At 61.1% G+C, this 60,948-nt stretch overlaps 1 protein-coding gene across 1 annotated transcript; it reads left to right on the top strand.

Annotated features, from left to right (window-relative positions):
- Window positions 1–1,285: 1,285 nt before the first annotated feature.
- On the top strand, window positions 1,286–50,180 carry LOC141126676 (folate receptor alpha-like). The gene is made up of 5 exons (XM_073612641.1): window positions 1,286–1,454; window positions 42,479–42,620; window positions 43,925–44,113; window positions 44,874–45,009; window positions 47,977–50,180. Exons 2-5 carry the CDS (start codon window positions 42,495–42,497, stop codon window positions 48,252–48,254), a joined length of 729 nt encoding a protein of 242 aa, XP_073468742.1. The 5' UTR covers window positions 1,286–1,454; window positions 42,479–42,494; the 3' UTR covers window positions 48,255–50,180.
- The last annotated feature ends 10,768 nt before the right edge of the window (window positions 50,181–60,948 follow it).

The raw sequence follows: 60,948 nt of genomic DNA, 5'->3' as shown, positions 1-60,948 counted from the left end.
GGATCTATTTTATTGTATTTCTTCTTCAGAATACTTTGTATTACTACTTTTTTTGTTCTGTACTCTCTCTTAAAGGGGTGGCGGTAGGGGGTGGTACCCAGGGAAGGTGCTCAGAGGTGGTTAGGGGGTGGTACCCAGGGAAGGTGCTCAGGGGTGGTTAGGGGGTGGTACCCAGGGAAGGTGCTCAGAGGTGGTTAGGGGGTGGTACCCAGGGAAGGTGCTCAGAGGTGGGTAGGGGGTGGTACCCAGGGAAGGTGCTCAGAGGTGGTTAGGGGGTGGTACCCAGGGAAGGTGCTCAGAGGTGGTTAGGGGGTGGTACCCAGGGAAGGTGCTCAGAGGTGGGTAGGGGGTGGTACCCAGGGAAGGTGCTCAGAGGTGGGTAGGGGGTGGTACCCAGGGAAGGTGCTCAGAGGTGGTTAGGGGGTGGTACCCAGGGAAGGTGCTCAGAGGTGGTTAGGGGGTGGTACCCAGGGAAGGTGCTCAGGGGTGGTTAGGGGGTGGTACCCAGGGAAGGTGCTCAGGGGTGGTTAGGGGGTGGTACCCAGGGAAGGTGCTCAGGGGTGGTTAGGGGGTGGTACCCAGGGAAGGTGCTCAGAGGTGGTTAGGGGGTGGTACCCAGGGAAGGTGCTCAGAGGTGGTTAGGGGGTGGTACCCAGGGAAGGTGCTCAGAGGTGGTTAGGGGGTGGTACCCAGGGAAGGTGCTCAGAGGTGGGTAGGGGGTGGGGACAAGCAGTTACTCAGAGGAGGGGTGGTGGGGGGAGTACCGGCACCTATTCTCTCCGCCGCTCCATAGAAGAGACTGCAGGGTTCGAATTGGACAGCCTGAAAAACGGACAGGCGAACATGATTGGTCATCCCATTTTAAAGGGGCCTTATTGAGTGTGTCCCCCCCCCCCCCCCTCCATCTTTCTGCATTGCCTGTTGATCCTGCCAGTAGATGTGTTACTTTTTTTACTTCCTATAACAGGGTGACAACTGAGTGAAATCACACGGCAGCGTTGTCATCCCGCGGGCAGGGTTAGTTTTTAGATGGCCGTGTCATTTTAGGTGAACTTTACATGAAAGGTAAAATCCCAACTCCTCAATGAAAGGCTGACTGCTGTCAGTGTTACATTTCCCGGACAGCTTGGCCCGTAATGGAAACAATGGGGGATCTACTGGCAGGATCAACAGGTAATGTTACAGTTTAATGCAGCCGATACCCTGCATTGTAATAGGTCATTTTTCGTTATTCCCGGAGTTCCTCTTTAACTCCTGAGAGGTGGCCGCCCAGGTGTTGGGTACACTTTAACCCCGAGCGATTACTGGCTCGGAGCGCCCTTTGTTCCCGGTTGGGAGTCTGGTTAATACTCTGCGGCCTTTTCACTACTCTGCAGATTCCAGAGGAGATAAGACTCCGGGAAAAGTCATTGCCAAATTCCTTCGCCTCACTTTCTTCAGGATCTGACCAGCCGGTGAGTATACTGCGACCACTTACCTGTCTACCTTCCCACGGGACCCTCCTATACCCTTCCCCCAACACCCCCCCCACCCCCCATAACCGCAGACCCCACTATGACCAGCTGAATACTGATCCACATCCCTGCAACTATTCATGGACTACAAGTCTCAGCATTCCCCGGACACTGAGAGTTTCCACGACATGGGATCTGTGTTCAGGATTAGCTAAAGTAGAGAACTGTTCACCCGGGGCCCTTTGACATTTATTGTGGTTCCCCCTCCCCCGGGGCCCCTGCGGATAGCAGTCTGTATTTTCCTAACCTACACCAGATTCTAGTTGTTCACATTTATTTTCTTGTGTTCCTTTTGGTCCCTCTGATCTTTTATAATGGATCTCACTGAGAGAAATACCAGATGAGACCCAAAGTATTTTATAATAAGAATAGATGTACATAGTAAAGGAGATGATCAGAGACTGCAGACATACCCTGTTTCCCTGAAAATAAGACCTACAAGGACTTTAACTAGGGCTTATTTGGGGGGTAGAGCTTATATTGCAGCCATCACTGACAATCACACTAAGTCTTATTTTCGGGGAAACAGGGTATGTCTGCAGTCTCTGATCATCTCCTGTATTATATCTGCAGTCTCTGATCATCTCCTGTACTATGTCTGCAGTCTCTGATCATCTCCTGTACAATGTCTGCAGTCTCTGATCATCTCCTGTACTATGTCTGCAGTCTCTGATCATCTCCTGTACTATGTCTGCAGTCTCTGATCATCTCCTGTATTATGTCTGCAGTCTCTGATCATCTCCTCTATTATGTCTGCAGTCTCTGATCATCTCCTGTACTATGTCTGCAGTCTCTGATCATCTCCTGTACTATGTCTGCAGTCTCTGATCATCTCCTGTACTATGTCTGCAGTCTCTGATCATCTCCTGTACTATGTCTGCAGTCTCTGATCATCTCCTGTACTATGTCTGCAGTCTCTGATCATCTCCTGTATTATGTCTGCAGTCTCTGATCATCTCCTGTACTATGTCTGCAGTCTCTGATCATCTCCTGTACTATGTCTGCAGTCTCTGATCATCTCTTGTATCATGTCTGCAGTCTCTGATCATCTCCTGTACTATGTCTGCAGTCTCTGATCATCTCCTGTATCATGTCTGCAGTCTCTGACCATCTCCTGTATTATGTCTGCAGTCTCTGACCATCTCCTGTATCATGTCTGCAGTCTCTGATCATCTCCTGTATCATGTCTGCAGTCTCTGATCATCTCCTGTATCATGTCTGCAGTCTCTGATCATCTCCTGTATCATGTCTGCAGTCTCTGATCATCTCCTGTACTATGTCTGCAGTCTCTGATCATCTCCTGTACTATGTCTGCAGTCTCTGATCATCTCCTGTACTATGTCTGCAGTCTCTGATCATCTCCTGTACTATGTCTGCAGTCTCTGACCATCTCCTGTACTATGTCTGCAGTCTCTGATCATCTCCTGTATTATGTCTGCAGTCTCTGATCATCTCCTGTATTATGTCTGCAGTCTCTGATCATCTCCTGTATCATGTCTGCAGTCTCTGATCATCTCCTGTATCATGTCTGCAGTCTCTGATCATCTCCTGTAGTATTCCATTCACTGAATATTCTGTGTGGCCCTTTAGTGATGTTGGGGGTCCTCACTTGAGGCTGGCTTTATCAAGAAAGTTGACCAGCACTGCACTCGGGTCTAAAGTCTTTATTCCTAATGTGGATTTTGTTATGTCCCCTCCCCTATTTTCCTCAGAAGATTGAATATTCAACACAATCCAGAGCCCAAAGGTCCGAGCCCCGGGGCTCCTTTATTCAACAATTGCTTCTTTTAAATTATCTGTATAGCTAAAAAAATGTTTTCTCAGTTTTGGGTGGATGAAAAATGTCAGGCTTTTACTGCTCCCAGGGGCTCTGTAGGAGAGATTTCCCCTCACTTCCTATCCCGGCGACAACATTTAACCAGACAGGAAGTAAGGTGAATTCTTCAACAGCAATACAGACAGAAATTAAAAAAAAAATTTCCTTAGAAGAATAGGTGAAGCTAAATCCCCGTGTCGGATTTTTATTTTTTGTCTCTGTTGCAGATTTCCACTCACTTCCTGTCTGGGGAAAACGTTGTCACCAGGACAGGAAATGAGAAGATCTCTTTAACAGATGCCCAAATAGCAGTAAACCCCCCCCCCCCCCCCCCCCCCCACAGGAGTTCTGATCCTCCCCAACTCCATCCGTAACCAGTAAAAAAAAAAAGTTTTCGGCTTGACATCCACTTTAAATAGGATTCCGATCCGGAGCCCAAATGGCCAGGTCCAGGACCATCCAACCTGAAGGAAATCGGCAATTCTTTATTTTTAATGGTGGTGAAGGATTATTGATGGGGTTGTCACCATGCCTTTATAGCCCCTTTTTTTCTTTTAAAAATTATTGAGAAGAAGTTACATTTGTTACCAGCAAGGGCGGTAAAATAACGGCCAGGTGGCAGTTGACTTTCCACCCAGATCTAAGGGAATATTCATTTTAACTACTACTTTTCATTTCTTTCGTTGTTACATAATAATTCTATAATGTTACTGATTACTTTGCCGTGTGATACCACCGATCCCAAGAATGTTCTCTTCTCATCCTCTTGTGTCATAAAGCATACAGGAGCAATAAAACCCTGACAGGGGTTCCAACCCTCCCACACTACCAATCACTTTGGTCTCTGGCGGCCATACTATAAACAATCTTGCGGTTGGATTACAGGGAAATTTTTTTCTGTTTTTTTTTTTTCCTTTCTAAATACTCGGAAGGAATTTCCATGCAGACGATATGAAGTGCTGGGTTATCTTTTTGTGAAGGAAGCTCCAAAAGTAATTTATGAGGACTATTGGGGCTCGTTCACACAGGCAGTGTCCTTCTGAAGAGCGATCCATGTTGGATTGCTCTTCAGAGGGCATTTGACAGGTGGTAAGGAGGTGTTCTGCATGCTGCACTACCACATCACACTTACAAGGGTGGACTGGATTGCGCAGGGGGGCATTTGCAGGGGTGGACTGGATGAGGGGCGAGGTGGGGCTAACATCTGCAGGAGCCAACTGGGCAGGAATGCATTTGTAAGGGCAGACTGGGCTGAGGAGAGCAAGGAGGCATTTGCCATTTGCAGGGTTGGACTGGACAAGGAGGCATTTGCTGGGTTGATCTGACCTTGGGGTCAAGGGGGCAATCGCAATCTATGGCTGGGATGAGTCCTCCTGACCTCTGGGATATATGGCCGGCATCCGTTCTTCTGACCCCTGGGATCTATGGCTGGGATGTGTCCTGCTGACCCCTGGGATGCGTCCTCCCGACCCCCGGGATCTATGGCCAGGATGTGTCCTCCTGACCCCCGGGATCTATGGCCGCTGGGCTTAGACATGTGCAGAACGAAAAAATTTGTTTTGATTTGTTATTTACATAAATTCGTTTAGTTGAATTTGTTTCATTTGTTTAATTCGTTTTTCCGAATTGGGTTCGTTTTTTATTCTATTAGAATTTTTTTTTTTTTTTTCGAATCCGGATCATTTGGAATAGTTTTTGAATTCGAATAGTTTTCGAATTTCCAAAGAGAATGAAATAGAATAGAAAATAAGGGAATAGAAAAGACAATAATGGTGTAAAACAGAATAAATAGGATAGAAAATAAAAACAGAATAGATTATAACCATCTTCTGAAATTCGAATAGAATTAAAAAAAACAATAGAAATAATATAACCATTTTACAAAATTCGAAAAATTCTATTAGAAAATAGAACAAACAACCCAAAAAAAAAAAAAAGAGTATAATTTAAAAAAAAAAAAAAAACAATAAAATAGAATCAATTCGAATAGAATAGAAAATAACACAATAGTATAGAAAAAAACAATAGACTAGAATGAATATAACCATCTTTATTCTATTTGAATTTTTAGAAGATAGTTATATTTTTTTATTCTACGTTATTCTATTCTATTTTTCTATTATATTCTAGTCTATTCTGTTCTCTTATTTTCGGTTATATTCTTTTCTAGTCTATTTTTTTTTTCTATTCTATTCCTTTTATTTTCTATTTTATTCTCCTTGGAAATTGGAAAACTTTTCATAATCGACAACGTTTCAAATTTCGTCCAAATTTTTTCTTTGTTATTTTGGATTTGTTTAAATTCCGTACTATTGTAATTCGGAAAACCTAAAATTTGTCCGAATTTTAACACGAAACGAACCACACATGTCTAGCCGGGATGCATCCTCCTCCTTGCCTCCTGGGATCTGTGGCCGGGATGCGTCCTCTTCCTGACCTCCTGGGATCTGTGGCCGGGATGCGTCCTCCTCCTGACCTCCTGGGAACCGTGGCCGGGATGCGTCCTCCTGACCTCCTGGGACATGTGGCCGGGATGCGTCCTCCTCCTGACCTCCTGGGAACCGTGGCCGGGATGCGTCCTCCTCCTGACCTCCTGGGAACCGTGGCCGGGATGCGTCCTCCTCCTGACCTCCTGGGAACCGTGGCCGGGATGCGTCCTCCTCCTGACCTCCTGGGAACCGTGGCCGGGATGCGTCCTCCTCCTGGGAACCGTGGCCGGAATGCGTCCTCCTCCTGACCTCCTGGGGTCTGTGGCCGGGATGCGTCCTCCTGACCTCCTGGGGTCTGTGGCCGGGATGCGTCCTCCTGACCTCCTGGGGTCTGTGGCCGGGATGCGTCCTCCTGACCTCCTGGGGTCTGTGGCCGGGATGCGTCCTCCTGACCTCCTGGGGTCTGTGGCCGGGATGCGTCCTCCTGGGGTCTGTGGCCGGGATGCGTCCCCTTCCTCCTGGGGTCTGTGGCCGGGATGCGTCCCCTTCCTCCTGGGGTCTGTGGCCGGGATGCGTCCCCTTCCTCCTGGGGTCTGTGGCCGGGATGCGTCCTCCTTCTTCTTCTCCTCCTGGGGTCTGTGGCCGGGATGCGTCCTCCTTCTTCTTCTCCTCCTGGGGTCTGTGGCCGGGATGCGTCCTCCTTCTTCTTCTCCTCCTGGGGTCTGTGGCCGGGATGCGTCCTCCTTCTTCTCCTCCTGGGGTCTGTGGCCGGGATGCGTCCTCCTTCTTCTCCTCCTGGGGTCTGTGGCCGGGATGCGTCCTCCTTCTTCTCCTCCTGGGGTCTGTGGCCGGGATGCGTCCTCCTTCTTCTCCTCCTGGGGTCTGCGGCCGGGACGCGTCCTCCTTCTTCTCCTCCTGGGGTCTGCGGCCGGGACGCGTCCTCCTTCTTCTCCTCCTGGGGTCTGCGGCCGGGACGCGTCCTCCTCCTCCTCCTGACCTCCTGGGGTCTGTGGCCGGGATGCGTCCTTCTTCTCCTCCTGGGGTCTGCGGCCGGGACGCGTCCTCCTCCTCCTGACCTCCTGGGGTCTATGGCCGGGACGCGTCCTCCTCCTCCTGACCTCCTGGGGACTGTGGCCGGGACGCGTACTCCTCCTCCTCCTGACCTCCTGGGGTCTGTGGCCGGGATGCGTCGTCCTCCTCCTTATCATCCTCCTCCTCCTCCTGGGGTCTGTGGCCGGGATGCGTCCTCCTCCTCCTCCTGGGGTCTGTGGCCGGGATGCGTCCTCCTCCTGACCTCCTGGGGTCTGTGGCCGGGATGCGTCCTCCTCCTGACCTCCTGGGGTCTGTGGCCGGGATGCGTCCTCCTGGAGTCTGTGGCCGGGATGCGTCCTCCTTCTCCTCCTGGGGTCTGTGGCCGGGATGCGTCCTCCTTCTCCTCCCTGGGGTCTGTGGCCGGGATGCATCCTCCTTCTCCTCCCTGGGGTCTGTGGCCGGGATGCGTCCTCCTCCTCCAGGGGTCTGTGGCCGGGATGCGTCCTCCTCCTCCAGGGGTCTGTGGCCGGGATGCGTCCTCCTCCTCCAGGGGTCTGTGGCCGGGATGCGTCCTCCTTCTTCTCCTCCTGGGGTCTGTGGCCGGGATGCGTCCTCCTTCTTCTCCTCCTGGGGTCTGTGGCCGGGATGCGTCCTCCTTCTTCTCCTCCTGGGGTCTGTGGCCGGGATGCGTCCTCCTTCTTCTCCTCCTGGGGTCTGTGGCCGGGATGCGTCCTCCTTCTTCTCCTCCTGGGGTCTGTGGCCGGGATGCGTCCTCCTTCTTCTCCTCCTGGGGTCTGTGGCCGGGATGCGTCCTCCTTCTTCTCCTCCTGGGGTCTGCGGCCGGGATGCGTCCTCCTTCTTCTCCTCCTGGGGTCTGCGGCCGGGATGCGTCCTCCTTCTTCTCCTCCTGGGGTCTGCGGCCGGGACGCGTCCTCCTCCTCCTGACCTCCTGGGGTCTATGGCCGGGACGCGTCCTCCTCCTCCTGACCTCCTGGGGTCTGTGGCCGGGACGCGTCGTCCTCCTCCTTATCGTCCTCCTCCTCCTCCTGGGGTCTGTGGCCAGGATGCGTCCTCCTTCTTCTCCTCCTGGGGTCTGCGGCCGGGACGCGTCCTCCTCCTCCTGACCTCCTGGGGTCTGTGGCCGGGATGCGTCCTCCTTCTTCTCCTCCTGGGGTCTGCGGCCGGGACGCGTCCTCCTCCTCTTGACCTCCTGGGGTCTATGGCCGGGACGCGTCCTCCTCCTCCTGACCTCCTGGGGTCTATGGCCGGGACGCGTCCTCCTCCTCCTGACCTCCTGGGGTCTGTGGCCGGGACGCGTACTCCTCCTCCTCCTGACCTCCTGGGGTCTGTGGCCGGGATGCGTCGTCCTCCTCCTTATCGTCCTCCTCCTCCTCCTGGGGTCTGTGGCCGGGATGCGTCCTCCTCCTCCTCCTGGGGTCTGTGGCCGGGATGCGTCCTCCTCCTGACCTCCTGGCGTCTGTGGCCGGGATGCGTCCTCCTCCTGACCTCCTGGGGTCTGTGGCCGGGATGCGTCCTCCTGGAGTCTGTGGCCGGGATGCGTCCTCCTTCTCCTCCTGGGGTCTGTGGCCGGGATGCGTCCTCCTTCTCCTCCCTGGGGTCTGTGGCCGGGATGCGTCCACCTTCTCCTCCCTGGGGTCTGTGGCCGGGATGCGTCCTCCTTCTCCTCCTGGGGTCTGTGGCCGGGATGCGTCCTCCTTCTCCTCCTGGGGTCTGTGGCCGGGATGCGTCCTCCTTCTCCTCCTGGGGTCTGTGGCCGGGATGCGTCATCCTTCTCCTCCTGGGGTCTGTGGCCGGGATGCGTCCTCCTTCTCCTCCTGGGGTCTGTGGCCGGGATGCGTCCTCCTTCTCCTCCTGGGGTCTGTGGCCGGGATGCGTCCTCCTTCTCCTCCTGGGGTCTGTGGCCGGGATGCGTCCTCCTTCTCCTCCTGGGGTCTGTGGCCGGGATGCGTCCTCCTTCTCCTCCTGGGGTCTGTGGCCGGGATGCGTCCTCCTTCTCCTCCTGGGGTCTGTGGCCGGGATGCGTCCTCCTTCTCCTCTTGGGGTCTGTGGCCGGGACGCCTCCTCCTCCTCCTCCTCCTCCTCCTCCTCCTCCTCCTCCTCCTCCTGGGGTCTGTGGCCGGGACGCGTCCTCCTCCTCCTGACCTCCTGGGGTCTGTGACCGGGACGCGTACTCCTCCTCCTCCTGACCTCCTGGGGTCTGTGGCCGGGATGCGTCCTCCTCCTCCTTATCCTCCTCCTCGTCCTCCTCCTCCTCCTGGGGTCTGTGGCCGGGATGCGTCCTCCTCCTCCTCCTGGGGTCTGTGGCCGGGATGCGTCCTCCTCCTCCTCCTCCTGGGGTCTGTGGCCGGGATACGTCCTCCTCCCTGACCTCCTGGGGTCTGTGGCCGGGATGCGTCCTCCTTCTCCTCCTGGGGTCTGTGGCCGGGATGCGTCCTCCTTCTCCTCCTGGGGTCTGTGGCCGGGATGCGTCCTCCTTCTCCTCCTGGGGTCTGTGGCCGGGATGCGTCCTCCTTCTCCTCCTGGGGTCTGTGGCCGGGATGCGTCCTCCTTCTCCTCCTGGGGTCTGTGGCCGGGATGCCTCCTCCTCCTCCTCCTCCTCCTCCTCCTCCTCCTCCTCCTCCTCCTCCTGGGGTCTGTGGCAGGGACGCGTCCTCCTCCTCCTCCTCCTCCTCCTCCTCCTCCTCCTCCTCCTCCTCCTGGGGTCTGTGGCCGGGACGCGTCCTCCTCCTCCTCCTCCTCCTCCTCCTTGGGTCTGTGGCCGGGACGCGTCCTCCTCCTCCTCCTCCTCCTGGGGTCTGTGGCCGGGACGCGTCCTCCTCCTCCTCCTCCTCCTCCTCCTCCTCCTCCTCCTCCTCCTCCTCCTCCTGGGGTCTGTGGCCGGGACGCGTCCTCCTCCTCCTCCTCCTCCTCCTCCTCCTCCTCCTCCTCCTCCTCCTCCTGGGGTCTGTGGCCGGGACGCGTCCTCCTCCTCCTCCTCCTCCTCCTCCTCCTCCTCCTCCTCCTCCTCCTCCTCCTGGGGTCTGTGGCCGGGACGCGTCCTCCTCCTCCTCCTCCTCCTCCTGACCTCCTGGGGTCTGTGGCCGGGACGCCTCCTCCTCCTCCTCCTCCTCCTCCTCCTCCTGGGGTCTGTGGCCGGGACGCGTCCTCCTCCTCCTCCTCCTGGGGTCTGTGGCCGGGACGCGTCCTCCTCCTCCTCCTCCTCCTCCTCCTCCTGGGGTCTGTGGCCGGGACGCCTCCTCCTCCTCCTCCTCCTCCTCCTCCTCCTCCTCCTGGGGTCTGTGGCCGGGACACGTCCTCCTCCTCCTCCTGGGGTCTGTGGCCGGGACGCGTCCTCCTCCTCCTTACCTCCTGGGGTCTGTGGCCGAGACGCGTCCTCCTCCTCCTGACCTCCTGGGGTCTGTGGCCGGGACGCGTCCTCCTCCTCCTGACCTCCTAGGGTCTGTGGCCGGGACGCGTCCTCCTCCTCCTCCTCCTCCTCCTGACCTCCTGGGGTCTGTGGCCGGGACGCGTACTCCTCCTCCTCCTGACCTCCTGGGGTCTGTGGCCGGGATGCGTCCTCCTCCTGGGGTCTGTGGCCAGGATGCGTCCTCCTCCTCCTCCTCCTCCTCCTCCTCCTCCTCCTCCTCCTCGTCCTGCTCCTCCTCCTCCTGGGGTCTGTGGCCAGGATACGTCCTCCTCCTGACCTCCTGGGGTCTGTGGCCGGGATGCGTCCTCCTGACCTCCTGGGGTCTGTGGCCGGGATGCGTCCTCCTGACCTCCTGGGGTCTGTGGCCGGGATGTGTCCTCCTGACCTCCTGGGGTCTGTGGCCGGGATGTGTCCTTCTTCTCCTCCTGGGGTCTGTGGCCGGGATGTGTCCTTCTTCTCCTCCTGGTGTCTGTGGCCGGGATGCGTCCTCCTTCTCCTCCCTGGGGTCTGTGGCCGGGATGCGTCCTCCTTCTGCTCCCTGGGGTCTGTGGCCGGGATGCGTCCTCCTTCTGCTCCCTGGGGTCTGTGGCCGGGATGCGTCCTCCTTCTCCTCCCTGGGGTCTGTGGCCGGGATGCGTCCTCCTTCTGCTCCCTGGGGTCTGTGGCCGGGATGCGTCCTCCTTCTCCTCCCTGGGGTCTGTGGCCGGGATGCGTCCTCCTTCTCCTCCCTGGGGTCTGTGGCCGGGATGCGTCCTCCTTCTCCTCCCTGGGGTCTGTGGCCGGGATGCGTCCTCCTTCTCCTCCTGGGGTCTGTGGCCGGGATGCGTCCTCCTTCTCCTCCTGGGGTCTGTGGCCGGGATGCGTCCTCCTTCTCCTCCTGGGGTCTGTGGCCGGGATGCGTCCTCCTTCTCCTCCTGGGGTCTGTGGCCGGGATGCGTCCTCCTTCTCCTCCTGAGGTCTGTGGCCGGGACCCGTCCTGCTCCTCCTGACCTCCTGGGATCTGTGGCCGGGACGCGTCCTCCTCCTCCTGACCTCCTGGGGTCTGTGGCCGGGACGCGTCCTCCTCCTCCTGACCTCCTGGGGTCTGTGGCCGGGACACGTTCTCCTCCTCCTGACCTCCTGGGGTCTGTGGCCGGGACGCGTCCTCCTCCTCCTGACCTCCTGGGGTCTGTGGCCGGGATGCCTCCTCCTCCTCCTCCAGAGGTCTGTGGCCGGGATGCGTCCTCCTCCTCCTCCTCCTCCTCCTCCTCCTCCTCCTGGGGTCTGTGGCCGGGATGCGTCCTCCTCCTTCTCCTGGGGTCTGTGGCTGGGATGCGTCCTCCTCCTGACCTCCTGGGGTCTGTGGCCGGGATACGTCCTCCTCCTGACCTCCTGGGGTCTGTGGCCGGGATGCGTCCTCCTACTCCTCCTGGGGTCTGTGGCCGGGATGCGTCCTCCTTCTCCTCTTGGGGTCTGTGGCCGGGATGCGTCCTCCTTCTCCTCCTGAGGTCTGTGGCCTGGATGCGTCCTCCTCCTCCTCCTGGGGTCTGTGGCCAGGATGCCTCCTCCTCCTCCTCCTCCTCCTCGGGTCTGTGGCTGTGATGCGTCCTCCGCCTCCTGACCTCCTGGGGTCTGTGGCCGGGATGCGTCCTCCGCCTCCTGACCACCTGGGGTCTGTGGCCGGGATGCGTCCTCCTCCTCCTGACCTCCTGGGGTCTGTGGCCGGGACGCGTCCTCCTCCTCCTGACCTCCTGGGGTCTGTGACCGGGACGCGTCCTCCTCGTCCTCCTCCTCCTGGGGTCTGTGGCCGGGACGCGTCCTCCTCCTCCTCCTCCTCCTGACCTCCTGGCGTCTGTGGCCGGGACGCGTCCTCCTCCTCCTCCTGACCTCCTGGCGTCTGTGGCCGGGACGCGTCCTCCTCCTCCTCCTGACCTCCTGGGGTCTGTGGCCGGGACGCGTCCTCCTCCTCCTGACCTCCTGGGGTCTGTGGCTGGGATGCGTCCTCCTCCTCCTCCTCCTCCACCTCCTCCTCCTCCAGGGGTCTGTGGCCGAGATGCGTCCTCCTCCTCCTCCAGGGGTCTGTGGCCGAGATGCGTCCTCCTCCTCCTCCTCCTGGGGTCTGTGGCCGGGATGCGTCCTCCTCCTCCTCCTGGGGTCTGTGTCCGGGATGCGTCCTCCTCCTCCTCCTGGGGTCTGTGGCCGGGATGCGTCCTCCTCCTCCTCCTCCTCCTGGGGTCTGTGGCCGGGATACATCCTCCTCCTGACCTCCTGGGGTCTGTGGCCGGGATGCGTCCTCCTCCTCCTGGGGTCTATGGCCGGGATGCGTCCTCCTGACCTCCTGGGGCCTGTGGCTGGGATGCGTCCTCCTGACCTCCTGGGGTATGTGGCCGGGATGCGTCCTCCTCCTCCTCCAGGAGTCTGTGGCCGGGATGCGTCCTCCTCCTCCTCCTCCTGGGGTCTGTGGCCGGGATGCGTCCTCCTCCTCCTGGGGTCTGTGGACGGGATGCATCCTCCTCCTCCTCCTCCTGGAGTCTGTGGCCGGGATGCGTCCTCCTGACCTCCTGGGGTCTGTGGCCGGGATGCGTCCTCCTGACCTCCTGGGGTCTGTGGCCGGGATGCGTCCTCCTGACCTCCTGGGGTCTGTGGCCGGGATGCGTCCTCCTGACCTCCTGGGGTCTGTGGCCGGGATGCGTCCTCCTGACCTCCTGGGGTCTGTGGCCGGGATGCGTCCTCCTGACCTCCTGGGGTCTGTGGCCGGGATGCGTCCTCCTGACCTCCTGGGGTCTGTGGCCGGGATGCGTCCTCCTGACCTCCTGGGGTCTGTGGCCGGGATGCGTCCTCCTGACCTCCTGGGGTCTGTGGCCGGGATGCGTCCTCCTCCTCCTCCTGACCTCCTGGGGTCTGTGGCCGGGATGCGTCCTCCTCCTCCTCCTGACCTCCTGGGGTCTGTGGCCGGGATGCGTCCTCCTCCTCCTCCTGACCACCTGGGGTCTGTGGCCGGGATGCGTCCTCCTCCTGACTTCCTGGGATCTGTGGCCGGGATGCGTCCTCCTCCTGACCCCCTTGAACCTGTGGCCGGGATGCGTCCTCCTGACCTCCTGGGACAGGTGGCCGGGATGCGTCCTCCTAACCTCCTGGGACCTTTGGCCAGGATGCGTCCTCCTCCTGACCTCCTGGGAACCGTGGCCGGGATGCGTCCTCCTCCTGACCTCCTGGGAACCGTGGCCGGGATGCGTCCTCCTCCTGACCTCCTGGGAACCGTGGCCGGGATGCGTCCTCCTCCTGACCTCCTGGGAACCGTGGCCGGGATGCGTCCTCCTCCTGACCTCCTGGGAACCGTGGCCAGGATGCGTCCTCCTCCGGACCTCCTGGGGTCTGTGGCCGGGATGCGTCCTCCTCCGGACCTCCTGGGGTCTGTGGCCAGGATGCGTCCTCCTCCGGACCTCCTGGGGTCTGTGGCCGGGATGCATCCTCCTTCTCCTCCCTGGGGTCTGTGGCCGGGATGCGTCCTCCTCCTCCAGGGGTCTGTGGCCGGGATGCGTCCTCCTCCTCCAGGGGTCTGTGGCCGGGATGCGTCCTCCTCCTCCAGGGGTCTGTGGCCGGGATGCGTCCTCCTTCTTCTCCTCCTGGGGTCTGTGGCCGGGATGCGTCCTCCTTCTTCTCCTCCTGGGGTCTGTGGCCGGGATGCGTCCTCCTTCTTCTCCTCCTGGGGTCTGTGGCCGGGATGCGTCCTCCTTCTTCTCCTCCTGGGGTCTGTGGCCGGGATGCGTCCTCCTTCTTCTCCTCCTGGGGTCTGTGGCCGGGATGCGTCCTCCTTCTTCTCCTCCTGGGGTCTGTGGCCGGGATGCGTCCTCCTTCTTCTCCTCCTGGGGTCTGCGGCCGGGATGCGTCCTCCTTCTTCTCCTCCTGGGGTCTGCGGCCGGGATGCGTCCTCCTTCTTCTCCTCCTGGGGTCTGCGGCCGGGACGCGTCCTCCTCCTCCTGACCTCCTGGGGTCTATGGCCGGGACGCGTCCTCCTCCTCCTGACCTCCTGGGGTCTGTGGCCGGGACGCGTCGTCCTCCTCCTTATCGTCCTCCTCCTCCTCCTGGGGTCTGTGGCCGGGATGCGTCCTCCTTCTTCTCCTCCTGGGGTCTGCGGCCGGGACGCGTCCTCCTCCTCCTGACCTCCTGGGGTCTGTGGCCGGGATGCGTCCTCCTTCTTCTCCTCCTGGGGTCTGCGGCCGGGACGCGTCCTCCTCCTCTTGACCTCCTGGGGTCTATGGCCGGGACGCGTCCTCCTCCTCCTGACCTCCTGGGGTCTATGGCCGGGACGCGTCCTCCTCCTCCTGACCTCCTGGGGTCTGTGGCCGGGACGCGTACTCCTCCTCCTCCTGACCTCCTGGGGTCTGTGGCCGGGATGCGTCGTCCTCCTCCTTATCGTCCTCCTCCTCCTCCTGGGGTCTGTGGCCGGGATGCGTCCTCCTCCTCCTCCTGGGGTCTGTGGCCGGGATGCGTCCTCCTCCTGACCTCCTGGCGTCTGTGGCCGGGATGCGTCCTCCTCCTGACCTCCTGGGGTCTGTGGCCGGGATGCGTCCTCCTGGAGTCTGTGGCCGGGATGCGTCCTCCTTCTCCTCCTGGGGTCTGTGGCCGGGATGCGTCCTCCTTCTCCTCCCTGGGGTCTGTGGCCGGGATGCGTCCACCTTCTCCTCCCTGGGGTCTGTGGCCGGGATGCGTCCTCCTTCTCCTCCTGGGGTCTGTGGCCGGGATGCGTCCTCCTTCTCCTCCTGGGGTCTGTGGCCGGGATGCGTCCTCCTTCTCCTCCTGGGGTCTGTGGCCGGGATGCGTCATCCTTCTCCTCCTGGGGTCTGTGGCCGGGATGCGTCCTCCTTCTCCTCCTGGGGTCTGTGGCCGGGATGCGTCCTCCTTCTCCTCCTGGGGTCTGTGGCCGGGATGCGTCCTCCTTCTCCTCCTGGGGTCTGTGGCCGGGATGCGTCCTCCTTCTCCTCCTGGGGTCTGTGGCCGGGATGCGTCCTCCTTCTCCTCCTGGGGTCTGTGGCCGGGATGCGTCCTCCTTCTCCTCCTGGGGTCTGTGGCCGGGATGCGTCCTCCTTCTCCTCTTGGGGTCTGTGGCCGGGACGCCTCCTCCTCCTCCTCCTCCTCCTCCTCCTCCTCCTCCTCCTCCTCCTCCTCCTGGGGTCTGTGGCCGGGACGCGTCCTCCTCCTCCTGACCTCCTGGGGTCTGTGACCGGGACGCGTACTCCTCCTCCTCCTGACCTCCTGGGGTCTGTGGCCGGGATGCGTCCTCCTCCTCCTTATCCTCCTCCTCGTCCTCCTCCTCCTCCTGGGGTCTGTGGCCGGGATGCGTCCTCCTCCTCCTCCTGGGGTCTGTGGCCGGGATGCGTCCTCCTCCTCCTCCTCCTCCTGGGGTCTGTGGCCGGGATACGTCCTCCTCCCTGACCTCCTGGGGTCTGTGGCCGGGATGCGTCCTCCTTCTCCTCCTGGGGTCTGTGGCCGGGATGCGTCCTCCTTCTCCTCCTGGGGTCTGTGGCCGGGATGCGTCCTCCTTCTCCTCCTGGGGTCTGTGGCCGGGATGCGTCCTCCTTCTCCTCCTGGGGTCTGTGGCCGGGATGCGTCCTCCTTCTCCTCCTGGGTCTGTGGCCGGGATGCCTCCTCCTCCTCCTCCTCCTCCTCCTCCTCCTCCTCCTCCTCCTCCTCCTGGGGTCTGTGGCAGGGACGCGTCCTCCTCCTCCTCCTCCTCCTCCTCCTCCTCCTCCTCCTCCTCCTCCTCCTCCTGGGGTCTGTGGCCGGGACGCGTCCTCCTCCTCCTCCTCCTCCTCCTCCTCCTCCTCCTCCTTGGGTCTGTGGCCGGACGCGTCCTCCTCCTCCTCCTCCTCCTCCTGGGGTCTGTGGCCGGGACGCGTCCTCCTCCTCCTCCTCCTCCTCCTCCTCCTCCTCCTCCTCCTCCTGGGGTCTGTGGCCGGGACGCGTCCTCCTCCTCCTCCTCCTCCTCCTCCTCCTCCTGGGGTCTGTGGCCGGGACGCGTCCTCCTCCTCCTCCTCCTCCTCCTCCTCCTCCTCCTGGGGTCTGTGGCCGGGACGCGTCCTCCTCCTCCTCCTCCTCCTCCTGACCTCCTGGGGTCTGTGGCCGGGACGCCTCCTCCTCCTCCTCCTCCTCCTCCTCCTCCTGGGGTCTGTGGCCGGGACGCGTCCTCCTCCTCCTCCTCCTGGGGTCTGTGGCCGGGACGCGTCCTCCTCCTCCTCCTCCTCCTCCTCCTCCTCCTCCTCCTGGGGTCTGTGGCCGGGACGCCTCCTCCTCCTCCTCCTCCTCCTCCTCCTCCTGGGGTCTGTGGCCGGGACAACGTCCTCCTCCTCCTCCTGGGGTCTGTGGCCGGGACGCGTCCTCCTCCTCCTTACCTCCTGGGGTCTGTGGCCGAGACGCGTCCTCCTCCTCCTGACCTCCTGGGGTCTGTGGCCGGGACGCGTCCTCCTCCTCCTGACCTCCTAGGGTCTGTGGCCGGGACGCGTCCTCCTCCTCCTCCTCCTCCTCCTGACCTCCTGGGGTCTGTGGCCGGGACGCGTACTCCTCCTCCTCCTGACCTCCTGGGGTCTGTGGCCGGGATGCGTCCTCCTCCTGGGGTCTGTGGCCAGGATGCGTCCTCCTCCTCCTCCTCCTCCTCCTCCTCCTCCTCCTCCTCGTCCTGCTCCTCCTCCTCCTGGGGTCTGTGGCCAGGATACGTCCTCCTCCTGACCTCCTGGGGTCTGTGGCCGGATGCGTCCTCCTGACCTCCTGGGGTCTGTGGCCGGGATGCGTCCTCCTGACCTCCTGGGGTCTGTGGCCGGGATGTGTCCTCCTGACCTCCTGGGGTCTGTGGCCGGATGTGTCCTTCTTCTCCTCCTGGGGTCTGTGGCCGGGATGTGTCCTTCTTCTCCTCCTGGTGTCTGTGGCCGGGATGCGTCCTCCTTCTCCTCCCTGGGGTCTGTGGCCGGGATGCGTCCTCCTTCTCCTCCCTGGGGTCTGTGGCCGGGATGCGTCCTCCTTCTGCTCCCTGGGGTCTGTGGCCGGGATGCGTCCTCCTTCTCCTCCCTGGGGTCTGTGGCCGGGATGCGTCCTCCTTCTGCTCCCTGGGGTCTGTGGCCGGGATGCGTCCTCCTTCTCCTCCCTGGGGTCTGTGGCCGGGATGCGTCCTCCTTCTCCTCCCTGGGGTCTGTGGCCGGGATGCGTCCTCCTTCTCCTCCCTGGGGTCTGTGGCCGGGATGCGTCCTCCTTCTCCTCCTGGGGTCTGTGGCCGGGATGCGTCCTCCTTCTCCTCCTGGGGTCTGTGGCCGGGATGCGTCCTCCTTCTCCTCCTGGGGTCTGTGGCCGGGATGCGTCCTCCTTCTCCTCCTGGGGTCTGTGGCCGGGATGCGTCCTCCTTCTCCTCCTGAGGTCTGTGGCCGGGACCCGTCCTGCTCCTCCTGACCTCCTGGGATCTGTGGCCGGGACGCGTCCTCCTCCTCCTGACCTCCTGGGGTCTGTGGCCGGGACGCGTCCTCCTCCTCCTGACCTCCTGGGGTCTGTGGCCGGGACACGTTCTCCTCCTCCTGACCTCCTGGGGTCTGTGGCCGGGACGCGTCCTCCTCCTCCTGACCTCCTGGGGTCTGTGGCCGGGATGCCTCCTCCTCCTCCTCCAGAGGTCTGTGGCCGGATGCGTCCTCCTCCTCCTCCTCCTCCTCCTCCTCCTCCTCCTCCTCCTGGGGTCTGTGGCCGGGATGCGTCCTCCTCCTTCTCCTGGGGTCTGTGGCTGGGATGCGTCCTCCTCCTGACCTCCTGGGGTCTGTGGCCGGGATACGTCCTCCTCCTGACCTCCTGGGGTCTGTGGCCGGGATGCGTCCTCCTACTCCTCCTGGGGTCTGTGGCCGGGATGCGTCCTCCTTCTCCTCTTGGGGTCTGTGGCCGGGATGCGTCCTCCTTCTCCTCCTGAGGTCTGTGGCCTGGATGCGTCCTCCTCCTCCTCCTGGGGTCTGTGGCCAGGATGCCTCCTCCTCCTCCTCCTCCTCCTCGGGTCTGTGGCTGTGATGCGTCCTCCGCCTCCTGACCTCCTGGGGTCTGTGGCGGGATGCGTCCTCCGCCTCCTGACCACCTGGGGTCTGTGGCCGGGATGCGTCCTCCTCCTCCTGACCTCCTGGGGTCTGTGGCCGGGACGCGTCCTCCTCCTCCTGACCTCCTGGGGTCTGTGACCGGGACGCGTCCTCCTCGTCCTCCTCCTCCTGGGGTCTGTGGCCGGGACGCGTCCTCCTCCTCCTCCTCCTCCTGACTCCTGGCGTCTGTGGCCGGGACGCGTCCTCCTCCTCCTCCTGACCTCCTGGCGTCTGTGGCCGGGACGCGTCCTCCTCCTCCTCCTGACCTCCTGGGGTCTGTGGCCGGGACGCGTCCTCCTCCTCCTGACCTCCTGGGGTCTGTGGCCGGGACGCGTCCTCCTCCTCCTGACCTCCTGGGGTCTGTGGCTGGGATGCGTCCTCCTCCTCCTCCTCCTCCTCCTCCACCTCCTCCTCCTCCAGGGGTCTGTGGCCGAGATGCGTCCTCCTCCTCCTCCAGGGGTCTGTGGCCGAGATGCGTCCTCCTCCTCCTGGGGTCTGTGGCCGGGATGCGTCCTCCTCCTCCTCCTGGGGTCTGTGTCCGGGATGCGTCCTCCTCCTCCTCCTGGGGTCTGTGGCCGGGATGCGTCCTCCTCCTCCTCCTCCTCCTGGGGGTCTGTGGCCGGGATACATCCTCCTCCTGACCTCCTGGGTCTGTGGCCGGGATGCGTCCTCCTCCTCCTGGGGTCTATGGCCGGGATGCGTCCTCCTGACCTCCTGGGGCCTGTGGCTGGGATGCGTCCTCCTGACCTCCTGGGGTATGTGGCCGGGATGCGTCCTCCTCCTCCTCCAGGAGTCTGTGGCCGGGATGCGTCCTCCTCCTCCTCCTCCTGGGGTCTGTGGCCGGGATGCGTCCTCCTCCTCCTGGGGTCTGTGGACGGGATGCATCCTCCTCCTCCTCCTCCTGGAGTCTGTGGCCGGGATGCGTCCTCCTGACCTCCTGGGGTCTGTGGCCGGGATGCGTCCTCCTGACCTCCTGGGGTCTGTGGCCGGGATGCGTCCTCCTGACCTCCTGGGGTCTGTGGCCGGGATGCGTCCTCCTGACCTCCTGGGGTCTGTGGCCGGGATGCGTCCTCCTGACCTCCTGGGGTCTGTGGCCGGGATGCGTCCTCCTGACCTCCTGGGGTCTGTGGCCGGGATGCGTCCTCCTGACCTCCTGGGGTCTGTGGCCGGGATGCGGTCCTCCTGACCTCCTGGGGTCTGTGGCCGGGATGCGTCCTCCTCCTCCTCCTGACCTCCTGGGGTCTGTGGCCGGGATGCGTCCTCCTCCTCCTCCTGACCTCCTGGGGTCTGTGGCCGGGATGCGTCCTCCTCCTCCTCCTGACACCTGGGGTCTGTGGCCGGGATGCGTCCTCCTCCTGACTTCCTGGGATCTGTGGCCGGGATGCGTCCTCCTCCTGACCCCCTTGAACCTGTGGCCGGGATGCGTCCTCCTGACCTCCTGGGACAGGTGGCCGGGATGCGTCCTCCTAACCTCCTGGGACCTTTGGCCAGGATGCGTCCTCCTCCTGACCTCCTGGGAACCGTGGCCGGGATGCGTCCTCCTCCTGACCTCCTGGGAACCGTGGCCGGGATGCGTCCTCCTCCTGACCTCGACCGTGGCCGGGATGCGTCCTCCTCCTGACCTCCTGGGAACCGTGGCCAGGATGCGTCCTCCTCCGGACCTCCTGGGGTCTGTGGCCGGGATGCGTCCTCCTCCGGACCTCCTGGGGTCTGTGGCCAGGATGCGTCCTCCTCCGGACCTCCTGGGTCTGTGGCCGGGATGCGTCCTCCTCCCTCCTGGGGTCTGTGGCCGGGATGCGTCCTCCTCCTCCTGGGGCCTGTGGCCGGGATGCGTCCTCCTCCCTCCTGGGGCCTGTGGCCGGGATGCGTCCTCCTCCTCCTGGGGCTGTGGCCGGGATGCGTCCTCCTCCTCCTGGGGCCTGTGGCCGGGATGCGTCCTCCTCCTCCTGGGGTCTGTGGCCGGGATGCGTCCTCCTCCTCCTGGGGTCTGTGGCCGGGATGCGTCCTCCTCCTCCTGGGGTCTGTGGCCGGATGCGTCCTCCTCCTCCTGGGGTCTGTGGCCGGGATGCGTCCTCCTCCTCCTGGGGTCTGTGGCCGGATGCGTCCTCCTCCTCCTCCTGGGGTCTGTGGCCGGATGCGTCCTCCTCCTCCTCCTCCTGGGGTCTGTGGCCGGATGCGTCCTCCTCCTCCTCCTGGGGTCTGTGGCCGGGATGCGTCCTCCTCCTCCTGGGGTCTGTGGCCGGGATGCGTCCTCCTCCTCCTGGGGTCTGTGGCCGGGATGCGTCCTCCTCCTCCTCCTGGGGTCTGTGGCCGGGATGCGTCCTCCTCCTCCTCCTGGGGTCTGTGGCCGGGATGCGTCCTCCTCCTGGGGTCTGTGGCCGGGATGCGTCCTCCTCCTCCTGGGGCCTGTGGCCGGGATGCGTCCTCCTCCTCCAGGGGTCTGTGGCCGGGATGCGTCCTCCTCCTCCTGGGGTCTGTGGCCGGGATGCGTCCTCCTCCTCCTCCTGGGGTCTGTGGCCGGGATGCGTCCTCCTCCTCCTCCTGGGGTCTGTGGCCGGGATGCGTCCTCCTCCTCCTCCTGGGGTCTGTGGCCGGGATGCGTCCTCCTCCTCCTCCTGGGGTCTGTAGCCGGGATGCGTCCTCCTCCTCCTCCTGGGGTCTGTGGCCGGGATGCGTCCTCCTCCTCCTCCTGGGGTCTGTGGCCGGGATGCGTCCTCCTCCTCCAGGGGTCTGTGGCCGGGATGCGTCCTCCTCCTCCAGGGGTCTGTGGCCGGGATGCGTCCTCCTCCTCCTGGGGTCTGTGGCCGGATGCGTCCTCCTCCTCCTGGGGTCTGTGGCCGGGATGCGTCCTCCTCCTCCTGGGGACTGTGGCCGGGATGCGTCCTCCTCATCCTCCTGGGGTCTGTGGCCGGGATGCGTCCTCCTCCTCCTGGGGTCTGTGGCCGGGATGCGTCCTCCTCCTCCTGGGTCTGTGGCCGGGATGCGTCCTCCTCCTCCTGGGGTCTGTGGCCGGGATGCGTCCTCCTCCTCCTGGGGTCTGTGGCCGGGATGCGTCCTCCTTCTCCTCCCTGGGGTCTGTGGCCGGGATGCGTCCTCCTTCTCCTCCTGGGGTCTGTGGCCGGGATGCGTCCTCCTTCTCCTCCTGGGGTCTGTGGCCGGGATGCGTCCTCCTTCTCCTCCAGGGGTCTGTGGCCGGGATGCGTCCTCCTCCTCCTCCTCCTCCTCCAGGGGTCTGTGGCCGGGACGCGTCCTCCTCCTCCTGACCTCCTGGGGTCTGTGGCCAGGACGCGTCCTCCTCCTCCTGACCTACTGGGGTCTGTGGCCGGGATGCCTCCTCCTCCTCCAGGGGTCTGTGGCCGGGATGCGTCGTCCTCCTCCTCCTCCTGGGGTCTGTGGCCGGGATGCGTCGTCCTCCTCCTCCTCCTGGGGTCTGTGGCCGGGATGCGTCCTCCTCCTGACCTCCTGGGGTCTGTGGCCGGGATACGTCCTCCTCCTGACCTCCTGGGGTCTGTGGCCGGGATGCGTCCTCCTACTCCTCCTGGGGTCTGTGGCCGGGATGCGTCCTCTTTCTCCTCCTGGGGTCTGTGGCCGGGATGCGTCCTCCTTCTCCTCCTGGGGTCTGTGGCCGGGATGCGTCCTCCTTCTCCTCCTGGGGTCTGTGGCCGGGATGCGTCCTCCTTCTCCTCCTGAGGTCTGTGGCCGGGATGCGTCCTCCTCCTCCTCCTGGGGTCTGTGGCCGGGAAGCGTCCTCCTCCTCCTCCTGGGGTCTGTGGCCGGGATGCGTCCTCCTCCTCCTCGGGTCTGTGGCCGGGATGCCTCCTCCTCCTCCTCCTCGGGTCTGTGGCTGGGATGCGTCCTCCGCCTCCTGACCTCCTGGGGTCTGTGGCCGGGATGAGTCCTCCTCCTCCTGACCACCTGGGGTCTGTGGCCGGGATGCATCCTCCTCCTCCTGACCTCCTGGGTCTGTGGCCGGGACGCGTCCTCCTCCTCCTGACCTCCTGGGGTCTGTGACCGGGACGCGTCCTCCTCGTCCTCCTCCTCCTGGGGTCTGTGGCCGGGACGCGTCCTCCTCCTCCTCCTGACCTCCTGGGGTCTGTGGCCGGGACGCGTCCTCCTCCTCCTCCTGACCTCCTGGGGTCTGTGGCCGGGACGCGTCCTCCTCCTCCTGACCTCCTGGGGTCTGTGGCTGGGATGCGTCCTCCTCCTCCTCCTCCTCCAGGGGTCTGTGGCCGAGATGCGTCCTCCTCCTCCTCCTCCTCCTGGGGTCTGTGGCCGGGATGCGTCCTCCTCCTCCTCCTCCTGGGGTCTGTGGCCGGGATGCGTCCTTCTCCTCCTCCTGGGGTCTGTGGCCGGGATGCGTCCTCCTCCTCCTCCTGGGGTCTGTGGCCGGGATGCGTCCTTCTTCTTCTCCTCCTCCTCCTCCTGGGGTCTGTGGCCGGGTTACATCCTCCTCCTGACCTCCTGGGGTGTGTGGCCGGGATGCGTCCTCCTCCTCCAGGGGTCTATGGCCGGGATGCGTCCTCCTGACCTCCTGGGCCTGTGGCTTGGATGCGTCCTCCTGACCTCCTGGGGTCTGTGGCCGGGATGCGTCCTCCTCCTCCTCCAGGAGTCTGTGGCCGGGATGCGTCCTCCTCCTCCTCCTCCTCCCCTGGGGTCTGTGGCCGGGATGCGTCCTCCTCCTCCTGGGTCTGTGGACGGGATGCGTCCTCCTGACCTCCTGGGGTCTGTGGCCGGGATGCGTCCTCCTGACCTCCTGGGGTCTGTGGCCGGGATGCGTCCTCCTGACCTCCTGGGGTCTGTGGCCGGGATGCGTCCTCCTGACCTCCTGGGGTCTGTGGCCGGGATGCGTCCTCCTGACCTCCTGGGGTCTGTGGCCGGGATGCGTCCTCCTGACCTCCTGGGGTCTGTGGCCGGGATGCGTCCTCCTGACCTCCTGGGGTCTGTGGCCGGGATGCGTCCTCCTGACCTCCTGGGGTCTGTGGCCGGGATGCGTCCTCCTGACCTTCTGGGGTCTGTGGCCGGGATGCGTCCTGCTGACCTTCTGGGGTCTGTGGCCGGGATGCGTCCTCCTGACCTTCTGGGGTCTGTGGCCGGGATGCGTGCTCCTCCTCCTGACCTCCTGGGGTCTGTGGCCGGGATGCGTGCTCCTCCTGACCTCCTGGGAACCGTGGCCGGGATGCGTCCTCCTCCGGACCTCCTGGGGTCTGTGGCCGGTATGCGTCCTCCTGGGGTCTGTGGCCGGGATGCGTCCTCCTGACCTCCATGGGTCTGTGGCCGGGATGTGTCCTCCTCCTCCAGGTGTCTGGGGCCGGGATGCGTCCTCCTCCTCCTGGGGTCTGTGGCCGGGATGCGTCCTCCTCCTCCTGGGGTCTGTGGCCGGGATGCGTCCTCCTCCTCCTGGGTCTGTGGCCGGGATGCGTCCTCCTCCTCCTGGGGTCTGTGGCCGGGATGCGTCCTCCTCCTCCTGGGGTCTGTGGCCGGGATGCGTCCTCCTCCTCCTCCAGGGGTCTGTGGCCGGGATGCGTCCTCCTCCTCCTGGGGTCTGTGGCCGGGATGCGTCCTCCTCCTCCTCCAGGGGTCTGTGGCCGGGATGCGTCCTCCTCCTCCTGGGGTCTGTGGCCGGGATGCGTCCTCCTCCTCCTGGGGTCTGTGGCCGGGATGCGTCCTCCTCCTCCTGGGGTCTGTGGCCGGGATGCGCCCTCCTCCTCCTCCTGGGGTCTGTGGCCGGGATGCGTCCTCCTCCTCCTGGGGTCTGTGGCCGGGATGCGTCCTCCTCCTCCTGACCTCCTGGGGTCTGTGGCCGGGATGCGTCCTCCTCCTCCTGACCTCCCGGGGTCTTTGGCCGGGATGCGTCCTCCTCCTCCTGACCTCCCGGGGTCTTTGGCCGGGATGCGTCCTCCTCCTCCTGACCTCCCGGGGTCTGTGGCCGGGATGCGTCCTCCTCCTCCTGACCTCCTGGGGTCTGTGGCCGGGAAGCGTCCTCCTCCTCCTCCTCCTCCTCCTCCTCCTGGGGTCTGTGGCCGGGATGCGTCCTCCTCCTGCTCCTCCTGGGGTCTGTGGCCGGGATGCCTCCTGCTCCTCCTGGGGTCTGTGGCCGGGATGCATCCTCCTCCTCCTCCTCCTGGGGTCTGTGGCCGGGATGCGTCCTCCTCCTCCTCCTCCTCCTGGGCTCTGTGGCCGGGATGCGTCCTCCTCCTCCTCCTGGGCTCTGTGGCCGGGATGCGTCCTTCTCCTCCTCCTCCTCCTCCTCCTCCTCCTCCTCCTCCTGGGGTCTGTGGCCGGGATGCGTCCTCCTCCTCCTCCTCCTCCTGGGGTCTGTGGCCGGGATGCGTCCTCCTCCTCCTCCTCCTCCTGGGGTCTGTGGCCGGGATGCGTCCTCCTCCTCCTCCTCCTTGGGTCTGTGGCCGGGATGCGTCCTCCTCCTCCTGGGTCTGTGGCCGGGATGCGTCCTCCTCCTCCTGGGGTCTGTGGCCGGGATGCGTCCTCCTCCTCCTGGGGTCTGTGGCCGGGATGCGTCCTCCTCCTCCTGGGGTCTGTGGCCGGATGCGTCTCCTCCTCTTGGGGTCTGTGGCCGGGATGCGTCCTCCTCCTCTTGGGGTCTGTGGCCGGGATGCGTCCTCCTCCTCCTGGGGTCTGTGGCCGGGATGCGTCCTCCTCCTCCTGGGGTCTGTGGCCGGGATGCGTCCTCCTCCTCCTGGGGTCTGTGGCCGGGATGCGTCCTCCTCCTCCTCCTGGGGTCTGTGGCCGGGATGCGTCCTCCTCCTCCTCCTGGGCTCTGTGGCCGGGATGCGTCCTCCTCCTCCTCCTGGGCTCTGTGGCCGGGATGCGTCCTCCTCCTCCTCCTGGGCTCTGTGGCCGGGATGCGTCCTCCTCCTCCTCCTGGGCTCTGTGGCCGGGATGCGTCCTCCTCCTCCTCCTGGGCTCTGTGGCCGGGATGCGTCCTCCTCCTCCTCCTGGGCTCTGTGGCCGGGATGCGTCCTCCTCCTCCTCCTGGGCTCTGTGGCCGGGATGCGTCCTCCTCCTCCTGGGGTCTGTGGCCGGGATGCGTCCTCCTCCTCCTGGGGTCTGTGGCCGGGATGCGTCCTCCTCCTCCTCCTGGGGTCTGTGGCCGGGATGCGTCCTCCTCCTCCTCCTGGGCTCTGTGGCCGGGATGCGTCCTCCTCCTCCTCCTGGGCTCTGTGGCCGGGATGCGTCCTCCTCCTCCTCCTCCTCCTGGGCTCTGTGGCCGGGATGCGTCCTCCTCCTCCTCCTCCTCCTGGGCTCTGTGGCCGGGATGCGTCCTCCTCCTCCTCCTCCTGGGCTCTGTGGCCGGGATGCGTCCTCCTCCTCCTCCTCCTCCTCCTCCTCCTCCTCCTCCTGGGCTCTGTGGCCGGGATGCGTCCTCCTCCTCCTCCTCCTCCTGGGCTCTGTGGCCGGGATGCGTCCTCCTCCTCCTCCTCCTCCTCCTGGGCTCTGTGGCCGGGATGCGTCCTCCTCCTCCTCCTGGGCTCTGTGGCCGGGATGCGTCCTCCTCCTCCTCCTGGGCTCTGGGGCCGGGATACGTCCTCCTCCTCCTCCTCCTCCTCCTCCTCCTCCTGGGCTCTGGGGCCGGGATGCGTCCTCCTCCTCCTCCTGGGCTCTGTGGCCGGGATGCGTCCTCCTCCTGGGGTCTGTGGCCGGGATGCGTCCTCCTCCTCCTCCTGGGCTCTGTGGCCGGGATGCGTCCTCCTCCTCCTCCTGGGCTCTGTGGCTGGGATGCGTCCTCCTCCTCCTCCTCCTGGGCTCTGTGGCCGGGATGCGTCCTCCTCCTCCTCCTGGGCTCTGTGGCCGGGATGCGTCCTCCTCCTCCTCCTCCTCCTGGGCTCTGTGGCCGGGATGCGTCCTCCTCCTCCTCCTGGGCTCTGTGGCCGGGATGCGTCCTCCTCCTCCTGGGGTCTGTGGCCGGGATGCGTCCTCCTCCTCCTGACCTCCTGGGGTCTGTGGCCGGGATGCGTCCTCCTCCTCCTGACCTCCCGGGGTCTTTGGCCGGGATGCGTCCTCCTCCTCCTGACCTCCCGGGGTCTTTGGCCGGGATGCGTCCTCCTCCTCCTGACCTCCCGGGGTCTGTGGCCGGGATGCGTCCTCCTCCTCCTGACCTCCCGGGGTCTGTGGCCGGGATGCCTCCTCCTCCTCCTCCTCCTCCTCCTCCTCCTCCTCCTCCTCCTCCTCCTCCTCCTCCTCCTCCTCCTCGGGTCTGTGGCCGGGATGCGTTCTCCTCCTCCTCCTCCTCCTCCTGGGGTCTGTGGCCGGGATGCGTCCTCCTCCTCCTGGGGTCTGTGGCCGGGATGCGTTCTCCTCCTCCTCCTCCTCCTCCTCGGGTCTGTGGCCGGGATGCGTTCTCCTCCTCCTCCTCCTCCTCCTCCTCCTCCTCCTCCTGGGGTCTGTGGCCAGGATGCGTTCTCCTCCTCCTCCTCCTCCTCCTCCTCCTCCTCCTCCTCCTGGGGTCTGTGGCCGGGATGCGTTCTCCTCCTCCTCCTCCTCCTCCTCCCGGGGTCTGTGGCCGGGATGCGTCGTCCTCCTCCTCCCGGGGTCTGTGGCCGGGATGTGTCCTCCTCCTCCTGACCTCCTGGGGTCTGTGGCCGGGATGCGTCCTCCTCCTCCTGACCTCCTCCTGACCTCCTCCTCCTCCTCCTCCTCCTCCTCCTCGGGTCTGTAGCCGGGATGCCTCCTCCTCCTCCTTCTCCTCCTCCTCCTCCTCCTCCTCCTCCTCCTGGGGTCTGTGGCCGGGATGCCGCCTCCTCCTCCTCCTCCTCTTCCTGGGGTCTGTGGCTGGGATGCGTCCTCCTCCTCCTGGGGTCTGTGGCCGGGATGCGTCCTCCTCCTCCTCCTGGGGTCTGTGGCCGGGATGCGTCCTCCTCCTCCTCCTGGGGTCTGTGGCCGGGAAGCGTCCTCCTCCTCCTCCTGCGGTCTGTGGCCGGGAAGCGTCCTCCTCCTCCTGCGGTCTGTGGCCGGGAAGCGCCCTCCTCCTCCTCCTCCTGGGCTCTGTGGCCGGGATGCGTCCTCCTCCTCCTCCTGGGCTCTGTGGCCGGGATGCGTCCTCCTCCTCCTCCTGGGCTCTGTGGCCGGGATGCGTCCTCCTCCTCCTCCTGGCTCTGTGGCTGGGATGCGTCCTCCTCCTCCTCCTGGGCTCTGTGGCCGGGAAGCGTCCTCCTCCTCCTCCTGGGCTCTGTGGCCGGGAAGCGTCCTCCTCCTCCTCCTGCGGTCTGTGGCCGGAAGCGTCCTCCTCCTCCTCCTGGGGTCTGTGGCCGGGATGCGTCCTCCTCCTCCTCCTCCTCCTCCTCCTCCTCCTGGGGTCTATGGCCGGGATGCGCCCTCCTCCTCCTCCTCCTCCTCCTCCTCCTCCTCCTCCTCCTCCTGGGGTCTGTGGCCGGGATGCATCCTCCTCCTCCTCCCGGGGTCTGTGGCCGGGATGCGTCCTCCTCCTCCTGACCTCCTGGGGTCTGTGGCCCGGATGCGTCCTCCTCCTCCTCCTCCTCCTCCTGGGGTCTGTAGCCGGGATGCCACCTCCTCCTCCTCCTCCTCCTCCTCCTCCTCCTCGGGTCTGTGGCCGGGATGCCTCCTCCTCCTCCTCCTCTTCCTGGGGTCTGTGGCTGGGATGCGTCCTCCTCCTCCTCCTGGGGTCTGTGGCCGGGATGCGTCCTCCTCCTCCTGGGGTCTGTGGCCGGGATGCGTCCTCCTCCTCCTGGGGTCTGTGGCCGGGATGCGTCCTCCTCCTCCTGGGGTCTGTGGCCGGGAAGCGTCCTCCTCCTCCTCCTCCTCCTCCTGGGCTCTGTGGCCGGGATGCGTCCTCCTCCTCCTCCTGGGCTCTGTGGCCGGGATGCGTCCTCCTCCTCCTCCTCCTGGGCTCTGTGGCCGGGATGCGTCCTCCTCCTCCTCCTGGGCTCTGTGGCCGGGAAGTGTCCTCCTCCTCCTCCTGCGGTCTATGGCCGGGAAGCGTCCTCCTCCTCCTCCTGGGGTCTGTGGCCGGGATGCGTCCTCCTCCTCCTCCTCCTCCTCCTCCTCCTCCTCCTCCTCCTCCTGGGGTCTGTGGCCGGGATGCGCCCTCCTCCTCCTCCTCCTCCTCCTCCTCCTCCTGGGGTCTGTGGCCGGGATGCCTCCTCCTCCTCCTCCTCCTCCTCCTCCTCCTCCTCCTCCTCCTGGGGTCTGTGGCCGGGATGCCTCCTCCTCCTCCTCCCCCTCCTCCTGGGGTCTGTGGCCGGGATGCCTCCTCCTCATCCTCCTGGGGTCTGTGGCCGGGATGCCTCCTCCTCCTCCTCCTGGGGTCTGTGGCCGGGATGCGTCCTCCTCCTCCTCCTCCTGCGGTCTGTGGCCGGGAAGCGTCCTCCTCCTCCTCCTGGGGTCTGTGGCCGGGATGCGTCCTCCTCCTCCTCCTCCTCCTCCTCCTCCTCCTCCTCCTCCTCCTCCTCCTCCTCCTCCTGGGGTCTGTGGCCGGGATGCGCCCTCCTCCTCCTCCTCCTCCTCCTCCTGGGGTCTGTGGCCGGGATGCGTCCTCCTCCTCCTCCTGGGGTCTGTGGCCGGGATGCCGCCTCCTCCTCCTCCTCCCCCTCCTCCTGGGGTCTGTGGCCGGGATGCCTCCTCCTCCTCCTCCTCCCCCTCCTCCTGGGGTCTGTGGCCGGGATGCCTCCTCCTCCTCCTGGGGTCTGTGGCCGGGATGCCTCCTCCTCCTCCTGGGGTCTGTGGCCGGGATGCGTCCTCCTCCTCCTCCTGGGGTCTGTGGCCGGGATGCGTCCTCCTCCTCCTCCTGGGGTCTGTGGCCGGGAAGCGTCCTCCTCCTCCTCCTCCTGGGGTCTGTGGCCGGGAAGCGTCCTCCTCCTCCTCCTCCTCCTCCTCCTCCTCCTCCTCCTCCTCCTCCTGGGGTCTGTGGCCTGGATGCGTCCTCCTCCTGCTCCTCCTGGGGTCTGTGGCCGGGATGCCTCCTGCTCCTCCTGGGGTCTGTGGCCGGGATGCATCCTCCTCCTCCTCCTCCTCCTGGGCTCTGTGGCCGGGATGCGTCCTCCTCCTCCTCCTGGGCTCTGTGGCCGGGATGCGTCCTTCTCCTCCTCCTCCTCCTCCTCCTCCTCCTGGGGTCTGTGGCCGGGATGCGTCCTCCTCCTCCTCCTGGGGTCTGTGGCCGGGATGCGTCCTCCTCCTCCTCCTCCTCCTCCTGGGGTCTGTGGCCGGGATGCGTCCTCCTCCTCCTCCTCCTTGGGTCTGTGGCCGGGATGCGTCCTCCTCCTCCTGGGGTCTGTGGCCGGGATGCGTCCTCCTCCTCCTGGGGTCTGTGGCCGGGATGCGTCCTCCTCCTCCTGGGGTCTGTGGCCGGGATGCGTCCTCCTCCTCCTGGGGTCTGTGGCCGGGATGCGTCCTCCTCCTCCTGGGGTCTGTGGCCGGGATGCGTCCTCCTCCTCTTGGGGTCTGTGGCCGGGATGCGTCCTCCTCCTCCTCCTGGGGTCTGTGGCCGGGATGCGTCCTCCTCCTCCTGGGGTCTGTGGCCGGGATGCGTCCTCCTCCTCCTGGGGTCTGTGGCCGGGATGCGTCCTCCTCCTCCTGGGTCTGTGGCCGGGATGCGTCCTCCTCCTCCTGGGCTCTGTGGCCGGGATGCGTCCTCCTCCTCCTCCTGGGCTCTGTGGCCGGGATGCGTCCTCCTCCTCCTCCTGGGCTCTGTGGCCGGGATGCGTCCTCCTCCTCCTCCTGGGCTCTGTGGCCGGGATGCGTCCTCCTCCTGGGCTCTGTGGCCGGGATGCGTCCTCCTCCTCCTCCTGGGCTCTGTGGCCGGGATGCGTCCTCCTCCTCCTCCTGGGCTCTGTGGCCGGGATGCGTCCTCCTCCTCCTGGGCTCTGTGGCCGGGATGCGTCCTCCTCCTCCTCCTGGGCTCTGTGGCCGGGATGCGTCCTCCTCCTCCTCCTGGGCTCTGTGGCCGGGATGCGTCCTCCTCCTCCTCCTGGGCTCTGTGGCCGGGATGGCGTCCTCCTCCTCCTCCTGGGCTCTGTGGCCGGATGCGTCCTCCTCCTCCTCCTCCTCCTCCTCCTGGGCTCTGTGGCCGGGATGCGTCCTCCTCCTCCTCCTCCTCCTGGCTCTGTGGCCGGGATGCGTCCTCCTCCTCCTCCTCCTGGGCTCTGTGGCCGGGATGCGTCCTCCTCCTCCTCCTCCTCCTCCTGGGCTCTGTGGCCGGGATGCGTCCTCCTCCTCCTCCTCCTGGGCTCTGTGGCCGGGATGCGTCCTCCTCCTCCTCCTCCTCCTCCTGGGCTCTGTGGCCGGGATGCGTCCTCCTCCTCCTCCTCCTCCTCCTGGGCTCTGTGGCCGGGATGCGTCCTCCTCCTCCTCCTGGGCTCTGTGGCCGGGATGCGTCCTCCTCCTCCTCCTGGGCTCTGGGGCCGGGATACGTCCTCCTCCTCCTCCTCCTCCTCCTCCTCCTCCTGGGCTCTGGGGCCGGGATGCGTCCTCCTCCTCCTCCTGGGCTCTGTGGCCGGGATGCGTCCTCCTCCTGGGGTCTGTGGCCGGGATGCGTCCTCCTCCTCCTCCTGGGCTCTGTGGCCGGGATGCGTCCTCCTCCTCCTCCTGGGCTCTGTGGCCGGGATGCGTCCTCCTCCTCCTCCTCCTGGGCTCTGTGGCCGGGATGCGTCCTCCTCCTCCTCCTCCTGGGCTCTGTGGCCGGGATGCGTCCTCCTCCTCCTCCTGGGCTCTGTGGCCGGGATGCGTCCTCCTCCTCCTCCTCCTCCTGGGCTCTGTGGCCGGGATGCGTCCTCCTCCTCCTCCTGGGCTCTGTGGCCGGGATGCGTCCTCCTCCTCCTCCTGGGCTCTGGGGCCGGGATACGTCCTCCTCCTCCTCCTCCTCCTGGGCTCTGGGGCCGGGATGCGTCCTCCTCCTCCTCCTCCTCCTCCTTTGGGTCCGTGGCCGGGATGCGTCCTCCTCCTCCTCCTCCTCCTCCTTGGGTCTGTGGCCGGGATGCGTCCTCCTCCTCCTCCTCCTGGGCTCTGTGGCCGGGATGCGTCCTCCTCCTCCTCCTCCTCCTCCTCCTCCTCCTCCTCCTGGGCTCTGTGGCCGGGATGCGTCCTCCTCCTCCTCCTGGGCTCTGTGGCCGGGATGCGTCCTTCTCCTCCTCCTCCTCCTCCTCCTCCGGTCTGTGGCCGGGATGCGTCCTCCTCCTGGGGTCTGTGGCCGGGATGCGTCCTCCTCCTCCTTCTTGGGTCTGTGGCCGGGATGCGTCCTCCTCCTCCTCCTGGGGTCTGTGGCCGGGATGCGTCCTCCTCCTCATCCTTGGGTCTGTGGCCGGGATGCGTCCTCCTTCTCCTCCTCCTGGGCTCTGTGGCCGGGAAGCGTCCTCCTCCTCCTCCTGCGGTCTGTGGCCGGGAAGCGTCCTCCTCCTCCTCCTCCTGGGGTCTGTGGCCGGGATGCGTCCTCCTCCTCCTCCTCCTCCTCCTCCTCCTCCTGGGGTCTGTGGCCGGGATGCGCCCTCCTCCTCCTCCTCCTCCTCCTCCTGGGGTCTGTGGCCGGGATGCATCCTCCTCCTCCTCCCGGGGTCTGTGGCCGGGATGCGTCCTCCTCCTCCTGACCTCCTGGGGTCTGTGGCCGGGATGCGTCCTCCTCCTCCTCCTCCTGGGTCTGTAGCCGGGATGCCACCTCCTCCTCCTCCTCCTCCTCCTCCTCCTGGGGTCTGTGGCCGGGATGCCTCCTCCTCCTCCTCCTCCTGGGGTCTGTGGCCGGGATGCCTCCTCCTCCTCCTCCTCTTCCTGGGGTCTGTGGCCGGGATGCGTCCTCCTCCTCCTCCTGGGGTCTGTGGCCGGGATGCGTCCTCCTCCTCCTGGGGTCTGTGGCCGGGATGCGTCCTCCTCCTCCTCCTCCTCCTCCTCCTGGGCTCTGTGGCCGGGATGCGTCCTCCTCCTCCTCCTCCTGGGCTCTGTGGCCGGGATGCGTCCTCCTCCTCCTCCTGGGCTCTGTGGCCGGGAAGTGTCCTCCTCCTCCTCCTCCTGCGGTCTGTGGCCGGGAAGCGTCCTCCTCCTCCTCCTGGGGTCTGTGGCCGGGATGCGTCCTCCTCCTCCTCCTCCTCCTGGGGTCTGTGGCCGGGATGCGCCCTCCTCCTCCTCCTCCTGGGGTCTGTGGCCGGGATGCGTCCTCCTCCTCCTCCTGGGGTCTGTGGCCGGGATGCCTCCTCCTCCTCCTCCTCCTCCTCCTCCTCCTCCTGGGGTCTGTGGCCGGGATGCCTCCTCCTCCTCCTCCTCCCCCTCCTCCTGGGGTCTGTGGCCGGGATGCCTCCTCCTCCTGGGGTCTGTGGCCGGGATGCCTCCTCCTCCTCCTCCTGGGGTCTTTGGCCGGGATGCGTCCTCCTCCTCCTCCTGCGGTCTGTGGCCGGGAAGCGTCCTCCTCCTCCTCCTGGGGTCTGTGGCCGGGATGCGTCCTCCTCCTCCTCCTCCTCCTCCTCCTCCTCCTCCTCCTGGGGTCTGTGGCCGGATGCGCCCTCCTCCTCCTCCTCCTCCTCCTCCTCCTCCTCCTGGGGTCTGTGGCCGGGATGCGTCCTCCTCCTCCTCCTGGGGTCTGTGGCCGGGATGCCGCCTCCTCCTCCTCCTCCTCCTCCTCCTCCCCCTCCTCCTGGGGTCTGTGGCCGGGATGCCTCCTCCTCCTCCTCCTCCCCCTCCTCCTGGGGTCTGTGGCCGGGATGCCTCCTCCTCCTCCTGGGGTCTGTGGCCGGGATGCGTCCTCCTCCTCCTCCTGGGGTCTGTGGCCGGGATGCGTCCTCCTCCTCCTCCTGGGGTCTGTGGCCGGGAAGCGTCCTCCTCCTCCTCCTCCTCCTGGGGTCTGTGGCCGGGAAGCGTCCTCCTCCTCCTCCTCCTCCTCCTCCTCCTCCTCCTCCTCCTCCTCCTCCTCCTGGGGTCTGTGGCCGGGATGCGTCCTCCTCCTGCTCCTCCTGGGGTCTGTGGCCGGGATGCCTCCTGCTCCTCCTGGGGTCTGTGGCCGGGATGCATCCTCCTCCTCCTGGGGTCTGTGGCCGGGATGCGTCCTCCTCCTCCTCCTGGGGTCTGTGGCCGGGAAGCGTCCTCCTCCTCCTCCTCCTCCTGGGGTCTGTGGCCGGGAAGCGTCCTCCTCCTCCTCCTCCTCCTCCTCCTCCTCCTCCTGGGGTCTGTGGCCGGGATGCGTCCTCCTCCTGCTCCTCCTGGGGTCTGTGGCCGGGATGCCTCCTGCTCCTCCTGGGGTCTGTGGCCGGGATGCATCCTCCTCCTCCTGGGGTCTGTGGCCGGATGCATCCTCCTCCTCCTCCTGGGGTCTGTGGCCGGGATGCGTCCTCCTCCTCCTCCTCCTCCTCCTGGGCTCTGTGGCCGGGATGCGTCCTCCTCCTCCTCCTGGGCTCTGTGGCCGGGATGCGTCCTTCTCCTCCTCCTCCTCCTCCTCCTCCTCCTCCTGGGGTCTGTGGCCGGGATGCGTCCTCCTCCTCCTCCTGGGGTCTGTGGCCGGGATGCGTCCTCCTCCTCCTCCTCCTGGGGTCTGTGGCCGGGATGCGTCCTCCTCCTCCTGGGGTCTGTGGCCGGGATGCGTCCTCCTCCTCCTGGGTCTGTGGCCGGGATGCGTCCTCCTCCTCCTGGGGTCTGTGGCCGGGATGCGTCCTCCTCCTCTTGGGTCTGTGGCCGGGATGCGTCCTCCTCCTCTTGGGGTCTGTGGCCGGGATGCGTCCTCCTCCTCCTAGGGTCTGTGGCCGGGATGCGTCCTCCTCCTCCTGGGGTCTGTGGCCGGGATGCGTCCTCCTCCTCCTGGGGTCTGTGGCCGGGATGCGTCCTCCTCCTCCTGGGGTCTGTGGCCGGGATGCGTCCTCCTCCTCCTGGGGTCTGTGGCCGGGATGCGTCCTCCTCCTCCTCCTGGGCTCTGTGGCCGGGATGCGTCCTCCTCCTCCTCCTGGGCTCTGTGGCCGGGATGCGTCCTCCTCCTCCTCCTGGGCTCTGTGGCCGGGATGCGTCCTCCTCCTCCTCCTGGGCTCTGTGGCCGGGAAGCGTCCTCCTCCTCCTCCTCCTCCTCCTCCTCCTCCTCCTCCTCCTCTCCTCCTGGGGTCTGTGGCCGGGATGCGTCCTTCTCCTGCTCCTCCTGGGGTCTGTGGCCGGGATGCCTCCTGCTCCTCCTGGGGTCTGTGGCCGGGATGCGTCCTCCTCCTCCTCCTCCTCCTCCTGGGCTCTGTGGCCGGGATGCGTCCTCCTCCTCCTCCTGGGCTCTGTGGCCGGGATGCGTCCTTCTCCTCCTCCTCCTCCTCCTCCTCCTCCTGGGGTCTGTGGCCGGGATGCGTCCTCCTCCTCCTCCTGGGGTCTGTGGCCGGGATGCGTCCTCCTCCTCCTCCTCCTCCTGGGGTCTGTGGCCGGGATGCGTCCTCCTCCTCCTCCTCCTTGGGTCTGTGGCCGGGATGCGTCCTCCTCCTCCTGGGGTCTGTGGCCGGGATACGTCCTCCTCCTCCTGGGGTCTGTGGCCGGGATGCGTCCTCCTCCTCCTGGGGTCTGTGGCCGGGATGCGTCCTCCTCCTCCTGGGGTCTGTGGCCGGGATGCGTCCTCCTCCTCTTGGGGTCTGTGGCCGGGATGCGTCCTCCTCCTCTTGGGGTCTGTGGCCGGGATGCGTCCTCCTCCTCCTGGGGTCTGTGGCCGGGATGCGTCCTCCTCCTCCTGGGGTCTGTGGCCGGGATGCGTCCTCCTCCTCCTGGGGTCTGTGGCCGGATGCGTCCTCCTCCTCCTGGGGTCTGTGGCCGGGATGCGTCCTCCTCCTCCTGGGGTCTGTGGCCGGGATGCGTCCTCCTCCTCCTGGGCTCTGTGGCCGGGATGCGTCCTCCTCCTCCTCCTGGGCTCTGTGGCCGGGATGCGTCCTCCTCCTCCTCCTGGGCTCTGTGGCCGGGATGCGTCCTCCTCCTCCTCCTGGGCTCTGTGGCCGGGATGCGTCCTCCTCCTCCTCCTGGGCTCTGTGGCCGGGATGCGTCCTCCTCCTCCTCCTGGGCTCTGTGGCCGGGATGCGTCCTCCTCCTCCTGGGGTCTGTGGCCGGGATGCGTCCTCCTCCTCCTCCTGGGGTCTGTGGCCGGGATGCGTCCTCCTCCTCCTCCTGGGCTCTGTGGCCGGGATGCGTCCTCCTCCTCCTCCTGGGCTCTGTGGCCGGGATGCGTCCTCCTCCTCCTCCTCCTCCTGGGCTCTGTGGCCGGGATGCGTCCTCCTCCTCCTCCTCCTCCTGGGCTCTGTGGCCGGGATGCGTCCTCCTCCTCCTCCTCCTGGGCTCTGTGGCCGGGATGCGTCCTCCTCCTCCTCCTCCTGGGCTCTGTGGCCGGGATGCGTCCTCCTCCTCCTCCTCCTCCTGGGCTCTGTGGCCGGGATGCGTCCTCCTCCTCCTCCTCCTCCTCCTGGGCTCTGTGGCCGGGATGCGCCCTCCTCCTCCTCCTCCTCCTGGGCTCTGTGGCCGGGATGCGTCCTCCTCCTCCTCCTGGGCTCTGTGGCCGGGATGCGTCCTCCTCCTCCTCCTGGGCTCTGGGGCCGGGATACGTCCTCCTCCTCCTCCTCCTCCTCCTCCTCCTCCTCCTCCTCCTCCTCCTGGGCTCTGGGGCCGGGATGCGTCTTCCTCCTCCTCCTGGGCTCTGTGGCCGGGATGCGTCCTCCTCCTGGGGTCTGTGGCCGGGATGCGTCCTCCTCCTCCTCCTGGGCTCTGTGGCCGGGATGCGTCCTCCTCCTCCTCCTGGGCTCTGTGGCCGGGATGCGTCCTCCTCCTCCTCCTCCTCCTCCTCCTGGGTTCTGTGGCCGGGATGCGTCCTCCTCCTCCTCCTGGGCTCTGTGGCCGGGATGCGTCCTCCTCCTCCTCCTCCTGGGCTCTGTGGCCGGGATGCGTCCTCCTCCTCCTCCTGGGCTCTGGGGCCGGGATACGTCCTCCTCCTCCTCCTCCTCCTCCTCCTCCTCCTCCTCCTCCTGGGCTCTGGGGCCGGGATGCGTCCTCCTCCTCCTCCTCCTGGGCTCTGTGGCCGGGATGCGTCCTCCTCCTCCTCCTGGGCTCTGTGGCCGGGAAGTGTCCTCCTCCTCCTCCTGCGGTCTGTGGCCGGGAAGCGTCCTCCTCCTCCTCCTGGGGTCTGTGGCCGGGATGCGTCCTCCTCCTCCTCCTCCTCCTCCTCCTCCTCCTGGGTCTGTGGCCGGGATGCGCCCTCCTCCTCCTCCTCCTCCTCCTGGGGTCTGTGGCCGGGATGCGTCCTCCTCCTCCTCCTGGGGTCTGTGGCCGGGATGCCTCCTCCTCCTCCTCCTCCTCCTCCTCCTCCTGGGGTCTGTGGCCGGGATGCCTCCTCCTCCTCCTCCTCCCCCTCCTCCTGGGGTCTGTGGCCGGGATGCCTCCTCCTCCTGGGGTCTGTGGCCGGGATGCCTCCTCCTCCTCCTCCTGGGGTCTTTGGCCGGGATGCGTCCTCCTCCTCCTCCTGCGGTCTGTGGCCGGGAAGCGTCCTCCTCCTCCTCCTGGGGTCTGTGGCCGGGATGCGTCCTCCTCCTCCTCCTCCTCCTCCTCCTCCTCCTGGGGTCTGTGGCCGGGATGCGCCCTCCTCCTCCTCCTCCTCCTCCTCCTCCTCCTCCTGGGGTCTGTGGCCGGGATGCGTCCTCCTCCTCCTCCTGGGGTCTGTGGCCGGGATGCCGCCTCCTCCTCCTCCTCCTCCTCCTCCTCCTCCCCCTCCTCCTGGGGTCTGTGGCCGGGATGCCTCCTCCTCCTCCTCCCCCTCCTCCTGGGGTCTGTGGCCGGGATGCCTCCTCCTCCTCCTGGGGTCTGTGGCCGGGATGCGTCCTCCTCCTCCTCCTGGGGTCTGTGGCCGGGATGCGTCCTCCTCCTCCTCCTGGGGTCTGTGGCCGGGATGCGTCCTCCTCCTCCTCCTGGGGTCTGTGGCCGGGAAGCGTCCTCCTCCTCCTCCTCCTCCTCCTGGGGTCTGTGGCCGGGAAGCGTCCTCCTCCTCCTCCTCCTCCTCCTCCTCCTCCTCCTCCTCCTCCTGGGGTCTGTGGCCGGGATGCGTCCTCCTCCTGCTCCTCCTGGGGTCTGTGGCCGGGATGCCTCCTGCTCCTCCTGGGGTCTGTGGCCGGGATGCATCCTCCTCCTCCTGGGGTCTGTGGCCGGGATGCATCCTCCTCCTCCTCCTGGGGTCTGTGGCCGGGATGCGTCCTCCTCCTCCTCCTCCTCCTCCTCCTCCTCCTGGGCTCTGTGGCCGGGATGCGTCCTCCTCCTCCTCCTGGGCTCTGTGGCCGGGATGCGTCCTTCTCCTCCTCCTCCTCCTCCTCCTCCTCCTCCTGGGGTCTGTGGCCGGGATGCGTCCTCCTCCTCCTCCTGGGGTCTGTGGCCGGGATGCGTCCTCCTCCTCCTCCTCCTTGGGTCTGTGGCCGGGATGCGTCCTCCTCCTCCTGGGGTCTGTGGCCGGGATGCGTCCTCCTCCTCCTGGGGTCTGTGGCCGGGATGCGTCCTCCTCCTCCTGGGGTCTGTGGCCGGGATGCGTCCTCCTCCTCCTGGGGTCTGTGGCCGGGATGCGTCCTCCTCCTCTTGGGGTCTGTGGCCGGGATGCGTCCTCCTCCTCTTGGGGTCTGTGGCCGGGATGCGTCCTCCTCCTCCTGGGGTCTGTGGCCGGGATGCGTCCTCCTCCTCCTGGGGTCTGTGGCCGGGATGCGTCCTCCTCCTCCTGGGGTCTGTGGCCGGGATGCGTCCTCCTCCTCCTGGGGTCTGTGGCCGGGATGCGTCCTCCTCCTCCTCCTGGGCTCTGTGGCCGGGATGCGTCCTCCTCCTCCTCCTGGGCTCTGTGGCCGGGATGCGTCCTCCTCCTCCTCCTGGGCTCTGTGGCCGGGAAGCGTCCTCCTCCTCCTCCTCCTCCTCCTCCTCCTCCTCCTCCTCCTGGGGTCTGTGGCCGGGATGCGTCCTCCTCCTGCTCCTCCTGGGTCTGTGGCCGGGATGCCTCCTGCTCCTCCTGGGGTCTGTGGCCGGGATGCGTCCTCCTCCTCCTCCTCCTCCTCCTCCTGGGCTCTGTGGCCGGGATGCGTCCTCCTCCTCCTCCTGGGCTCTGTGGCCGGGATGCGTCCTTCTCCTCCTCCTCCTCCTCCTCCTCCTGGGGTCTGTGGCCGGGATGCGTCCTCCTCCTCCTCCTGGGGTCTGTGGCCGGGATGCGTCCTCCTCCTCCTCCTCCTCCTCCTGGGGTCTGTGGCCGGGATGCGTCCTCCTCCTCCTCCTCCTTGGGTCTGTGGCCGGGATGCGTCCTCCTCCTCCTGGGGTCTGTGGCCGGGATACGTCCTCCTCCTCCTGGGGTCTGTGGCCGGGATGCGTCCTCCTCCTCCTGGGGTCTGTGGCCGGGATGCGTCCTCCTCCTCCTGGGGTCTGTGGCCGGGATGCGTCCTCCTCCTCCTGGGGTCTGTGGCCGGGATGCGTCCTCCTCCTCCTGGGGTCTGTGGCCGGGATGCGTCCTCCTCCTCTTGGGGTCTGTGGCCGGGATGCGTCCTCCTCCTCTTGGGGTCTGTGGCCGGGATGCGTCCTCCTCCTCCTGGGGTCTGTGGCCGGGATGCGTCCTCCTCCTCCTGGGGTCTGTGGCCGGGATGCGTCCTCCTCCTCCTGGGGTCTGTGGCCGGGATGCGTCCTCCTCCTCCTGGGGTCTGTGGCCGGGATGCGTCCTCCTCCTCCTGGGGTCTGTGGCCGGGATGCGTCCTCCTCCTCCTGGGGTCTGTGGCCGGGGATGCGTCCTCCTCCTCCTCCTGGGCTCTGTGGCCGGGATGCGTCCTCCTCCTCCTCCTGGGCTCTGTGGCCGGATGCGTCCTCCTCCTCCTCCTGGGCTCTGTGGCCGGGATGCGTCCTCCTCCTCCTCCTGGGCTCTGTGGCCGGGATGCGTCCTCCTCCTCCTCCTGGGCTCTGTGGCCGGGATGCGTCCTCCTCCTCCTCCTGGGCTCTGTGGCCGGGATGCGTCCTCCTCCTCCTGGGGTCTGTGGCCGGGATGCGTCCTCCTCCTCCTCCTGGGGTCTGTGGCCGGGATGCGTCCTCCTCCTCCTCCTGGGGTCTGTGGCCGGGATGCGTCCTCCTCCTCCTCCTGGGCTCTGTGGCCGGGATGCGTCCTCCTCCTCCTCCTGGGCTCTGTGGCCGGGATGCGTCCTCCTCCTCCTCCTCCTCCTCCTCCTGGGCTCTGTGGCCGGGATGCGTCCTCCTCCTCCTCCTCCTCCTGGGCTCTGTGGCCGGGATGCGTCCTCCTCCTCCTCCTCCTGGGCTCTGTGGCCGGGATGCGTCCTCCTCCTCCTCCTCCTCCTCCTGGGCTCTGTGGCCGGGATGCGTCCTCCTCCTCCTCCTCCTCCTGGGCTCTGTGGCCGGGATGCGTCCTCCTCCTCCTCCTCCTCCTCCTGGGCTCTGTGGCCGGGATGCGTCCTCCTCCTCCTCCTCCTCCTGGGCTCTGTGGCCGGGATGCGTCCTCCTCCTCCTCCTGGGCTCTGTGGCCGGGATGCGTCCTCCTCCTCCTCCTGGGCTCTGGGGCCGGGATACGTCCTCCTCCTCCTCCTCCTCCTCCTCCTCCTCCTCCTCCTCCTCCTGGGCTCTGGGGCCGGGATGCGTCTTCCTCCTCCTCCTGGGCTCTGTGGCCGGGATGCGTCCTCCTCCTGGGGTCTGTGGCCGGGATGCGTCCTCCTCCTCCTCCTGGGCTCTGTGGCCGGGATGCGTCCTCCTCCTCCTCCTGGGCTCTGTGGCCGGGATGCGTCCTCCTCCTCCTCCTCCTGGGTTCTGTGGCCGGGATGCGTCCTCCTCCTCCTCCTGGGCTCTGTGGCCGGGATGCGTCCTCCTCCTCCTCCTCCTCCTCCTGGGCTCTGTGGCCGGGATGCGTCCTCCTCCTCCTCCTGGGCTCTGGGGCCGGGATACGTCCTCCTCCTCCTCCTCCTCCTCCTCCTCCTCCTCCTCCTCCTGGGCTCTGGGGCCGGGATGCGTCCTCCTCCTCCTCCTCCTCCTCCTTTGGGTCCGTGGCCGGGATGCGTCCTCCTCCTCCTCCTCCTCCTCCTCCTCCTCCTCCTCCTCCTCCTTGGGTCTGTGGCCGGGATGCGTCCTCCTCCTCCTCCTCCTGGGCTCTGTGGCCGGGATGCGTCCTCCTCCTCCTCCTCCTCCTCCTCCTCCTCCTCCTCCTCCTCCTCCTCCTCCTCCTCCTCCTCCTGGGCTCTGTGGCCGGGATGCGTCCTCCTCCTCCTCCTGGGCTCTGTGGCCGGGATGCGTCCTTCTCCTCCTCCGGTCTGTGGCCGGGATGCGTCCTCCTCCTCCTCCTGGGGTCTGTGGCCGGGATGCGTCCTCCTCCTCCTTCTTGGGTCTGTGGCCGGGATGCGTCCTCCTCCTCCTCCTGGGGTCTGTGGCCGGGATGCGTCCTCCTCCTCATCCTTGGGTCTGTGGCCGGGATGCGTCCTCCTTCTCCTCCTCCTTGGGTCTGTGGCCGGGATGCGTCCTCCTCCTCCTCCTGGGCTCTGTGGCCGGATGCGTCCTCCTCCTCCTTCTGGGCTCTGTGGCCGGGATGCGTCCTTCTCCTCCTCCTCCTCCTCCTCCTCCTCCTCCTCCTCCTCCTGGGGTCTGTGGCCGGGATGCGTCCTCCTCCTCCTCCTGGGGTCTGTGGCCGGGATGCGTCCTCCTCCTCCTCCTGGGGTCTGTGGCCGGGATGCGTCCTCCTCCTCCTCCTGGGGTCTGTGGCCGGGATGCGTCCTCCTCCTCCTCGGGTCTGTGGCCGGGATGCGTCCTCCTCCTCCTCCTGGGGTCTGTGGCCGGGATGCGTCCTCCTCCTCCTCCTGGGGTCTGTGGCCGGGATGCTTCCTCCTCCTCCTCCTGAGGTCTGTGGCCGGGATGCGTCCTCCTCCTCCTCCTGGGGTCTGTGGCCGGGATGCGTCCTCCTCCTCCTCCTTGGGTCTGTGGCCGGGATGCGTCCTCCTTGGGTCTGTGGCCGGGATGCGTCCTCCTCCTCCTCCTGGGGTCTGTGGCCGGGATGCGTCCTCCTCCTCCTCCTGGGGTCTGTGGCCGGGATGCGTCCTCCTCCTCCTCCTGGGGTCTGTGGCCGGGATGCGTCCTCCTCCTCCTCCTCCTGGGGTTTGTGGCCGGGATGCGTCCTCCTCCTCTTCTTGGGGTCTGTGGCCGGGATGCGTCCTCCTCCTCCTCTTGGGGTCTGTGGCCGGGATGCGTCCTCCTCCTCTTGGGGTCTGTGGCCGGGATGCGTCCTCCTCCTCTTGGGGTCTGTGGCCGGGATGCGTCCTCCTCCTCCTGGGGTCTGTGGCCGGGATGCGTCCTCCTCCTCCTGGGGTCTGTGGCCGGGATGCGTCCTCCTCCTCCTGGGGTCTGTGGCCGGGATGCGTCCTCCTTCTCCTGGGGTCTGTGGCCGGGATGCGTCCTCCTCCTCCTGGGGTCTGTAGCCGGGATGCGTCCTCCTCCACCTGTGGTCTTTGGCCGGGATGCGTCCTCCTCCTCCTGGGGTCTGTGGCCGGGATGCGTCCTCCTCCTCCTCCTGGGGTCTGTGGCCGGGATGCGTCCTCCTCCTCCTCCTGGGGTCTGTGGCCGGGATGCGTCCTCCTCCTCCTCCTGGGGTCTGTGGCCGGGATGCGTCCTCCTCCTCCTCCTGGGGTCTGTGGCCGGGATGCGTCCTCCTCCTCCTCCTGGGGTCTGTGGCCGGGATGCGTCCTCCTCCTCCTCCTGGGGTCTGTGGCCGGGATGCGTCCTCCTCCTCCTCCTGGGGTCTGTGGCCGGGATGCGTCCTCCTCCTCCTCCTCCTGGGGTCTGTGGCCGGGATGCGTCCTCCTCCTCCTCCTCCTGGGGTCTGTGGCCGGGATGCATCCTCCTCCTCCTGGGGTCTGTGGCCGGGATGTGTCCTCCCCCTGACCTCCTGGGGTCTGTGGCCGGGATGCGTCCTCCCCCTGGGACCTGTGGCCGGGATATGTCCTCCTGACATCTGCAGGAAATGTATCACAAGTTCTGTCCTTACGGTAGATATATTAATCACCAACATAGAGTAATGGTCATGATGGAGATGATGGCCATGGTACAGATTACTTAATATAAGGAAGTTGGTGGTGTGGACATTGCTATTAAGGGTTTGGTGTAATGACTTCACTGATCTGTCCTTGACTGATTTGTTGGGATACCAGAATGATCGTCTTCAACATGGGGCAGTTAAGCTACAGTTAGTAATAACATGACAACCTGTGTTCTCTAATGTAGAGAACCCCTTTTTAATGCCTTTGTTGTAATTACAGACCTTATTGCAGAGTCATGCTGCACTGGATTGTCCTCCTGGCGTGTATTTCCCTTTTGTCTGCTGCTGACTACATGGATCAGTGTATGGACGGCAAACACCACAAGAAAGATCCGGGCCCTGAGGGCAACTTATATGGCAAGGTGAGGGGTGGAAAAGCATCGGGGAGATCCTTAGTTGATTAGAAGGATATTGAGGGTAGTCATGTGGGGGGTGATCATTGGGGTATTGAGGGTAGTCATGTGGGGGGTGATCAGTGGGGTAGTGAGGGGAGTCATGTGGGGGTAGTGAGGGTAGTCATATGTGTGTGTGTGTGTGTGTGTGTGTGTGTGTGTGTGTGTGTGTGTGTGGGGGGGGGGGGGTAACCAGTGGGGTAGTGAGGGTAGTCCTGTGGGGTAGTGAGGGTAGTCCTGTGGGGTAGTGAGGGTAGTCCTGTGGGATATTGAGGGGAGTCATGTGGGGGTAGTGAGGGTAGTCCTGTGGGGTAGTGAGGGTAGTCCTGTGGGGTAGTGAGGGTAGTCCTGTGGGATATTGAGGGGAGTCATGTGGGGGTAGTGAGGGTAGTCATGTGGGGGTATTGAGGGTAGTCATGTGGGGGTATTGAGGGTAGTCATGTGGGGTTATGAGGGTAGTCATGTGGGGGGGGGGTAGTGAGGGTGGTCATGTGGGGGGGGTAGTGAGGGTGGTCATGTGGGGGGGGGTAGTGAGGGTAGTCATGTGGGGGGGGTAGTGAGGGTAGTCATGTGGGGGGGGGTAGTGAGGGGAGTCATGTGGGGGTATTGAGGGGAGTCATGTGGGGGTATTGAGGTGAGTCGTGTGGGGGTATTGAGGGTAGTCATGTTGGGTATTGAGGGTAGTCATGTGGGGGGGGTAGTGAGGGTAGTCATGTGGGGGTATTGAGGGTAGTCATGTGGGGGTATTGAGGGTAGTCATGTGGGGGTATTGAGGGTAGTCATGTGGGGGGGGTAGTGAGGGTAGTCATGTGGGGGGGGTAGTGAGGGTAGTCATGTGGGGGGGGTAGTGAGGGTAGTCATGTGGGGGGGGGGGTAGTGAGGGTAGTCATGTGGGGGGGTAGTGAGGGTAGTCATGTGGGGGGGGGGTAGTGAGGGTAGTCATGTGGGGGGGTAGTGAGGGTAGTCATATGGGGGGGGTAGTGAGGGTAGTCATGTGGGGGGGGTAGTGAGGGTAGTCATGTTGGGTAGTGAGGGTAGTCATGTGGGGGGGTAGTGAGGGTAGTCATGTGGGGGGGTAGTGAGGGTAGTCATGTTGGGTAGTGAGGGTAGTCATGTGGGGGGGTAGTGAGGGTAGTCATGTGGGGGGGTAGTGAGGGTAGTCATGTTGGGTAGTGAGGGTAGTCATGTGGGGGGGTAGTGAGGGTAGTCTTGTGAAGGTTGTTGTTACTTCTGAGTGAGATCAGCAATTACTAACCACCATTCTGCCCCTGCAGTGCTCCCCCTGGCAGAGTAAGTCGTGCTGCACAGTGAATGTCAGTGAGGCCGCCCACATGGACCAATCCTATCTGTACAACTTCGACTGGAACCATTGTGGGGTGATGAGCGATGAGTGTAAGACGCACTTCATCCATGACACCTGCTTCTATGAGTGCTCCCCCAACCTGGGGCCCTGGATCCAGTGGGTAAGGAAGGGGGAGGGGAATCCTATGGACAGTGGAGACCCATAGTGTAACATATAATACAGAGTACAGCTGTTTTGGGTATGCGGTGTTATAGCACAGTGTATAGAGTGTAAGGTGATCTACAGCAGTTAGGACAATGTAATATAAAACACATCATACACAGTGTAGTGGTCCGGATAAGGTTGCCACCTGTCCGGGATTCACCCGGACAGTCAGAGTCAGGAATTATGTGTCCGGGTTTCAGTCTGCCTGGACACATTATTCAGATTGGGCTGCAGCTCCCCAAGTAGCTGAGATAGTCGTGGAAAAATCTGTTGCCGTCCGGGAGCTGCGGGCCGCTGTCTGGGAGCAGGCTTGGCATGTTTGCCGCAGCGCGCTGCATTACCACTCTCTTTGGGGCACCCAAAGGTGCCCCAGGTCTGTTATAATCCTATAGTGTATACTATGAAAAAAAAAAGTGCCCTGTGCCGCTAAAGTGTCCGGGTTTGGCCTGAAGAAAAGGTGGCAACCCTAGGTCCAGATTATGTAACAGCATGGTGTAACAGAAATCCACCCTCCTAGTACTCCTCCGCGCCCCCCCTCTCCAAATCACCCCTTCTTGCACAACCCCCCCAATCCCCACTGCACCCAGAGCAGCCGCCTCTCCTGCCACCCCTTGTCCCGGCCTTTGGCCTAATGCCACTATATAGTCTGAACCCTCCAGCATCTACCATACGATGAAATGTTAGTATTGGAGTAACCCTTTAAGTCTCCATTGCAGGTGGATCAAAGCTGGAGGAAGGAGCGGATTGTGGACGTCCCCCTGTGTATCGAGGACTGTGAGACCTGGTACAAGGACTGCAGTGGAGAATACACCTGTATGGAGAATTGGCACAAAGGCTGGGACTGGAGCACCGGTGAGTGGCGCCATCTACTGTCCGACCCGAACCGGCCCGTGCCACTGCAGGGGGTCTATGCCATAAAACTGTGTGTATGGGCGTGGCTCCTAATTTCAATCATTATCTGGAATCCATCCTTACCAAATCAATACATTAGATTTACTAGAACCATATGATGTGAAGACCCGCCCAGACAAACTATATGACATGGGGACTGGGAGCGCACTTGCAGTCACTGGAGACACTAGACACAGGGACTGGGGATGCAATTGGAGACACTGGGTGCACTGGAGTCGCTAAGATGACATAGGGACTGGGGGTGCACTGGAGTCATTAGATGACATGGAGAATGGGACCGCACCTGGAGTCATTGGGCACACTGGAGTCCTTAGATGATATGGGGACTGGGACCACACCTGGAGTCACTGGGCACACTGGAGTCCTTAGATGATATGGGGACTGGGACCACGCCTGGAGTCACTGGGCACACTGGAGTCCTTAGATGATATGGGGACTGGGACCACGCCTGGAGTCATTGGGCACACTGGAGTCCTTAGATGATATGGGGACTGGGACCACGCCTGGAGTCATTGGGCACACTGGAGTCCTTAGATGATATGGGGACTGGGACCGCACCTGGAGTCACTGGGCACACTGGAGTCCTTAGATGATATGGGGACTGGGACCACACCTGGAGTCACTGGGCACACTGGAGTCCTTAGATGATATGGGGACTGGGACCACGCCTGGAGTCATTGGGCACACTGGAGTCCTTAGATGATATGGGGACTGGGACCACACCTGGAGTCACTGGGCACACTGGAGTCCTTAGATGATATGGGGACTGGGACCACACCTGGAGTCACTGGGCACACTGGAGTCCTTAGATGATATGGGGACTGGGACCACACCTGGAGTCACTGGGCACACTGGAGTCCTTAGATGATATGGGGACTGGGACCACGCCTGCAGTCATTGGGCACACTGGAGTCTTTAGATTATATGGGGACTGGGAGTGCACTCGGAGTCACTAGATGACACTGGGATTAGGGGGTGCACTTAGAATCACTGGGCACACTGGAGTCCTTAGATGACATGGAGACGAGGAGTGCACTTAAAGTCACTAGGCACACTGGAGTCACTAGATGACATGGGAACTGGGGGCGCACTTGGAGTCACTGGATGACACATGGACCGCAAGGGCACTTGAAAATCACTGGCCACACTGGAGGAGTCCTTAGATGACACGGAGACTGGGACAAGGAGGGCACTTGCAATCGCTGGGCACATGGGAGTCCTTAGATGAGATGCGGACTAGGAGTGCAATTAGAGACACTGGGCACACCTAGATGACACAGGGATTGGGGGTGCACTTGGAGTCACTAGATAATACAAGGATGGAGAAGGCACTTGGAAGCACTGGAGCCCTTAGATGGGTACATAGGAGGAGTTCTTGGATGACATGGGACAAGGAGGGCACTTGAAGTCACTTTTTGCACTTTAGACACTAGAGGCTACGGGAACTGGGGGCCAGTTTTGGAATCACGAAATGACACATGGACAGCGAGGGCACTTGAAAATCACTCGACACACTGGAGGAGTCCTTAGATGACATGGGGACTGGGACAAGGAGGGCACTTGAAGTTACTAGGCACACTGGAGACACAGGGGCACATGGGAGTCCTTAGATGACAACGGGGCCCGGGGCCGCACTGGACACATGGACAGCGAGGGCACTTGGAATTATTGGGCGCACTGGAGTCCTTTAGATGACATAGGGACTGGGATAGGAAGCGAACAAGGAGTCACTAGGCACACTGGAGACAACAGATGACACGTTGACAGGAAGGGCACTTGATATAACTGGGCATATGGGATTTCTTTAGATGAATTGAGGACTGGGACAGGGAGGGCACTTGAAGTCCCTCTTTGCACTGGAGACACTAGAACAGCCATTCTCAACCAGGGTTCCTTGGAACCCGGGGTTCCTCCAGAGGTTGTTAGGGGTTCCTTGAGCTGTTGCTGATGAACCACCTTTTTGATGATGCCTACAGAGTTCAAGGTTCAGCATCATTTAGCAAAGCCAGCAGCATGACACAAAATATCTTTTTAGCTGTCTTTAAGGGTGGCATTCTGAGCACCACTTTAAGGGGAACATTCTTCCTATAGACCACCAGTATAAGGGGCATTGTTCCTATTGACCCCTGATGAATTGGTTTTAGTAAGGGTTCCTTAGAGACCTGAAAAATAATTTTTTGGGGTTCCTCTAGGGTTAAAAGGTTGAAAAAGCCTGCACTAGAACACTAGAAGATACGGGAACTGGGGGGGGGGGGGGGTCAGCTTGGAATCACTAAATGACACGTGGACAGCGAGGGCACTTGGAATCACTGAGCACTCTGGAGAAGTCCTTGGATGACACTGGGACTGGGGCAAGGAGGGCACTTGTAGTCACTGGGCACGCTGGAGATAATAGATGACACAGGGACTGGGGCATACAGGAGTCCTTAGATGAGATGGGGACTGGGACCACACTGGAGTCACTGGGGGGCCAGATGACACATGGACAGCGAAGGCTTTTGGAATCAAGAGGTGCACTGGAGACACAAGGGTACCCAGGGTCTGGAGGCATACAGCAAGGACACAAGAGGCACATGGGGGGGGGGGGGGGGATAATACAGGTAGGTACTGCAGCAGGAGAGCCCGGCTGAAGGGTACCCATTGTTTGAAGGTGGAGCCACACAGCTCTTCACAAATTAAAGTGGCGCCAATCAGTGGATCCCCAGAAGTGCCCATGGCCACGGACCTGGGACAGGACCTGACACTAGATCCCAGGAGAGGCCAGTGTCACAGCAGGCAGTAAGATATTATAAAGTTGTATTATTTTCCAATATGACCCGTGAGGTTATGTCATGTGACCATTCTTTGCATGCCTAGCACTGGGCAGAGCCCCCCTTTTAATTCTCCTCCTCCTCCTTTCCCGAGCAGGGATGAACAGGTGTCCGGCCGGGAAGGGGTGCCGCAAGTTCACCGACGTCTTTCCCTCCGCCAAGGATTTCTGCGAGAAAGTCTGGAGCAACTCCTACAAGTACACCACGCACAAGCGCAACAGCGGGCTCTGCATGCAGCTCTGGTTCGAGAACGGTACCGCTAACCCCAACGTGGCCGTCGCCAAATACTACGCCGACCTCCTGAACTCCGCTGAAACCCCTCGTCCGTGGCTGCTGGCGCTCCTGGCGCCTCTTTGCGTCTTCTGGGCCTGGTAACGCCGGTCTGGATCTGAGCTTTTTATTTTGCGGGACACGGGAAATGTATATACATGGAGCTGGCTGCATCAACCAATGGCAAATATACCGGAGTTTATGTTGTAATGTTATAGCAGAGGACTAGGAACGCACACCTGTGCACCTTCCTGGTTTTCAGATGCCACTGTCAGACTGACAAATTGGTTTGAATTATAGTTAAATGAACTGACGTGTACTTTGCTGCTAAATTTTGTTCTGAACATCTGAGCTTCATTTACCTCTGAAAATGGTGAGCACAGGCTGGGTGAACCCATACCCACCAATTAGAGGCGGAGTCAATGTCCTCGCCTGTCGCTTGTCTTTTTTCAATAGGCCCAAACCCAATCCTGATTCTACATTCTCCTCCGAGTCTCAAAAAAAAAAAATACACCAGAATGTTAAAAACGTCGGAAACCATTACAGACCTGCTGGTGGGAGGAGCTGGGAACCTCGCTGCTTGAGACTCCAATGCGAGGCCAGTGCCTGAATTCACCCTCCACCGGTCTACACCCTACGTGGGACTGGGACCAAATTTTTGTATTGACTGGAACCCCACATGGTTTGATGCCCACCACTGGGGGGCGCTCCTACTGTCTTTTGACTCTGATGGGAAGATCCCCCCCCCAACTCTATAACCTACCTTAGAATGAAGGGCTGAAGTTTCCTATCCCTGGACTGTATTTTCTATGTGTTCCTATTGGCAGGCCTCCAGGGGCCAGTAACGGGTGCATTACCAGCTGTGTTGTCATTGACCCCCCCAGTGGGACGCTTCATTAGAATTTATAGGTGGTGTACTCAGCTGTGTAGAGTCATTGCCCCCACCTAGTGGGCACTCCATTGGAATACATAGATCGTGCACTCCAGCTGTGGTGTAATTTGCCCCTAGTGTAAGCTCCATGGAATATATGGGTAGTGCACACCAACTATGTGCTGTCATTGTCCCCTAGTGGATGCTCCATTGGAATATATAGGTAGAGCACTCCAGCTGTGTGGCATCATTGCCCCCTAGTGGATGCTCCATTGGAATATATAGGTAGTGCACTCCAGCTGTGTGGCATCATTGTCCCCTAGTGGATGCTCCATTGGAATATATAGGTAGAGCACTCCAGCTGTGTGGCATCATTGCCCCCTAGTGGATGCTCCATTGGAATATATAGGTAGTGCACTCCAGCTGTGTGGCATCATTGCCCCCTAGTGGATGCTCCATTGGAATATATAGGTAGAGCACTCCAGCTGTGTGGCATCATTGCCCCCTAGTGGATGCTCCATTGGAATATATAGGTAGAGCACTCCAGCTGTGTGGCATCATTGCCCCCTAGTGGACATTCCATTGGAATATATAGGTAGTGCACTCCAGCTGTGTGACATCATTGCCCCCCTAGTGGACATTCCATTGGAATATATAGGTAGAGCACTCCAGCTGTGTGCTGTCATTGCTACCCCTAGTGTATGCCCCATAGGAATTTATAGGTGGTGCATGCCAGCTGTGTGGTGTCATCGCTCCCCCTAATGAACGTTCCATAGGAATATATGGAATATATGGAATGTGTGGTGTCGCTGTATAATTGTGAATGGTTTATAGGAATATATATAGAAGGTGCACTCCATTGAAGAGGAGGCTGGACAGCTTAGCCTAGCAGAGCATAAAAAGACAATTGGAGCTCCATTATAAAATGTGGTTTTGGGTGGAGACGGCCTTGTAATAATTGAGTAGTGAAATCCAACTGAACGTGGTGCCGGGTCCTGGTTGATTTCTTTCCTCCCCTGCCTCATCTAACCCTAATCTTATAGTATTATTGTAAGGGAACTTTGCATCTGCTGCAACGTTTCCAGGAAAAAATGATGTCAATGTTTTCTAAGAGAACTCCGAATAAAACACAACCGGGAAATAAATCCTTAACATGGAAATGGTTTTATCCGCCTCTGACTTTTTTCTTTTCTCTATCATCAAACTGGAGGAAACCAAAAGGTTATGAATTATATACTGGGGGGACATTAGAGTGTAAGCTCCTCTTGTACAGAGACTGATATGACTGGCTCAGTGATCTCTGTACAGCACTATATTTATTGCAATACCATAGTGTGAATGATTATCTAACGTTAACTTTATCTACTCCCTATATGTGGTTAGGGCCACATTTCTGATCAGATGTTCTAGAAAATGTGCAGAATTCCTAAAGATACAGAAGGGTGCACCTGGGGATTGCTTTTATGTGTCGTGCCAATGCTGCCATCTATTGGTGAGTAAAGGTTAGTGCAGGCAAAAACAAATTTGTTGATTTAGGGGTTCCCACCATCCCTGCACTAAGGTCCCAAGTCTGTACACCTGATGTGCCCATTATGAGGGGTTCCCACCATCCCTGTGCTGAGTTCCCAGGTCTGTACACCTGCTGTGCCCATTATGAGGGGTTCCCACCATCCCTGTGCTGAGTTCCCATGTCTGTGCACTTCCTGGGTTTGACCTGCTGTGCCCTGTAGGCAGTGGCATATTTGTGGCCTGGGGCAGATTTTTTTTTTTTTTTTCTCTACCGTATGCACCAAAATAAATGATGTAAATAGCACAGAAAATGAACAAAAAGGAAAGAAAGCATAGAATAGAGATTTGATATATCTGAAATGTATTTATAAATTGATGCTGGTTGGTTAACAGCATGGGCAAGAAACAGGGAGTGTGACAATAAAGAGGCACTTGGTGGTCAGCGGCGCTAAGGACCCCCTCCCACACAAAGCAATGGTGGTGATGGGAACCCCCCCTCCCCCCATGAAGTATTGGTGGTCAGTGGTGATGAGCATTACCAAAGCATTGGCTGTGTAGGCACCACTGGGCCGGGCACACTGCAGCTGATTTTACCTGGAGCAGGCTGCAACCACTCCTCCACCCTAGTTACAATACTAGCACTGGGTGTCTGAGCAGCCAATTACCAGCTTGGGGTTATGTGGGTTATAGGCCACCTTCAGGTGATGGACGCTGGTATACCCAATACAGGAAGTTCACTCCCTATATAACCCCTCCTCCCTCAAGGAGTACCTCAGTTTTTTCGCCAGTGTCTAAGTCACGAGTGAAGATGTGCTCTGAAGAGCTCCACTGGATGGATCCCTGCTGGATTTAAACAGCCTCCATAGACCGGATTCATCCAAAGTGCCACTGAGGCCAAAGTGGATGGTACCTGGGCCTCGTATATGAAGAATTAGGTTTTGCCTTTGCAGGGCTGGACCCTGGGACCCAGGACTTTTTGGTCATGTCTACATTACCTAAAGTTTTTTTCCTGGTGGGGTGCTAATACAGGTCCAAGGGAGTGGAACCCCTATAAAGGGACCCGGTCCTTGAAGGTTTGCTAACACAGCCCTCCGTGATGGGTGAAGTTTGGATCTGTCTGTTACAGCAGTATCCTGCAGTGAAGATAAGGTAAGGGAAGAAGCCTAGGAACTGTAAAAAGTCCACCTACGGTTCTTTTCTTCCATGAGTAAAATCATGGGCATAGCATAAGGGGTTGCAGGGGTCACAATCGCAACCCAGTCCCTAGCTCCAGGGGGCCCCAGCAGCCTCCCTGTCATATTATCATATCCTCCACAAAACCCAGCTTCGATCTGCCCTAGGGCCCCATAGTCACGCTCCAGTACTGGGCTTCTACTTTGCCTTCCACAGTTCACACCCCTCTGTTCCCATTGGCTGGGTAGAAGCTATGAGCCATTTCCTGAATTGAGAGGAGCACAAGGTGAGAACAGCCCAGGATTGGGAAGTGTCTGTGCTGTGTGCTGGCAACATGGAATGGTAACCAAGCTCACCGAGGCAAGAGGAGGAGAGTGCCGTCCTATAGCCACAAAGGGACCAATGTCACTGGTGAGGTATGGCACTGCTCAGTATCTCCTAGTCACCAGCTGGGATTCTCTGTACCCCCCACCCGGGGATGTTTACTTACCCCACTTCCCTGACAACTGGGGAAAAGCCACAACCCTCCGGGAGGTGACCTTCCCCCAACACCTGCCAACACTGACAGAGAAACCTTCAGAAATTACTAAAACAAATCCCTCAACACCTCCTCAGGGGGCCCCTGAAGGGCTGCAGACTCCAGATTTTGTGTCACAAAGCTTTGTCCTCCCAGATCTAAGTTGCGCCCCGCCCCCCCAAAAAAGCCCCCTGACCACTCCCTCCACCCTGCATGCTATGCCCAGCTGCTGAGCTCCTTTCCCATTACAGCACTCTATACTGTTCCTCCTCCGCAGGGCAGAAATCACATTCCTTTACAACATAGCCAGTCAGCCATGATCTTCACAGGGTGTACCTGCATACTGCAACTACAGTGCCATTCTCAGGGAGGCGGACTTTTTAGGCTAAGAAACAATGGAGAAGATATAGCAGTATAAAAATATATACATTTATTGAAAATTACAAATATATAAAAAAAAATATTAAGAATGACAGTTATAATGTGTGCAGTGGATTGCTGTCTCTCAGGGGCACGTTGTGTTATCTGTATCCCTAATATACAGTGATGGGCTTTTGGGCTGTATTTAGCCATCAGCAATGCTGAGATTAAACCCAGGATTCAATGTGGTACATCCGTTGATAGCCCTCTTCCCTTTGATGGCCGCTCCTATAATCAGGAATACTGTTTACATGCACCTGCTCATACATTCAGCTATACCCAATATACTTTCTAACTTTTGATTGAACTCTCTTACCCTACCGTGACTTACATGATTCTGCATAACAAGATAGAGAGACATACTCTTCTCTCTGTCTCGTCTGTGAACCTTGGCCGTGTCCTGAGGAAGCCTAACGGCGAAATGCGTAGACATACAAGGGCTCACTGCACAATAATCGTAGATGCATATATGTTATATGCTATATCTTCTCCTCCATTGTTTCTTAGCCTAAAAAGTCCACCTCCCTGGTAATACTCAGTATTATCCTATTTTGTATCCCCAATGATTTATGGACGTGGCTTATTTTTGATGCACTCTCTTTTTTGTCTACACTGCCATTCCAACCAGAGAATTTCACAGGTCAGAAGGGCAACATAAAAGCCAAATAAACCCTGTGAAGACTGACAGACTGTGTGTAAAGGAATGTGATTTCAGCCTTGTGTAGTGTGGGGGGGAGGAGCTCTGCCAAGTGACCTGCCAGGTGTCCCTGTCCTCTGATTCTCCAGCAGTGATCCCCGTCCTCTGATTCTCCAGCGGTGATCCCCGTCCTCTGATTCTCCAGCTGTGATTCCCGTCCTCTGATTCTCCAGCGGTGATCCCCGTCCTCTGATTCTCCAGCGGTGATCTCCGTCCTCTGATTCTCCAGCTGTGATCCCCGTCCTCTGATTCTCCAGCGGTGATTCCCGTCCTCTGATTCTCCAGCGGTGATCCCCGTCCTCTAATTCTCCAGCGGTGATTCCCATCCTCTGATTCTCCAGCGGTGATCCCTGTCCTCTGATTCTCCAGCTGTGATCCCCGTCCTCTGATTCTCCAGCGGTGATTCCCGTCCTCTGATTCTCCAGCGGTGATCCCCGTCCTCTGATTCTCCAGCGGTGATCCCCGTCCTCTGATTCTCCAGCGGTGATCCCTGTCCTCTGATTCTCCAGCTGTGATCCCTGTCCTCTGATTCTCCAGGGGTGATCCCCGTCCTCTGATTCTCCAGCGGTGATTCCCGTCCTCTGATTCTCCAGCGGTGATCCCTGTCCTCTGATTCTCCAGCGGTGATTCCCGTCCTCTGATTCTCCAGCGGTGATCCCTGTCCTCTGATTCTCCAGCGGTGATCCCCGTCCTCTGATTCTCCAGCGGTGATTCCTGTCCTCTGATTCTCCAGCGGTGATCCCCGTCCTCTGATTCTCTAGCGATAATCCCTGTCCTATGATTCTCCAGCGTTGATCCCTGTCCTCTGATTCTCCAGCGGTGATCCCCGTCCTCTGATTCTCCAGGGGTGATCCCCGTCCTCTGATTCTCCAGGGGTGATCCCGTCCTCTGATTCTCCAGCTGTGATCCCTGTCCTCTGATTCTCCAGCTGTGATCCCTGTCCTCTGATTCTCTAACGGTGATCCCCGTCCTCTGATTCTCCAGCTGTGATCCCCGTCCTCTGATTCTCCAGCTGTGATCCCCGTCCTCTGATTCTCCAGCTGTGATCCCTGTCCTCTGATTCTCTAACGGTGATCCCCGTCCTCTGATTCTCCAGGGGTGATCCCCGTCCTCTGATTCTCCAGCGGTGATCCCCGTCCTCTGATTCTCAAGCTGTGATCCCCGTCCTCTGATTCTCAAGCTGTGATCCCCGTCCTCTGATTCTCCAGCTGTGATCCCCGTCCTCTGATTCTCCAGCTGTGATCCCTGTCCTCTGATTCTCCAGCTGTGATCCCCGTCCTCTGATTCTCCAGCGGTGATCCCCGTCCTCTGATTCTCCAGCTGTGATCCCCGTCCTCTGATTCTCCAGCTGTGATCCCCGTCCTCTGATTCTCCAGCTGTGATCCCCGTCCTCTGATTCTCCAGCTGTGATCCCCGTCCTCTGATTCTCTAACGGTGATCCCCGTCCTCTGATTCTCCAGCTGTGATCCCCGTCCTCTGATTCTCCAGCTGTGATCCCCGTCCTCTGATTCTCCAGCTGTGATCCCCGTCCTCTGATTCTCCAGCTGTGATCCCCGTCCTCTGATTCTCCAGCTGTGATCCCCGTCCTCTGATTCTCCAGCTGTGATCCCCGTCCTCTGATTCTCCAGCGGTGATCCCCATCCTCTGATTCTCCAGGGGTGATCCCCGTCCTCTGATTCTCCAGCGGTGATCCCCGTCCTCTGATTCTCCAGCTGTGATCCCCGTCCTCTGATTCTCCAGCTGTGATCCCCGTCCTCTGATTCTCTAACGGTGATCCCCGTCCTCTGATTCTCTAACGGTGATCCCCGTCCTCTGATTCTCCAGCTGTGATCCCCGTCCTCTGATTCTCCAGCTGTGATCCCCGTCCTCTGATTCTCCAGCGGTGATCCCCATCCTCTGATTCTCCAGGGGTGATCCCCGTCCTTTGATTCTCCAGCTGTGATCCCCGTCCTTTGATTCTCCAGCTGTGATCCCCGTCCTCTGATTCTCCAGGGGTGATCCCCGTCCTCTGATTCTCCAGGGGTGATCCCCGTCCTCTGATTCTCCAGCGGTGATCCCCGTCCTCTGATTCTCCAGCGGTGATCCCCGTCCTCTGATTCTCCAGGGGTGATCCCCGTCCTCTGATTCTCCAGCGGTGATCCCCGTCCTCTGATTCTCCAGCGGTGATCCCCGTCCTCTGATTCTCCAGGGGTGATCCCCGTCCTCTGATTCTCCAGGGGTGATCCCCGTCCTCTGATTCTCCAGCGGTGATCCCCGTCCTCTGATTCTCCAGGGGTTATCCCTGTCCTCTGATTCTCCAGTGGTGATCCCCGTCCTCTGATTCTCCAGTGGTGATCCCCGTCCTCTGATTCTCCAGGGGTGATCCCCGTCCTCTGATCTAAAGAGGAACTCTGGGAACTCAAAACTCCCCAGCCACTTTGAGTATCTTGGCGTGCTGTGGATGTATCTGCACGCACGTTGGAAGTAGTGTGGGGGGGGGCAGTCAATTTTTGCATCGGGGTCCACAAGCTTCAAACTACGTCTCTGAGTAAAATGTTGTATGCCTTAAAGTCTCCACTAGAGGGAGTAAATGCACATACCTGGGTACATTGCTCTCGGGCAGCTCAGTGTCCAGCTAAAACAGCGTGTGTGTGTGTGTGTGTGTGTGTGTGTGTGTGTGTGTGTGTGTGTGTGTGGTCTCAGCAGCAGGGGGGATTCTTAATTGAACAAAGTTTGGCACATTCATCTCCCCCCTGGGGGAACCAAGGGGCTGGGGGTACAGCAGCAGTTTGTCCTCTCTCCCCGGTGGCGGCTCTGGGGTGGTGCAGGCGCTGGGGACGCCGAGCGGAGCTCGCACTTGAGGCTTTTAAAAAGATGCTTCTCATTTAACAGAAGATCTCTATCAGATTTACAACTGAAGAGATGGAAGTCTGACACACAGGACACAGGAGCGCCGGGGCACGTGAGGGATGTATGCAGGCATTTCCAGTACAGGAAATACATTGTTACTCAGCACCAAGCTGAACTTTATATAGCGGCATTGTCATAGGCGTGCGCAAGGGGTGTGCCAGGTGCGCCTGGGCACACCCTAATCCTGGAGTTGGCAACCCATCAATTGTGGGCAGGTGACAGGTAAGCTGCGATCCTAACTTGCCGACCCCCAGAACCTGGACAGGATTGGCGGCTGTAGTGGAACTTAAGGGACCAATCTGTATTTTCTTCTGCAGCAGCTGAAAGTAGGCTTCTCCTCCTCTTCTTCTCACCGATATTTAGCTGCCACGGGAGGAAAATACAGGGGATTGGTACCAATCTATGCCACCCCTCTTGTCCCAGTTCCTTTTCTTTCTGCTGCCCAGGTCCCCCTGTGTGCTCACCTGCTCCCCCCCCCCCCCATTGTTTTAGGATGGAAGTGGGGAAGAGGCCGGTTAATATGTCACAAAGGCATATGTTTTGGAGCTTTGAGGTGCACACCCTAATACAATAGGCTGCGCACACCTATGGGCATTGTATTGCTGTATTGCTAGATTATTGCTCAGCAAAAAAAGTGCATTTAATCAGTGCCTCTGCTTTTGTGCTTAGCACTATGACTTCCAAAAAAAGACACCACAAAAAAAGGTACCAAAAATTCCACCTCCAGGCGCTGGGAACTCCAGTCGTGCCTCCACACTGTCATCCTCTCCTGATATACCAGATGTGGGAAGCCGGGGTGAGTCATTGAAACCAATTGGTGGTGCAGCTGCTTCTCACATCTCAGCCCCTGTATACGTGACTGAAGATGCATTTTCCTCCACCCTGCAGGGCCTAGAAGGAAGATTAGCGGCTTTAATCGCATCCTCCATCCAAAAGGATAGGAAGCGTGTTAAATCCCCCTTCTCCACCTCAGACCCCTTACCAAGGGAACAGTGGGTACAGGTTGAGGTGTTACTCTCAGGCGATCAGGAGGAAAGGCAAACCGATTTCTCCTCTGCGGAGGAAACAATATTAGATGAACCTTTTTCCAGCCTTGCGATCCAAGAAATTGCTGGAACAGTCCCTTACGGAGATGGTTCGTTCCTCTTTAAAGCTACCCCTAACGGAGTCAGCTGAAAGTCCGGTTTCTTCCTTGGGTTCTTTAAAACCTTCACAGCCTTTGCATGCGTTTCCTGTCCATGCATTACTAGAAAAACTTTTTTTATGCTGAATGGGATCACCCGGATAAGCATTTTCTCCCTCCAAAGAGATTCTCAGCTCTCTATCCCATGGAGGAGAAATTCACCAAAAAAATGGAAGGTACCAGCAGTTGACGCTGCGATTTCCAGTGTGAATAAAAGTCTAACTTGTCCAGTAGACAATGCACAAATGCTTAAAGATCCAACAGATAAAAGGTGGGAATTACTGTTAAAATCCTCTTTTTTCCTTGGCAGGGGCAGTTACTCAGCCTGCAGTCGCTGCAATAGGCATCTGTCAGTCCTTAAAGGACCAGTTTAGACAGGCCCTTAAGGAGGTCCCTGCACAACAGGCCCGTGATTTGGCCGAACTACCAAAGGCATTATGTTTTGCCACAGACGCCATGAAAGACTATTCACCAGGCGTCCCGCCTTGCGCTTGTGCTAGTACACATGTGTAGGATACTGTGGTTAAAAAAATTGGTCAGCCGAAGCACCTTGCAAAAGGCTCCTGACTAGTTTCCCTTTTCATGGGGATCGACTATTTGGGGATGACTTAGATAAATACATGCAAATGATTTCTAGTGGGAAGAGTACTCTTTTGCCAGTCAAAAGAAAGTACAAAACGTCCTTATGTAGCACTGACCCCCTAAGGAGCTGCTGATAATTGATTGGGCGCTAAATTGCCACGCTCACTTCTGAGCGGGCGCCTTCTGCCTTGCACCACTGAATCACAGTGGTGGGGTCCATTCTTGGTGCTTATAGGGGTACCCTCTGTGGGGAGGGTTAATTGCAGATTCGCATAAATCCCAGACGAGCCCCCACATGTAGCACTGACCCTCCTAAGGAGCTGCTGATAATTGATTGGGCCTGCACTCTGCCTCTCAACCCCAGAAAATGAACTCGACCCCCTTGGCACAACTGTGTGGTAATGTTATTGTAAGACCCAATGGTAAAGAGTAACACAATATATTGTATATTTACCGTCACCCGGGTATCCGTCACTCCACCAGCTGTAGCAATAGATAGTCTCACACCAATTGTAAATTAACCACATAAACAGTTTACTGGAAGAACTTGTTCAACACATTATACACATTATACACAGCGGTAATCCCAATATAAAGAGTAAAAAATAACAATCAAGATGCAGGTGAAAACCAAACCTCAATGGTCACTTGAGAAGGCACAAAGTAGGACCTGTATTCAATATGGTAGATCCCTTATATTGAACACATTCCCACTCCCTCCTCAGAGCATACGCACATTAAATAGGCAGTGCACTATCAGATACAATGCAGCAGTGTAATACAGTACATATATATCTATGTCATATGCTCAAGGGCCCCCCCTAGGTTGTAATGCAGTTCTCAGAATATGTATAACAAGGTAAGAACGCTTTATGGTGAATAGTAAAGTCTCTTGTCTTCTTCCTCTTCAGCTAGCTTATTAAACTGCAGTATTTGTAATCCAGGGAACAAGTGAGTAACAAATTATAGTAAAGGTGATATGTAGATAACTGTGTGCTCAGTTATATAAAGCACCTGTAGAACTTCTTCCCTACTGAAACATGCAACTCAAAATTAACTCTGAGGTTTCACTGCACACAGTCTTTGAATAAGTGAAACAGCTTCTATGGGACTACAGGTCTCACCAGCCTTCTGGGACCTATTTGTACAGTAACAAAGTATTATATCAATCTGGGCAAGTGCCCGCTCACCACACAGGGCCCAGATGCTTGTACTGCTCCGCTTCTGATATCTCAGTCCCGCTCCAAGCTGGCGCCATCACACCGCACCGCTCCTTCTGATGGTTGGTGACTGCAATGCAGAAAACTTTCGGGTTATCTTGAGCCCTCTGATCCGTCCACGCGCTGATCCAGCACACTGTTATCCGGAATTCCTTAGAGGCCACCCGATTCCGCTCCATGCCAACAGGCCGCAGTCTTTCAATCGCACACCCACAGTTCCCTGCAGGCAGGTCTTCAATGGCATCCCAGCAGGAGACAGAAACATGCCATGCCTGTCCCTTATATGTGCCGTGCTTACCCAGCAGGCTGTTCGGTGGCTTGGCTTCGTAGGTAGGTAAGTGGGGCATTGTGGGTAGGTAGTTCCTTGACTGGTTTAAACATATGAGTCACTTCCTCCTTCACTACATCTCCCACAATGCTTTGTATCATGGCTTAATGAAACAAAAGTCTCAATTACTTTAAATAGAATGGACACTAGAGGGAGCCAAACTCTTATTTAATGAACATCACATATTTAAATAGTAACTTAGGTGGCAAAACCCCCTGCGCTACACTTAATTTAAGCGGACTCTTTCCCCTGTGCCAGGGGCATCTGCCTCTAGGCAGTGGCGACGGCCTCCACCGTCAGACTCTAGAGCAGAGATATGCAATTAGCGGACCTCCAGCTGTTGCAGAACTACAAGTCCCATGAGGCATAGCAAGACTCTGACAGCCACAAACATGACACCCAGAGGCAGAGGCATGATGGGACTTGTAGTTTTGCAACAGCTGGAGGTCCGCTAATTGCATATCCCTGCTCTAGAGGAAAGCCTCGGGGTCAGGCCCAGGTACAGAAGAAGACCTGGGGCCGGAAACCTGCAAAGCAGAATTCTAAAGCCTCAGTGGGGAGAAGACTTCTGCAATACTCAGAAGTCTGGCAAGAGGAAATTCAGGACAGATGGGTCATCTCCACGGTGTCTCTAGGATACAAACTAGAATTTCGGGAGTTTCCACCGTCTCGTTTTCTGAGATCACACGTTCCCAAAGATCCAGAGAAAAGGCAATCTCTGTTTCGGGCATTAGACCAATTACTGGCTCAGGGGGTGATCATACAAATCTCCACAGAAGAGCAAGGTTTGGGGTTTTATTCAAACCTCTTTACCGTACCAAAACCGAATGTTGATGTCAGACCCATTCTAGATCTAAAGAATCTAAATCAGTTCCTGAAGATCCGTTCCTTTCGCATGGAGTCGATCAGGTCAGTAGTTTCTATCCTACAAGGAGGGGAACTTTTGGCGTCTATCGACATCAGGGGTGCATATCTGCATGTCCCTATATTTCCCACTCACCAAAGGTTTCTGCGGTTCGAAGTAGAACAGCAGCATTTCTAGTTTGTAGCCTTGCCCTTCGGGCTAGCTACAGCCAGGGCTGTCTTTTTGCATAGGTACGCTGGGCAGTTGCCCAAGGGCCCCACCTGCCCAGTGACCCCAGCCAGGGTCGGACTGGCCTACCGGGATTCCGGGAAATTTCCCGGTAGGCTGCCTGCCCTGGGGCTGCTTTGAGTTGCGGCTGTCCCTCTCTCCTCCTCCTCCTGTGTATCACGGAGCTGACTGGGTCTGTGTTCGGCGGCCGTGCTGTAACAAGGTCCCGCCCCCCCCTAGACCGGCTCGTAATAGTAGATTGAATTTGTTCCGCCTATGGCACAAGCTGGTCTAGGGGGGCAGGACCTTGTTTCAGTGCGGCCGCCGAACACAGACCC

The sequence above is a fragment of the Aquarana catesbeiana genome, linkage group LG02, assembly GCF_042186555.1.
Source record: "Aquarana catesbeiana isolate 2022-GZ linkage group LG02, ASM4218655v1, whole genome shotgun sequence".
In the NCBI taxonomy this organism is placed as follows: domain Eukaryota; kingdom Metazoa; phylum Chordata; class Amphibia; order Anura; family Ranidae; genus Aquarana; species Aquarana catesbeiana.
Note: the sequence above shows the minus strand (reverse complement) of the source record. Positions and strands in the feature narration are given on the sequence as shown.

Coding starts and splice junctions, on each gene's coding strand:
- LOC141126676 (XM_073612641.1), top strand. CDS start 42,495: ATGCTGCACTGGATTGTCCTCCTGGCGTGTATTTCCCTTTTGTCTGCT. Junction 42,621..43,924: donor AGGGCAACTTATATGGCAAG/GTGAGGGGTGGA, acceptor CTGCCCCTGCAG/TGCTCCCCCTGGCAGAGTAA. Junction 44,114..44,873: donor TGGGGCCCTGGATCCAGTGG/GTAAGGAAGGGG, acceptor TCTCCATTGCAG/GTGGATCAAAGCTGGAGGAA.